The sequence below is a fragment of the Myotis nattereri genome (assembly GCF_964212035.1).
Source record: "Myotis nattereri genome assembly, chromosome: 8".
Lineage (NCBI taxonomy): Eukaryota > Metazoa > Chordata > Mammalia > Chiroptera > Vespertilionidae > Myotis > Myotis nattereri.
The window spans coordinates 5,918,516-5,987,258 of NC_138083.1; the positions used below are offsets into that span (position 1 = coordinate 5,918,516).

The window sequence follows — 68,743 nt, forward strand, 5'->3', positions numbered from 1 at the left end:
AGTGGAGTATTTGCAGTCTCAAGACTCAAGTACTGTAAGACTCTTCAGGGTGAATAAAGGGGCAGTGTGCTCTAAGCAGAGTACATCACGTCCGAAGTTCAAGGGTGTGGGAGTGCATGGCCTGTGGAGGGACAGTGAGTAATGGATGCAGCTGTAGGGTCCACTGAGTTGAGGAATGGAAGGACAAAAGATCAAGGCCAGACAGGCAGACTGAACCAGGTGATGACAGCCTGCTAGCTGTAGCCCAACCTGGACCTCTATCCACTAGATGCCAGTAGCATCCCCTCCCTAGGTATAACAGCCAGAAAGATCTGCAGACATTGCCCAACGTTCCCTGGAGGAAATCACTCTGGTGAGAACCGCTGGGGTAGCATAAGCTCCTTGAGGTTAGGGCTGGCCTAGAATAGGTTATCATGGCTGTTTGTTGAATGAATGAATGAATGAATGAATGAATGAATGAAGCAAAAACAAAAATATTGGAAAGGAGAAAGAATATGTTATTTGAGTCCAGAAGAAAGACAGAGAGCATTAATGAGAGTACAGGGCATTTTAATGAGCAGAGGAGGAAAGCTGAAGTTCACTGTGAATTCAGAAATAAAGGTCACTGCTTAGTGGGTCAGAGGAGAAGGCAGGCTTGAAGTTTGAAGGGAATGGATAAGAATCCAAAGCAGCCATGAAGCTGGAAAATAGACCCCCAAGTCAGACATGCCCTCTACTAGAGTCTAAGAGGTGGTAGGGAGCTTACTGTTTTACTTTCATAGTGTCTAGCATATATCAGGGGGGAATACCGACCTTTTGTTGACAGCAGTTATATGAAGTTTATTTGAAGTGTACTGGTAAAATGACCTGAAAAATAGAGTAATGCTGGACTCGGTGGTATGAAGATGGAGCAAGTGGTGACGTCAGCGTGTGGATGCCTGGAATTGGAAAATCAAAGGAGCCCAGCTGACGTTGGCGCTCAAGGCTTCCTTCACTTCTCCTGCAAGGCCTGTGTCTGGGTCACAGTAGCGTGGACCCACCGCCCTGGGTGCTGCCGCTGCCACGTGTCTCCTCACAAAACAGCTCCTGGCCCCAGCCCTCCAGCCAAAGCGTTCCGTGGTCCAGGAGGATGCTCTGCCCACCAACATGCACAAAGGGGCTGCAGTCCAGTCGTGGGTCTCTCTGCTCTAAACACCTAACCAACCCTCCCTGTAAATATCTTCTAGCCATTCCGATTGTGTCTTGGCGCCTCAGCCAGATGCAAAGGTCCTTGCAAATAGGAACCACACCTGCATTCTTCCCTCTCTCCACCCAGGGAAGGGCATGGGGACCTGGGGATGGTGTGTCATCCTGGAGCAAGGGCCATAAGAGCCAGTCACCTACTTAATTCCAAGTTAATGACCTGATAATGACCGGTTGCAGCCAGAATGCTTGGGCACCTAAAAACCATTCATTTTATGCCTTTAGATCAGCGGTTCTCAACCTGTGGGTCGCGACCCCTTTGGGGGTCGAACGACCCTTTCACAGGGGTCGCCTAAGACCATCGGAAAACACATATATAATTACATATTGTTTTTGTGATTAATCACTATGCTTTAATTATTTCAATTTGTAACAATGAAAATACATCCTGCATATCAGATATTTACATGATGATTCATAACAGTAGCAAAATTGCAGTTATGAAGTAGCAACAAAAATAATTTTATGGTTGGGGGTCACCACAACATGAGGAACTGTATTAAAGGGTCGCGGCATTAGGAAGGTTGAGAACCACTGCTTTAGATGATTCTAAGTGAGTCATGAGTCTCCAGGAGATAACGTATGTAGAGGTCTTGCTCTCCAATTGCAAGTACTGTACAAGGTGGTATTATTCCCACCTTGTGGACACACAGAAAAGATGCGTGGGTCCTAGATCCTCGTCCTTCCATGCCCCGTCCCCATCATTCCAGACGGGATAAGTAAAACTGACTGACATAGGATGGGTAGAAGAAGGCAGGTGCCATTTAACTTTCATGAAATCTTGAACTGGGGGGAGAAGGGGTGCAGAATAACATTCTGTAAAATAAACCGAGGAGGAATCCTGGATGGTGAAAGCTTCGTGGAGGCCAGGAATAACAGGTACAGGCTGTTCTGTGCTGAGGGTTCCTAGCCAGTGTTTTAACAACCAGCAATATTAACTTTACGTCTTAATCAAGGCGGAGGCACTCAGCAAGCCTCAAAGCATTACCTCCCCAAAATTCACTCTAAGTACAGTAGGGGTCTTTTTAAGTCCTGAGTACCACACATTACACTTAGCAGCTAGCCAACCATTTTCTTTCCTTCCTGCCTAATGTAATTTTTCTGGTTTTTTTCTACATAAAGGATTTCAGGTATTTTTTAAAAAATGATTCTCCCTCCTAAATTAACCTGGCTTTTGTTTCTAACAATCAAATGAGCTAAGAAAATGAGTCAGTGCTTCTAAGTAACCAGATGTAAAGATTTTCCTCCACAGCCATCATTTGAAATGTCAAATTTCTGATGGGGGTACAAGGTTATTGGCTGGGGAGGGGGGGGGGGTCAGAAAAGGAAGGGCTTATCCTGAAAGTAGGGCCAGGCAGTTTGTCCACTAAACCAGGCTCCTCTGTGGATGAAGCCATGTGCATTGCCTCCTGCCCCCTCACTTCTTAGTCATTCATTCAATCATGGAACAAAAATTATTATGTAGGTACATGGTTATGTAAGTGCTCATTGAACAAGTCTGACAGGAGCCTCGCCCTCCAGGCCCTACAGTCTAATGGAAGTTCAACAGCTAAACGAGACTGTTTCAGTAATTAATTTATTCCCCAGATAATTATTGATTATGTTGTTTTTCAATAAGTAATCATTGAGCCTTTACTATAGGCAAGGTACTGAGAATCAGTGTTAGCAAGACAGGCAGGATCCGTGCCCTCAGGGGCTTAGGTTGAGGGGCAGTTAAACAAACGAGATGACCTCTGAGACGATGAGCGCCCACTGAGAACAGTACAGCAGGTGTTGTGATGGAGGACCCAGGCTGGTTGTGATGGAGGGAGGACCCAGGGCTGGCTGTGATGGAGGGAGGACCCAGGGTGGCTGTGATGGAGGGAGGACCCAGGGTGGCTGTGATGGAGGGAGGACCCAGGCTGGTTGTGATGGAGGGAGGACCCAGGGTGGTTGTGATGGAGGGAGGACCCAGGGTGGCTGTGATGGAGGGAAGACCCAGGGTGGCTGTGATGGAGGGAGGACCCAGGGTGGCTGTGATGGAGGGAGGACCCAGGGTGGCTGTGATGGAGGGAGGACCCAGGGCTGGCTGTGATGGAGGGAGGACCCAGGGTGGCTGTGATGGAGGGAGGACCCAGGGTGGCTGTGATGGAGGGAAGACCCAGGGTGGCTGTGATGGAGGGAGGACCCAGGGTGGCTGTGATGGAGGGCCCAGGGCTGGGGATCTGCTGAGGAAGGGTGAGAAGGAGGGCCTCCCTGTAGGGTGACTTCTGCACAAGGGCCCTATGAACCCAGGCCCTCCGTCCTGTTCCACGGAGCACCCATGCCTCCTAACTGAACCTTCATGCAGACATTAACCGTACTGTCTGACGTTAGTTTCTCGTTGTCTGCTTGTCTTCTTTCCCTCCAAGGTCTAACCCCTGGGAGGGCAGGTGGAAGCAGAGGTGGCTGGCAGGCTGCCCGGATGCATCTGGAGCCCCAATAGCATGGCCGAGACGGCGGTGGGAGGAATCGTCTAATGGCGCCAAGAACATTTGCTCAAGTCAAGGCGACAGGCCTGTCCGCGCCATTCGCTGGGCAGCTGCCCACAGGCCTCGCGACGCCAGGTGATGGTGGGCGGGGCGCCCGGGAACCCGCTGGGCCGGGCCCAACGCTGTCCAGAGGTCAGCCTGCCCCGACGCCCTCGAGGGGGCGGGCCGCCGGCCGCGCCTGCGCAACACCACGGCCTCGCGGCGGCTCCCGGCGCTGCCCGGAACTGCGCCGACGCGGCGCCCGGCGCTAAGGGGCGGGGCTTGGTGGCGCCGCGCGGGAGGCCGGGGCCCAGCCCGGGCCGGGATAGGGCGGGGGCTCCGCGTCGGGACGTCCCGGCGTCGGGCCCGACGGCGCGTGCGCGCTGCGCGACCAGCGGGAGGCGAGGGGGCAGGGCGGGGGCCGGTGCGGCCTCTTTGCCTCTTTGCGCCGCCGGGACGCCGCGCGGGCCGCCGGCACCATGAAGATTTGGACTTCGGAGCACGTCTTTGAGTAAGTTCGGGGCGTGGGACGGGCCGGTGGGGGGCGCGGGGCCGCTGTGGAGTGTGTGGGGGGAGGGGGAGGGGGGCAGGTTGGGCCCGAAGTGGCGGCGAGGTCGAGGCGCCCCGCAGGAAGCTTCCCGGCGTCGGGCCGAGTTGGGGAGCTGACCCTGAGCCCCACGGGGTTCTGGGGGCGCCCGCGCGGCCCTGCTCCCGGGAATGGCCCCCAAGACGTCCCGGCCCCGCCGCCGCCCCGCCGGGAGGGGGCCAGAGGCGCGGCACCTGCGGCCGGCCCCCGGGTGGCGGGAGCGTCGCCCAACACGAGTTCCTGGACGACACTCGGGCGAGCGGCCCCCCACTTGGACCCCCGGCTTCCAAAGCCGGGACGCGGCCCGGGGACCCCGAGGGCGTGTGGGCTGGGCCGAGAGTCCCGGGCGGCCCCGCCACCGCCGGGGTGGAGTCTCACGTCGGAATGTGCCTGGACGAGCGCCGGCGACCTGGAGCGACACTTCCGGCAGCTCGAGGCCGGGAGGAGCTGCGGGGTCGGAGTCCGGGTGCCGCGCCGCCTCCTGCGCGCCCGGTGACCTCGGTCCCCTCCGCCGGGGACGCCGAGGGCGAGGGTGGGCGGGGCCTCGGGGGCCGCCCTCGGGACGGCCTGGGTTGCCGAAATGGTCAGTGCCGGAGGGAATGGCCTGGGAACTAAACCTCCTTCTGGGTGTCGGACTCCACGCACGAAAGAACCGCACGCCACGCGTGTAGTCAGCGGGTCTGCCGTCGCCGGAAGGGCCTCGGCCCGAGCTGCCTGCCCTGATCCTGCCGAGGAGCCACATTGTTTTAGCTCTCATAGCTTTGCAGTGTGTTTTAGTTTCACTGTCTGATGAACAGTGTTCCCGAGGGCAGTTTTAAAAGAAGTTGTAGTGCTCGCTTCGGCAGCACATATACTAAAATAAAACAAACAAACAAACAAAAAGAAGTTGTAAACTTCTGACCTGCTCGGAGCCCGCTGGGCCCTGGGAAGCGTGGCGTGTTGGAGTCGCAAGAAGATTTCTTTTCTTCCTGGTTGGTTAGGGTTCCGGGGGCAGAGACCCTGCGCCCCTCGTCTTTCTGATCTTCCCCGCCGGGACACAGCCTTCACTGCTCCGTCGGCCCTCGGCACCGGGGTGATCCTCTGCCGGGCTTCAGGGCGTCCATTGCTGGGACTGCGCCTCCTTGGGACGTTCTTCTCTGTCTCCCCTAACACCCTGTTCCCTGGCTTGTCCCCAGCCGCTCTCTGCCCTTTTTTCTTTTCTTTTTTCTTTCTTTTAATATATATTTTATTGATTTTTTACAGAGAGGAAGGGAGAGAGAGAGTTAGAAACATCGATGAGAGAGAAACATCGATCAGCTGCCTCCTGCACACGCCCCACTGGAGATGTGCCCGCAACCCAGGTACATGCCCTTTACCGGAATCGAACCCAGGACCCTTCAGTCCGCAGGCCGATGCTCTATCCACCGAGCCAAACCGGTTACGGCAGCCCTTTTTTCTTTAATGTTTCCAACGTTCCCTTTCGGTGTCAGTATTGAGTGAGATTCTGTTGTCGGCCTTCTTGTCTAGCATTTTATCAGTGATTCTTAATCTTTATTTTTCTCTTTTTGCCACAGACTTCTCTGGGATTTGAGGAAATCTCTGGGGCCCTCCTCCCAGAAGACAGACATGTTCACGTAAAAGCTGTACATGTCCTGGGAGAAGTCCTGATCCTGACTCTATCCAGATACTCAGGGCTTTTCCATCGTGGTCCCAGCTGATTTGTACACACTTAGGGCCCCAGAATCCGTACCTTGGGTCCCACCAGTCTTGAACTTCTCATCCTTACTTTCAGGTCCTACCAGACATCTCTACTCACCTGTCCCATGGGCTCTTCAGACTCAGCATACCTGAAATTAAAGTCGTTGTCTCCCAGTAATCTTAGACCACTTCCCTACGTATCTAACTTCAGGATGATCCAATCTAATAACAATGTCTAAGGCAGCGGTTCTCAACCTGTGGGTCACGGGTCGCGACCCCTTTGGCGGTGAACGACCCTTTCACAGGGGTCGCCTAAGACCATCCTGCATATCAGATATTTACATGACGATTCATAACAGTAGCAACATTACAGTTATGAAGTAGCAACGAACATAATTTTTTGGTTGAGTCACAACACGAGGAACTGTATTTAAAGGGCCAGAAGGTTGAGAACCACTGGTCTAAGGCATTATTCTGTGTCATACCCATCTTTGGTTTCCCACACTTCCTTCTGAGGCCTAGCATGTAGTTGGCATCCAGTTGTGAAGTCATTCATTGGCTCCTGCAGTAGCTGTGAATGCCCACAATGCACCTACCAGACACTGTTCTTGGGATTGGCAGAATTTGTTGTTGCTTCAGTGGAGTTGCAATGTCTCCCACCTCATTTTATAGGTGAAGAAATTGGACAGGTCAGTAAGCCACCACAGGTTCTCCGGACTGCCCTTTGGTGCTATGAGTATCTTCCAGTGTGAGATCTTCTCACATAATTACACTGAGACTGTTAAAATTAATTGCAGGAAGACTGCATCATAATAGGCCTCCTTTGTAGTGTTTGAGCTAGTTCTATTTCATAAAGCAGTCTTAGTTCAAGCAAGTCAATGTGGGTGTTTTCCAGTTGGCTCAGAGAGGAGAGAAGGCCTAAATTACAAATATTGTATAACCACCCCAAAGCCATGCAATTATTCATTTTTTTGGGAGGGATGAGGAAAGAGTTAAGTGCAAGGAAGCTAGCTGACCATGGTATGGGGCTAGATGGGAGTCAGGGAAAGGGTTTGTCCAATGTTCATTTTAGATAGTTGCTTTGGTAATAATCAGTGCTTGTCCTGTATCACTCCTATTTTTGAGGGCTATTTAGATTAATAAAATATCTCCACTTACATAACTGCATTGATTGCAGAGTAAGGCCTGATATTAAAGATAGAATGAGATTCATTTATTTAATATGGTAGCAAAAATTAAAACATCCTATATAGCCCTATCCGGTTTGGCTCAGTGGCTAGAGCATCGGCCTGCGAACTGAAGGGCCCCAGATTCGATTCCGGTCAAGGGCACGTACCTTGGTTGTGGGCACATCCCCAATAGGGGGTGTGCAGGAGGCAGCTGATCAATGTTTCTCTCTCATCGATGTTTCTAACTCTCTATCCCTCTCCCTTCCTCTCTGTAAAAAATCAATAAAATATATTTTAAAAAAATAAAACATCCTATATAATGAAAGCCTAATATGCAAATCGACCAAATGGCGGAATGACCGGTTGGCGGGGGGGGGTTGGGGCCGGCAAGCTGGCAGCACCAGGCCAGCCAAGGCAGATGCCAGTGGGCAGAGGGAGGGGATGGTGATCGGGGACAGTGGTGACCAGGCAGTGGGGTGCGGGGCCAGGCTTGCACCAGGCAGCACCATTCCCCCGATTGGCCCACCCATCACCTCCCACAGAGGGAGGCCAGACTGTGGTTTAGGCCCGCTCCCCATCAGTGGGACATCCCCCAAGGGCTCCCGGACTGTGAGAGGGCCCAGGCCAGACTGAGGGGACCCTCCCTCCCTACCCCCCCAGTGAGTGCACAAATTTTCATGCACCAGGCCTCTAGTTACAAATAATGTCTCTGGTTGTCCAGGGTTTTGAGATTTTCCTTCTGTCGATGTGAAGTAGTTGTCAGACTTAGTTCTCTGAAAGTTAAGTCACCTTTCCTATTCAGTGTAGTTAATGAGGGCTCCTTTGAAAAGGATGTCTTTTGTACAGCCTCCTATTCACATAAGTTGTAGAGTGAACGAATGTACATCACGTTTGAATCACCAGGCACATGTGCTTTCTCAAGAGATGAAGATGCTGCAGGTTCCGTTTCAATCCTAGAAGATAAGCAAATCTTATTTTATTAAGAAATAGCATATTAGCAGCATCTTAAAAACATTTTATTATCTTTTCAAAGCCAACCAGAACCACTCCTGGGAGCAAAGCAATGGATCAAGATTGACTGGAGGGGGTCACTGTTATTTATTACCTTAATGTAGAGAAAAATACATTTTTAAATCAGTAATGTTTTTAATCTTTGTAATCACTGTAAGAATTTACAGAGCAAATAAGGTCTTTACTCTTGTTACTTTGTAGCTTTGTATACTTGGGGTCAGACAAAAAAGATAAATGGAATAATTTTTGTTGCTTGATTCTGTAGAATATAATTTTTATGAATTTGGTTCTTAGAAACAAAATTTACATGTGAAAGTAGACATGGGTAAATAGAAAAGATTATTTAAGAACCTGTACTGTGATGTTCCGTAGGCTATTTTAATCTTTATAGAAATCAATTGTACCATATAACCTGTGCTGAAAAAAGACTAAAATGTATATTTTTAAAATTTAGATTGAGCCCCTAAACTCATCTTTTGAGAAAATTTTCCCTAGGTATATTAAACTTCAATTGCAAAGAATAATTCGATGGGTTATAAAATGCTTAATTTAAAGGTATATTTTTAAATGTTTGATTGTGCTTTATGTTGCAGCCACCCATGGGAAACTGTTACAACAGCCGCAATGCAGAAATATCCAAACCCTATGAACCCAAGCGTGGTTGGAGTCGATGTACTGGACAGACACGTAGATCCTTCTGGAAAGTTGCACAGCCATAGACTGCTCAGCACAGAGTGGGGCCTACCTTCCATTGTGAAATCTGTAAGTGTGTCTTTATTCCTGCAGAAATGTGACTGCTGGGGAGAAGTTTTCCAAACCACATTATAATTTCAAATAGGCTGTGGGAGCAGATTCTGAATGTCATTTTTTCATCAGTTCAAATTGTATTATAATAAACTTGACTTATGAGTGTATAATGAATTGGAAATATTATTACAGTCTTCATGAAGGCACCTGATAAAACTTTCTGAAGGAAGCCAGCTAATGCTCTGTAGTTTAAAATGAGGAATATCCTACTTTTCCTGTTTTTGCCAGCAACTTGAGACCAACAGTAAGATTTGGAAGTAATGGTTTGGTGGGGATTGTTAGCTGACAGTTGTGTGGTCAGTGGTGGTTCGTGCACATGAAGAGAACAGCATTTTCTTGGCCTTGCTGTTGCCACATCGTTCCAAGATCTGGGCCTCCTCTCCATACATTCCAAAACAGAGTTCTATTCCGTTTCAAGCAAGCAGGCTTTAGTGATTCAATTTACCCAGTAAGAAACTGGAATGCCAGTTTATAGTGTGGGGAACTCTGGTATGATAAGTGGGTGCAGTTTTTAGTAGAAGTTCCCTTTCTAGAAGGTAAACAAAAGTACACCGTTTGCAACAGGAAGGCACTGATTGCTTCCTTTGTACAAACCACTGCATTAGGTAATGGGGGCCCAGAAATGAGTAGATTGGGTGATTGGCTTGGGGCACAGGGAGTGACACTCACTGGGTGTGATGTCCTCCTTCATGACATGGCTGTTTCCTGCCTGGAGAGTCTCCTTTGGATGGCTCTAGGGAAGTGCTGACTGGTGCTCTGAGCTCTCCTTGTTCCAGATGCCATGTTTCCCAGACCCTCTGAGTCCCAGTTTCAGCCCCTGCTCCTTGGTCATTGGCAGGTCCAGCATCCGTCATCACTGCAGTGGCTCAGTGGGCTGCTTGCTCATTGCCTCTGGGGAGGGTGTTGGGTGGCGTCTCATCCTATCCATGGGGTGTGAATTCCTGGCAGCTCAGATGGGCCTCCTTTCTGACCTTTGTCTGATGCCTCATGGATTTGTTTTGTTTTTTACAAAACAGATTTTTGGTTCAAAACATTAACACATTTTACTTTCAAATAAAATATTGATACACTTGTTAAGAAATCCTTCCTCCTCTGATTACTAATTGTGGATGTTTTATTTAGCTGATTGGTGCGGCAAGAACCAAAACATATGTGCAAGAACATTCTGTAGTTGATCCTGTAGAGAAAACAATGGAACTTAAATCCACTAATGTAAGTTTTGACTTCCTTTTGTCTTATTTTAAACTATTTGGCCTAAGGTTCTGTCACTCCTAGTGTTGAAGAGATGAATCTAGCTCTGTGTGGGCGTTGAAGCAGTCAGCACTCACATGCTCTGCTGCCTTTGCCTTTTTGCAGCTTAGCCTCACCACTCAATGAGCCTACTTAGCATTTCTAGCGGCTAGCACTCAGTAAAATGACTTGGGATTCTGTGTGTTAGTACTCTTATAATGCTTTTGTCAAATTTACTATTTTTAATAAAAAAGTAAGAATGAATGAAATTTAAATTTTGTCTACACAGTAATATCAAAGTGGTTTATTTGTTCTTGTTCTGTATACAAAATTTGGGTTTGTGACTTAATTTCGGAAATGTTTTTAATCCTGGTTTCCCACATGAACTGAATTTTTTTTTAATTTCTATAGATTTCATTTACAAATATGGTTTCAGTAGATGAGAGACTTATATATAAACCACATCCTCAGGACCCAGAAAGGTAAGTAGCAAAATGGTTTAACAAGCTTATTTTACAGGTGTTTTAATTCTTTTACCAAGTGTTATTTTTAAAAATGAAAGTTAGATCATTCTGAAACTGTGTGAATTTGTTTTGTTCCAGAACTGTTTTGACTCAGGAGGCCATCATCACTGTGAAAGGAGTGAGCCTCAGTAGTTACCTGGAAGGGCTGATGGCGAGCACAATATCTTCAAATGCTAGTAAAGTACGTGAGGCTGCCCCCTGGTTACTGTTATTCCTGGGTTTTGTTTTGGAAGAGCTTAGCAGTGAGCATGTGTTTGTCCTCACAAGCCAATTTTCAGCCATGACACAGTGAGAATCCATGCAAGCTGTACGCATAGACTCTGGGGCCCAGCACAGCTGGGTGTCCGGGCCCAATCTCTAACTCTTAGCAGCCTTGCTCAGTTAAGTTAACCTTTCTATGCCTTAGTTTACCATCTATGAAGTGGAGGTTAACTGTCCATCTCACAGGGGTAGGCATGAAGAGTTAATGAGATAACATGGAAAGTGTGTGGCCCAGGGCCCAGCATGTGGGAAATACTTGATTACGTGGCACCATGTCATTTAAAGCACCAATTCTCAACCTTTTTTCATTATCAATTCCCCCGTCCCAGATCCATTTTAGACATCTTTTTCTGATCACCCTACCCTGTGTAGTTGATAGATAATGCTTTATACATAAAAAGGTAGATTTTTTCCACCAACCCAGCTAATTTTTGCCCCATTGAGAACACATGATTTAAACTAAGTTTAGAGAAAAGGATGCTTAGTGCACTGTTCTATAACAATTAATGTAATCATTCAGTAGTCAGAAGATATTCATAGGTAGACACCGCTTTGTTCCAGAGTACGAGGCTAGACTGGGGATACATCTGGAAATAAAAAAATGTGTTCCCTGCCTTGTAGAACTAAGAAAGGCAACATTCATTGCAGTGTATCATTAGAAAAGGAAAAGTGCAGGAAGGTATAAGAGTGTTTAATGTGTATTCGGCGGGTGGTGGTGACAGCTGCATGAGGGGTGCCATGGTTGTGAGGGATGTGCAGGTCCTCTGCACACTCAGACAGGAGCTGAGTGCGCAAGGCCCTGCCTGAGGCAGGAAAAATGAAGTGCTGCTGCTGTTTCCCTTACGGAGCTGCACAGGGCATAGTGTGCCCGGAGAGAATGATTGAGGACGCCAGGGATCAGATCTCTCGGGATTTCGGTTTAAATCTTTGGTTTAGCACTTACATAGGATCCTGGTTTCAAATACATAAGAAGAAAAAGGGGGGTTTGGCTTCACCCCCAAAAAGGTCACTACTCTAATCATGAAATAGATGAAACATCACTGTCACTTGATTATAGATTCTTTGGAGAACATCTTTTGCATACAAAATAAAAATCAGTTTATGGAGCAAGTCAGTTGCTCAAGGCATTTGTTATTTGGTAAATAACATCAGGAAGAAGCAGCAAATGATCTGTCCTGGTGAGGTTTAGTTAGACTTGTAATGCCCCCTGCTACTTCCTTGTGTTCCATTTATTTGATAGATGCCTTTGGTCTCACTCAGTAACAATAAATGTATTGGATTTTTTTTAAGGGCCGAGAAGCAATGGAATGGGTAATACATAAATTAAATGCTGAGATTGAAGAATTGACGGCTTCAGCAAGAGGAAGCATGAGGACGCCAATGGCAGCAGCAGCATTTGTAGAGAAATGATGAAAGTGGTATACAACACCCAGTCCCCCAGATATCTACTAGCTGGCATTATATTTATTGTTATTTAAAAAATACATTAAAAACTATATTTTAGGTAGAATTTTTTTTAATGAGCTGCAGAAAGGGTATGTGACTTGATCAAAACAAGGAGGTACATGTTTCTACATAAAAGGGAGCATCTGAAATTAGTGCTGTTTGAAATGACTCTGGTTTTGAAGATTCCATAGTTATGTGAGAATTTAACAATTTTTGAAAGGTACTTGGAAATTGGTGTTAGCATATTAAGTCTCCTTCGGGTTTAATTTTAAAGCTTTTCATGCATTGGAACTCTACCTGGCTTTGGACCAACCCCAGGACAAAGCAGAGCCACCTCCAATAGACACAATTGTTCTGCTGTGGGAAACTTCAAGAGGGAATTCACTTTCAAAGGAGAAATTGTATAGTTTTAAAAGATATAAATTTGTATAAAATAACTTGCTCTGCTTGCTATAAACCACCATTAAAAACCACTGTTTTAATTTGGTACTTAAATGACATTTTTGGAGTTAAAATTATCACTCAAGTAATATTTAACTGCATCTTTATTCTCTGAAAGAGTACTGTATTGATTTGCCAAAGTTTTGTAACTTAGTGAAGATATTACCTTCCATAGATTTATACTTTATGACCTATATGCTGTATTGTGGGCCGGTTATGTTAACTGAAAAAATAAAGTCATTACCGAAATTTTTTAGCACTCTGAACTTAAACAGAAGAGCAGCTGTTCACATCTTTTAGCATTTCACATTTGTCTGACTTGTAAATTGCCATGTGTCAGAATTATGGTTCTGTAATTGCTAAAATATGATCTGCCAGGTTATTTGAATATAATTACTTTTTGAAGTAATTGTGACCACAGAACATCTTTTTTACATGAGGAGCTGTACATCACTTGAAATTGCCTAAACGATGTCTTATCTGGGGTACAAATCCCAGGTACCTACTGTTTTTAATAATATGGTGCCACTGAAGGGGTGGAGGTAGAAAGGGGGAGAAAGGCATTGGCCTAAGATAACCACTACATGAATTGCTTTGTGATTTTTATTTATGGGGAATCCTCATTTTGGGAGCCAAAGGGCCACTGCACTCAGAAAAACAATCCAGTAAATGTATTTTGTCTCATATTTTGTAGCAGTTAATTATCAACCATTAAAAAATATCTTTGATACTTGAAACTGTTGCTTATAGAGTATTTTTGTTAAAAGGTGATTAGCTCTTGCATTTAACAATGCTTAATGTGATCAACTTCTAGTCAGGTTTCCTATAAAAGAAACCAGGTAATAAATGTACATAAACCACAGAAATAGTATACCAAACTATTTAAAAATTAGTGTTTTCTACTTAAATTATTGTTTAGCTTAAGACTTCTTGGGGCATTTGTAAAAACAAGTGAAAATCAATAAGGTTTTTGATTATTTTTGTAACCAGAGATAGTTTTTACAATTGAAATAACATTTCAGCTAAACAAAACATTGCTAAGTACTGATTTTTTATTAATAGTTGCCTTCTGTGCCCTAGCTGGTTTGGCTCAGTGGATAAGTGTCGGCCTGTGGAGTGAATAGTGCCAGGTTTGATTCCAGTTGGGGGCATATGCCTGGGTTGCCGAATTGATCCCCAGTGAGGGCATGCAGGAGACAGCCGGTCAAGGATTCTCTTTCATCACTGATGTTTCTCTCCCTTCCTCTCTAAAATCAATATATATATAAATATATATATTTTAAAGTTGCCTTTCTGTAAATTATACTTGTTCTGAAAAAGGTGTAATGAATGCACTGATAAAAAAGGTTTAAGTTTTAGTCTGTTCGATTTTGTTTTAGTGAGAGCTAATGATGAAATTCTCTAAATTTTTATTTTCCTGTGTAATTAATTACTCCTTTCATTTAAATAGCTGGTAGTTTATGGCTTTTACCTGTAAAGATAGAGATGCACAGCAAGCAAATACATTTGAGAGGACTACACTGGAAGTGTTCATCGAATAGACTCTTGGATTAGGAGCATCTTATCCTATTTAATATTAAAAGTGGATTTTACACTAAGAACCTTTCTTAATAAAAACTTAATGGTTTTTCCTGATTATAATTCTTTTTATATTTTTACTGATTTCAGATGAAGGGAGAGGAAGAGATAGAAACATCAATGATGAGAAGCATTGATCAGCTACCTCCTGCAGGCCCCCACAACCCCTGCATGTGCCCTGACAGTTTAAACTGTGATCCCGGCTCATAGGTCTGTGCTCAATCATTGAGTCACACCGGCCGGCCTGGTTATAATTTCTTAAATAGAGTAAATTTTTTTCCCTCCTAAGAATACACTTGTCAGGGCTGTATCCCAGCTCTGCTGAGATGGGTTTTCCACGTGTCTGGGGATCTCCCCCCTTTTGCCGACAGCACAGGTTTCCCTAAGACTCAGGGAGATGTACGGCTGGTCACTTGTTCCTGAAATTCGAGGGTTCCCCCCGGACCCCGTGGGGTGCACCCCACACCCGCCACCGCTTCGCATCTCCCATCCCCAAACCACGCGGCCGAGCATTCCCTCCAGCTCCGCTTGCCAAAGCCGGGAACTACGGAAGCCCGCGGGGCACAAACTCATCACCCGCCGAGCCAATCACGAGGCGTAGCCGGCCAGCCTGCCCGGCGATTGGCATTCGCGGCCCGTGCCGCACGCTCCCATTGGCTCTCGGTGCCGGGATCTACGGCGGGACAGCGGAGGCTCTTCGAAAATGCCGGGCGGGGCCGAGCGGCTGGATTGGCAGGCCGGGGGCCCCGCCCCTTCCGCTTCTCAGGCCTGACCTTCCGGCCGCTGGGTCGCGCGCAGAGCCGACATTGAGGCGTCCTCACGATTCGGTCCGACCGTCCCCCCCTTTCGCGGCATCATGGTGGCCTACTGGCGACAGGCTGGACTCAGGTGGGCCCGGGCCTCGGGAGGGGAGCTCGGGGCGGCCGGGTCAGAGGTCACGCGGGCGCTGGGGGTCGGGAGGCGAGCGCGCCCAAGATGGCGGCATTCCGGGGCTTAGGGCCGGCCGGCTGCTGCTGGGAGCCGGCGCAGCCTCGTGGGGGCCGCGCGCGCGAGCACCTGCGCGCCTACGTGGGGTGCAGCCCCGCCCCCGGCGCGACGCCCCCCAGAGACGGCGGCTCTCAGCGCAGGTCCTTTGCCCCTCTCACGACATCGGTTGTCAAAGTAGCAGGTGACATACAACGTGGGAGCTGGAAGATTGGGGGACAGCCCTCTGGATGTGGCCACTGCCAGTCGTTTCTGGGTTTGCCTTCCAGCATCCAGTTGGGGCCCTTGACGATGGTGCACACTTCGTATGTTTATGGTACATTAACTGCGTTGCTCTTACCTGCAGAGAGCCCTGCGCACAGGTGGCGGTGGCTCCTGGAACCCGTTTGAGGACATAGCAGCTAGTGCCCCGGGGAGGACCCCTCTGGGTGCTGGGTGCCCGGTCCCTCCTGGTTCCTCTGGCCCGAGGGACACACCTGTTCACCTGTCCGGATAAAGTAGCACCTCCTAGTGGCGCCCGTGGGTAGAGGCTGGGAGACGCCCCCGCAGCCCCAGAGCGCCTGACTGCAGAACTGGGAGGAGGGTGTCCCAGGAATGGGCACCGTTTATTAACACGTTAAGCCCCATGTCAGTCCCTGTGACTGACACCACACTTTCCGTGTGAAGCACCTACTGTGTGCGGGAAGGGGTGACTCATGCTTTTCACACTTTGTCTCGCCTCCGCCCACCCACAGGTGGGGCGAGTGTAATTACCCGTCTGTTTTATTCTATTGTTTCTCTGGGTGAATAAACGAGCTGAAAGATTGAACAGCCTGAAGGTCACCCAATTAGTAAGAGTGGAAGCAGGCATTGGAACGCCTACCTCTTGGCCAAAAAAAAAACCCCTAATCTGAAAACATGAGAAAATAGACAGCATCGCTCCCCCCTCACCCCCCTTCCTGTTTTCAAAAAGTGTACAAGTGAGCTGACATCTTGAAAATAAGATGTTGATGGGCGTCCATCTACCAAACAGGAAGCAGGCTGTTAGACATTTTGCTAGAATTGATGATATTCTCAAAGGACTGGTGCAGTTTAATTTGGAAACCTTGATTGGGAAGTATGTTTAATGGCAGAATTGTGAAACAGGATCCAGTATGCTTAGGAAAACCTTTAAATAATTAATCACAGGGAGAACTTTTAATTCAAAATAGTTTTTTTCTGTTTTAATTATACATACTTTACCTTGTCGGAATAATATAAAAAGTTTCAAGTAGAGAAATTGGAGGGAATCCCTCATGTTATAGACTCCATTAACATTTTGGTCTGCTTCTTGTGCTATGGGATTTAAAATATATATATATATTATATATATATATTTTATTTTTTAATATATTTTTATTGATTTAAGGGAGAGGGAGATAGAAACATCAGTGATGAGAGATAATCATTGATCAGCTGTCTCTTGCACGCTCCACACTGGGGATCAAGCCCACAACCCAGGCATGTGCCCTGGCCAGGAATGGAACCATGACCTCCTGGTTCATAGGTCAAGCTCAACCACCGAGCCACGCCAGCCAAGCTGTGCATCTTTTATTTTAAGTTAATATGTATTAAAGAGGGGAAAACAACATAAAGTACAAAAACAGAAGCCCACCCATCCTATCACCAGTGAAGACTCTGGCATATTTCTTCCTGGTCTTCTTTTTCTTTGTATGGATTCCTGTTGGCATTGTCATTTCTAAATCTAGTTCTGTAATAATGGACCCTCAAACCAAAGTTAAAAATATAGGAAGAAAAAGAAAACCAGTTACACAACCAATCTGGCTGGTTCCTTGATAATTAACTCTGGATCGTCTCTCATTTTCTCCCAGCTACATCCGCTACTCCCAGATCTGTGCCAAAGCAGTGCGGGATGCACTGAAGGCTGAATTCAAAGCAAGCGCCGAGAAGACTTCCAGCAGCAGTGTCAAAATTGTGAAAGTGAAGAAGGAATAATGTGTAAGTTCTGATTGAGTTAGAAGAGGTGCATCTTAAATTTTGAGAGTACTTTAAAAAAAAGTAATTTTCCTTTTGAACTTGTCCCATTTTTGGCCAATTAGTCCATGTAGGAGTTGGTGGGATAATAATGTAAAGCATACGGGTTATACAAGTCCCTTGGCAAATCAAAGAATGTCGTCTGGGGCCCTGACAAGCAGAAGCAATTGGCACATTGATTTTCAGCTCATTTAGCCGTGCTTAGGTAGAGATCCATCTCATTTTAATTAAACTTGTTTCATTTGCACAAAGTCAAATAATCTGGAGGATAAACTGCCCATTTTTGTAATTGCTATTGGTGTTACATAAGAGTTCAGGAGCTTGAAAAATTATAGTTCTTTGTGTTTTTCTTTCCCCCACACCTGCTAATGTTCTCGCATAGCGCTGCCTAATGAAGGGCTGCAAGTGCAGGCAAGGGTCCTGCCATGTATCAGGCAGGAGAGTCTGCAAGGCCCTGCAGTGAGCCCGCTTTGCCGAATGTGCTGTGCCCTCCGGGGGTCTGGCCACTGCACGTCTCCAAAGATGATGGCAGTGATAAGCTCCCTTCTGCACCGCACAGGACAGTTCCGCGCATCGGAGCAGTCTGACCTTTGTGCTCTGAACTTCTAGAGTGATTTGCTCTAAAAACCACTTTTTTGGACATTCTCATTTCAAAGATAAGTGAAGTAAATTACCAGAGAGATGTTTCCCAGATTTCGTTTTCTTGTTTTGCTTTTCAAAAAGCTTCCGACCCGCAGTAGCAGGGAAATGTGATAAATATTAATCCTTTGGCAGCTTGTGGTTATGAGCAATTTTACTTATTGGAACTGTCTCCCCTAAGCGCTTCTCATTTTCATTTTGAATTAGTAAATATTTTATTACCAGTCTAGAGATACAGTGTTTTGAATTTAGTCCTTTTTCTAGGGGCTCTCTGTATAATCTCATAATTCTGAGTGATGAGACCAGGTTTTATGTGGGGTTGTTTTGTTTTTAACAGTGAGCTAACTTACAGAATCACAGCCCTGCTCTGCAGCATAGGCTAGTCTAGACTCTAGCCAAACCCCGGATCTCACTCCCATGACCTTGTGATATCCTTGGGTCAGGAAGCAGCGTCCAGATCCGGAACCAAAACGTTGGCCGTTCTCTGTATGTCCTGCAGGGGATTCGGCCCCCACCCCTCAGCACAGGGGGTTCAGTGTCTTTTAAAGGCAAAGTAGTTTCTTTACTGCTGGGCAAGGCTTTGGCTTTACTGAGGGAAGTAAGTGCCTGTTGAGCTAAGGCCCTGCCAAGAGCCAAGGCTCCTCCTCAGCCGAGGGCACTGAAGCCACCGTTACGTTACGTAATTCACTGTAAGGAGGTTATTTCCCCATTCATGTTGGGTTTTCAAGAAAGCAGAGAGGACTAGCAACGTCTGCATTTTCTTTTTTCTCCTAGACCCTGACTGAAGCTTGAATGCTACATTTTCAAGGTGAAGATGTGTGGGCACAGGTTACGGCAGATTGAGAACGATCGCACTTCATGGGGAAAGTAACGCCTGTCTTGTTGATGGATTGACATTGCCAATAAACTGAAACATGCTCCCCTCCGGCTGTTGTGTTGGTTTCTGTCAGACTTGTTCTTTTTCTTCATGGGAACTGTCTGCACAACTGCTGGGCCGTGACCCTGGGAACCGAGGTGTCTCAAGTAGGGGAAGCAGATTTAATATCCAGGGACCAAAGAGATACAGGAAACAGTTTGAAAGTGTCTCAAAATAGAAAGTACTCTTGTTCATGACATTAGCTGACAGACTGTGTCATTAACGCTCTGGCTGCCCCTTGTCTTTGAATCATGGAGGCCGTGTCAGAGCGTCCTGCTTGGTGCAGGCCGCCGTCTCTCTGGGTAGTGTGCTGCTTGGCCAGTAGCTTAAATGAAAATAATAACTCAAGTCCTCGATTAGAAGGAAAATACTAAATTGTAGTATTTATGTTTTTCTTGTGCACTTAAAACCTTGTCTGATGAATGAATCTTTACATTCTGGGAGTATTGCTCATAGGAAATGAGGCACAGCCTCAGTCACCAGCTTATCGAACTAATGGCCGAGCTGAAATTAAAATCCAGGCTCCTAACTGCAGTCTCGGGGTGATGATTACAACAGTTAGATGGTGTTTGTGAGGTGACTCATTTAGTCATTAAATATTTATGGATGAAGTATTATTGTAAGTGTCTTGTTTTTATCTCTCTTTGAAACTTGGAAGCACTTGGCAGAGTAAAACTTCGTTGCAGCATTAACTGCTTAATTTTAGCTGTTTTTGGAGAATAGAGAACTAAGTTTGAACAGGAAATTTTGAAACACGGTTCAGTTCATGCCCTGGGACCAGCTCTCACCACGGCACTTAAGCTAATAATTTTAGCAGGGCCAAGAAGGAGCCCAGAAAATGTCTTTGAAGACTCCCTGCCCCAGGACACTTGACCTGTAGGTTTTATTTAATTCTCAGCACAGGGCACGCCGGGAGCAGCAGAGCAGTGGGAGAGCGGGGCTAAAAGCCACTTAAAGCTCCTGTGGTCCTTTGCCCTGGGCTGTTGTCCTGCTGTTTTGAAGTCTGGGCACCTGGGTTGTTAGGTGATGGAGGGACTAGGAAGCATCATTCATACAAACAGGAGTCAGTGACTCATGAGGCCTTTAGGCCTTTTTGATAACCAGACAAAATGAGGGGCAGGCAAAGAGCTAATTTCCAGCCAAGTAATTAGAAATGAGTCATCTATTAGGGAGGCAAATGTGATTATTGGAGGTGAGACTTAGGGACAGGGCTTGTGACATGGCAAGGATTATAAAGGAACTGAATAAAAGATAAATTTATTGCCAGCAAAGATTCTCTGAGGCTCTTTCTCTGTGATTGAAAAATACCCTGAACTGATAACTGATTAAATAAACTCTGCATCCAGCCCTGCTGGGTAGCTGGCAGAACTGTCCAGGTTACGAGGGGCCCCAATCAGATCGTGTTGTGGATATTTTAGTCACTGGTTGGGATGGTTGAGGCTGTCGTTAATCTCTTGCAGTGCTCTGGGCTGGGAGGTGACGGCATCGGACAAACTCTAAAATTCGATTCTACTATGTAGGTCTCTGAGAGACCAATGTCACTGTAACGACCATACTACTAAATAAATCGACTCTTCAGAATCAGAGGGGACAGATTTCTTTTGGTTTCTGGATTTTTAATTTTTGTTTTGTTTTTTTTTTTAAATCTATTTCTACCATACAAAAGAGTAGGCTGATGCGATGCATTTTGAAATATTTTTAACTAAAATTAATCTGGGTGGTTAGACTCCAAGAAAAGCAATTTATTTAGTTTGAAATAAAGCAATTGAGCCATTTAAAATTGAATTTCTTTATACTTTAATGATTAATATTGAGCAAACAAAAATCTTTATAGTAATATAAGTCAGCAGAAGTCTTTTTCTTTTTAATTTAGATTTATATCCTTCCTCCCATCCACTTAATTGCCTTTTTAGATTTGAGGAGGAAAGTGCTTGAGGAAGCATGAGTATGAATTCTTAGGTAATCACAGGTTGTAGGACTTTTTAGCATCTAAGGAAGTTCACAGCTTCAAAGTAAGAGCTTACAGGTGCAACTTCTTATTCAATCTGATTGTGTTTTTAGTGATTCTTGAACCTCAAGTAGAAAGTGTTTAAAACTTCTCATTTTGTAAATAGAAGGCTTGCTATACTGCCGACCGCAAGATTTTAATTTTCTCTTGGCAATTTCAGTCATTTCCTTTGATGCATTTATGAAAAGTAATGTTTCCCAGAATGAGCTATGTCTTTCCCCCAAGCCCCCCAAACCTGCCTGCACTTGCTGCCTCATTATTATTGCAGATTATGGAAGCAAATCGGGAGGCGAGGACCCAGTGTCCGCAAGTGAATCCCTGCTGTCCGCGGAGCAAACAAGGTAGAGCTCAGTGGTAATTGTAGGCCATTAAACCCTTACGGCCCTCAGGGCCGGCAGCGTGTTGGAAATAGGTAAGCTGTAATTAAGTTACAGGCGATTTGATTATGCTCTTGTGTGTTTGGTCCTGTTGCAATGAGAGCAGATGAAAACCATGTGATGGTTAAAGCTGTGTCATCCTGCAAACATCATGACAACTTCTGCAAATTAATCTGAACTGTAAAAGTTCCCTAATGAGATGATGTCCTCTGTAACCAGGAGGGACGTTGCCGAGCCCACGCTGTGCCCTTCTGAGTGAGCAGGGACTGGCATCGTGCTCAGAAGGTGGTGACCGGATGGGAGTGGGCAGGCCATTCCAAAGTAGCGTTAGTGGTTCTCAGCCTTCCTGATGCCGCGACCCTTTCATACAGCTCCTCATGTTGTGGTGACCCCCAACCATAAAATTATTTTTGTTGCTACTTCATAACTGTCATTTTGCTACTGTTATGAATCGTAATGTAAGTATCTGATATGCTATATGTGTTTTTCCGATGGTCGCGACCCACAGGTTGAGAACCGCTGCAGGTCCTTGGTTGACCACCAAAGAGAGTGGTCAGTGAGGTCCCAGAGTCTAACACTAGTAAGAAACGTAAATAGTACATGTATGTGTTGAAAGCTGGTAACAGGCATGGGTTGGTGGGTATTCCTGAGTTTTGTTGCTGAGTTTTGCCTGTCGTTTCTGGTTTGGGTTTTGGCCTGCACTTTTCTCCCCTTCCTTTCCCCCTTTCCAGTCCAGTCGGTGGCTGCGTTGTGCACAAGGACTACACAATTCCTGGTGGGTGTTGACTCACTTGCCTCAGCTGTGTGACTCCCCAATACCACTTGGTCACCTGGCTTTCCTGGAAGCCAGCAAATGTGAGAGGTGGGGTGCTGGGCAGAGTCCTAGCAGCCCAGGACACCGAGTCAGGAGTCCAGATGCACTGACAGTTACAAGGTACCATCCTCCCCACGTATCATGTGCTGTCCTGCTGCCCGCGTGTGCTGTTCACACAGTAAACAAAGTTGTAGACAAAGGGAATCCTTTGTGATAAATTCACTTTACTATTCAAAGGAGTGCAGACAATGCGCATGGAGTACAGCGCCAGAGAAGAGCCTGAAGCCATCGGAGCTGTCCCCCCCCCCCGCCCCGCCCCCGCCCCGCCGTGTCTGTGTGTCCGAGCCCGCAATGAGTGGCTGTGTGCTGTGTCCTCCGTGCTGCCCAGCAGAGCAGCCTTGGGATTGCTGCCCAGAGCGCTCGTGTGGAGAGCCGCTCCCGCGCCCGCCTCTCTTGGTTAACCCTCCTTATCCTCTGCTTCCATTTCTGCCTCCCCCACCACCTCGTCATCTTCCTCCAGACCTGCTTTGGCGTCTTGGATCTGCTGGTACTCGGACACCAGGTCATGGATGTTGCTCTCGGCCTCCACAAACTCGTCGATGTCCATGCCCTCGCCAGTGTACCAGTGCACGAAAGCCTTCCTCCGGAACATGGCCGCGAAGTGCTCGGACATCCTGGTGAACAGCTCCTGGATGGCCGTGCTGTTGCCGATGAAGGTGGCGGCCATGCTCAGCCCCGGGGGCGGGATGTCGCAGACGGCCACCTTGACGTTGTTGGGGATCCAGTCCACGAAGCAGCTGCTGCTCCGGGTCTGCACGGTGAGCATCTGCTCGTCCACCTCCTTGGTGGACATCTTCCCTCGGAAGATGCAGGCCACCGTCAAGTAGCGGCCGTGCCGGGGGTCACAGGCAGCCATGGTGTTGCGGGCATCAAACATCTGCTGGGTGAGCTCGGCCACCGAGAGGGCCCGGTACTGCTGGCTGCCCTGCGCCGTGAGCGGGGCGAAGCCGGGCATGAAGAAGTGCAGGCGCGGGAAGGGGACCATGTTCACGGCCAGCTTGCGCAGGTCGGCGTTGAGCTGGCCCGGGAACCGGAGGGAGGTGGTGATGCCACTCATGGTCAAGGACACCAGGTGGTTGAGGTCTCCGTAGGTGGGCGTGGTCAGCTTCAGGGTGCGGAAGCAGATGTCGTAGAGGGCCTCATTGTCGATGCAGAAGCAGGCGTCGGCGTTCTCAATCAGCTGGTGGATGGACAGCACGGCGTTGTAGGGCTCCACCACCGTGTCCGACACCTTGGGCGAGGGCATGACGCTGAAGGAGTTGAGGATGCGGTCGGGGTACTCCTCCCGGATCTTGTTCATGAGCAGCGTGCCCATGCCTGAGCCGGTGCCCCCGCCCAGCGAGTGCACGATCTGGAAGCCCTGCAGGCAGTCGCAGGCCTCGCTCTCGCCCCGCACCACGTCCAGGACACTGTCCAGCAGCTCCGCTCCCTCCGTGTAGTGGCCCTTGGCCCAGTTGTTGCCAGCCCCAGAGTTACCTGTGGCAGAGGACACGTGGTTATCTACCCAGAGGCAGACGAGGCAGGGTGGAGAGAGGAGGACGCCATCAGCAGGCATCCTTCTCTCATCCCAATGGAACCTTCCGGAAAAACCTACCGTGGACAAAACTGTCTGGTTGAAAGAGGCTTCCCAATTTGCTAGATCGGATGCTGTCCATCGTCCCAGGTTCCAGGTCCACCAAGACGGCTCGGGGCACATATTTCTTATCTGTGCAGAAAGATAGGAAGAAGTCAGCAAACTATTGTTTTTTCTAAAAGTTAATGTTTCGCCCTAACCAGTTTGCTCAGTGAATAGAGCGTCGTCCTGGGGACTGAAAGGTCCCCAGTTCGACTCTGGTCAAGGACACATGCCTGGGTTGTGGGCTCCACCCTCAGTAGGGAGTGTGCAGGAGGCAGCCGATCAGTGATTCTCATCATTGATGTTTCTCTTTCTCCCTCTCCCTTCTCTGAAATCAAGAAAAATATTTATAAAATAAAATAAAAATTAATGTTTCATCAAAATGGAACCTTGTGACACTGCCCCCCCCCCCCCCCCGCCCAAGAAAAAAATAGTGTCTTTGGTAGACAGAGATTCGCAATCACACCCGGACCCTGACAACACACAAATTTACAAATGCCTTAAACATTATGTTTCCATTATTGTTTTGTTTGTTATGTTGCCAACGACAGAGATTCTGTTCCTATTGGAAATGCTGCTGGTTTTTACTTAAAAACCAAATGGGAAGGCTGGTGCTTAAACTGCACGTGTTAAGACACGTCCCCCCCCCCCCCCCCCCCCTTAGTGACTTCTTTGAACAGGGCTTGGGGAACCCGTCACTCAGTGTCCTGCGGAGGTGCCCAGACGTCACCCATGGACATCTCGTGGTCCCCTGTGAGCACTGGCCGCCCCGAGCACAGCATCCTACCGTGGGCCTCGTTGTAATACACGCTGATCCTCTCCAGCTGCAGGGCGCAGTCCCCGCCATAGCTCCCAACCGAGTCGATGCCATGCTCCTCACCAATCACCTCCCAGAACTGAAAGCAGAGGAGGGGTGGTCAGTGCGCAGAGGGACTCGAAAAAGGCTGTGTTGGCTGCAGGTGGGACAGGAAGACCGGAGGTGGCCCTGGGCCTGCCTCCCTGGGTCTCCCGGCCTGTCCCTTCCCAAGACGTGCTTTTGGTTCTTTTCATAAATCCTCTCCGTGGCATCATTCCCTTTGTGCCTCTCCTACACAGGCATCTGAAGACTGCATTCCATACCCACCTGCATTCCCCAAATGAACTGTCAACATACATGAAGTTGGATTTTGCTCTTATTAAATTCAGGCTGTTGTGTACCCTAAAGCTGTTTAGCATTTCACATCACAATGTAGCTCTAATTTCACCTGTAGTGCTCCAAGCATATACAGTATAGACTCCAGGCCCTAGCCGGTTTGGCTCAGTGGATAGAGTGTCGGCCTGCGGACTAAACGGTCCCAGGTTTGATTCCAGTCAAGGGCACATACCTTGGTTGCAGGCTCCTTCCCAGCCCGGACTGGAGGTTTATTTTCATGCAGTTTACTCAAAAGCCCGTAACTGGGACATCTATGCCCGATGCAAGCAATGTGCATTCTGATGATCAGGTGTGCACACAGTTAAAATCATGCATAGCTTACCCTCCTGTGACTGTTTGAAACACATTGCACCTTCAATCACACAGACAGTACTTATTAATGTACATACATGCCAAGCTCTCAGTATGGAAACAGGTACCGGACGCCCTCTTTTCATTGCCCTGGAGAAGCCCATCGTCCCGTGCAATGAAAACATCTATGCTCAAGTCACCCGCCACCTCTTGTGAATGACGGCTCTGCTCCGACCATGGTCTTATTTGCAGTAAGTGCCCAACACTGTTCAGGGTGTGGAAGAATCAATGAAGTTAAGCTCTGTGATACCACAAATTAAGTGTAACTTCAAGTTCTTAGGGACCCAAATAATAAGTAGTTGCTGTGGTTCTGACCGGGAGGCCACAGAGCTCTGGAGTGAGAGCGAGGACCCTATCTGGACTGCTCTCCCTCTCAAATGCCTCCGTGCACATTATCTTGCAGCGTCAGGGCTGTGGGGGCTTGGGCCTCCTCTGTGGGCTGTAGTTTGAACATCTTATCACTGTCATGTGGAAGGCTGCTGCTTCCCTTCAAGCAGTCGTCATCTTTGTCCCAGGGTTTAAACCCCTGCGTTCAAAGACTGGTTTCTGCATAGCAGCAGCATCCACAGCAGCAGAAAGTGGGACCCAGCCCAGTGTCCATCGGGGATGAATGGTAACAAAATGCAGTCCACCCACACAAGCGATATTCAGCCTTAGGAAAGGAAGGAGCCTGGCTGGGTGGCTCAGTTGGTTGGAGCATCGTCTGGTGCACCAAAAGGGTGTGGGTTCACTCCCAGTCAGGACATATACCTAGGTTGCAGGTTCGATCCCCAGTCTGGGGCTTCTGGGAGGCAATCGATTAGTATTTATCACATCAATGTTTCTCCCTTCCTCTCTGAAATCAATGAGAACGTCCTCAGATGAGGATTTTTTAAAAAGAAAGGAAGGAAATCCAGTCACCTGCTATAGCCTGGATGAACCTGAGGACATTGTGCTCAGTGACACAAGCCGGTCACAAAAGGACAAATCCTGATGACTCAACTTACATAAGGGACCTAGAGAAGTCAAACTGAGATGGAGTAGGCTGGTGGGGCCAGGGCTGGGGAGAGGAATGCGGGGTTACTATTTAGCAGGGACAGAGTTTCAGGTTTGCAAGAGGCACTGAGAGATAGTCTTTTAAATAGTTAAATACAATAGCCTGAATTTAATAAGAGCGGAGGAGGGGAGAGGTATAGTTAGGTGGTAAATTTTATGCTGTCTTTCACCAGTGTTTTTTTTTTTAATTTTAAAGACAGTTTTAATACAGTTCATACTTGTAAAAGCAATTTAAAAACAGCAATGAGAACAATCAGATACTAGAGAATTGGTCATCTTCAGATTAGGGCTGGAGGCATTGGGCACTCTCACTGTCTTCTTAGCATTACCAACTGAGCCAGGTCCTTTGAGACATTTTAAGAGGGGAAGAGAAAAACTCATTTATATTCCAGAGGGTCTATTTTAATTCTTACTGCTACTGGGCACAAACCTTGTAGGTTTACCTTTTACTTTTCTGTTGCATATTAAATGGAACAGCAGTTGATCCTTTTTAACTTTATAACCTAAAGAGGAGGGAAAGATAGCTTCATGATATGGTGTTGAACGTTTCCCAACAAACTCTGGAAAACGTTTGGAGACAAATTACTGTTTTCAGATATAAAAAGTTCATTGCTTAAAGATGATAAAAGTAAAAATAGTTGATGTGTATCGTACACAAGAGACTCCACAAAATTAACATGAATTAAATTAACCCTTTAAACCTTTGCTAATTCCTGAGTCTCTAATTAAAGGCTGTTTAATAATCAAACGCCCAGCAAGTGCATGCTGTCTGTTCAGCTGACGGAGGGCAGTTTCTTGGTTGGCTGCACCATGGACCGTGGCGCCATGGACCGTGGTGAAGCTATTGCTAGGAATGCAGGCGCCTTACCTTGGCTCCGATCTGGTTACCACACTGGCCGATCTGAATGTGCACAATTTCACGCATCCTTGCTTTGCGCCCAAGGGCAAGATCTTCACGGAATCCTCAGACCCTGGGAGAGACACCCTTCACCAGCGTGAGCCCAACACGACTGGTCATCCCAGTGATGGGACCAGCTGACCCAGCTCCCCCCAGTGTGACCCAGGGGTGTGCCCAGCACAGGCCCAGCCCCAGCCCCAGCCCTCCTGTGCTCTGCCTATCATCCTAGTGAAGGGGGTTTTCTTTTCCTCTCCCAGTGCAGAATATTGCCTGGTCATTTCCTAGAGTTCACGACCAAAGGCTGCCTTTGCGCACGTGCCCGGCGGTCCAGCACCAGGTGTGGGCTTGCGAGATGGACTCTCGGCATGTGGTGTGACAGCTGAGCCTGGCCCCTCATCACCCTTTCTAGCCCTGCGTTCTGTTGTCCCCTTTGCTCTTGTCCTGCTGGCTGGGGCTCATTGCCTGCCAGTGGTTTCCTTGAGCAGACCAAGAGTGCGCCGGGGGCCAGAGAGACGCCCACCCACACTTCCATTTCGCTAAGGCCCAGCCGAGGGCAGCCAGACTGGGGGGTGCAGAGGATGGACCCGCTCTTCCAGGTCCTCAGCGTGCTTCCCTGAGCTCCCAGCAAACAACTTGCAAAACCAGGCCCAGGCCCCCCCTCCTCCTACCCACAGCCAGCCCTGCCCAGCAGCACAGAGCCCTGGGGGTGCAGGCAGGGCCACATCTCAGTCTGAGCCCTGGCACGTGTGCACCTGCTTCCCGAGGCCTCGTCAGCCTTTGCCAGGGACCCCGAGGCGGGCCCTGGTCATTGAACAGCTACCAACCGGCACCTGCCCTATCCCGAGCACACCTTTGGGAACTGGGGGTTGGGGAATGGAGGAGACTGGTGCAGGCAGCCCCTGCGTCCCGGAGCTCTCTGAGGGGGTGACTGACTTAGGAAGGCAAGTCCCCAGGATGTGGATTCAAAAGCAGGACTGAACTGGACTCAGCCCCAGAGGCCTTGGTCCCTGTCCTCCCTGCCCCTGACCTGATAGTTGATGTCGGTCGAGGAGTCAGCCCTGCCTCCCAAGCCTTTCCAGACCCTTGACTCCTAAACCCTATGTCCTCCCGGCCTGGGCAGCCTGAGATGGGGGTGCAGGGGATGGCGAAGAACAGTTGCTAACAATGGACTTGGGGGGAAGGGGTGGTCAATAGCCTCTACTCACTCCCACAGGCATTCACCCACAGGAAGGACCTGAGCTGTCCATTGAAAGCAACACCGAGAGGTGGGGGAGGAGGACTTGTCCCCCGGGGGCCGGCACGAGAGCTGCTCTAATCTGCCACTGTCCGGAAGAGGCCCGTGACGCTGGGCCGGGCCTGGACTGGGCAAAGGCGCTGTGAAGGGCGCTCCTAGGACAGTTGTGGGCATTTGAATACACGGCATACATTGCTCAATAGCACTGTGTCCATGTTAGAGTTCCTGCGTGTGATCGGGGCCTGGGGCTTATGCAAATAGAAATCCTTGTTTTCAGGAGACTATGACGCACTCAGGGTCAAGAGTCACCAGGCCAGCAATTCAGTCGCAAACATTTATGCAACACAATAAAAATGCGATCCGTGGAACGAGGTGACCCAGCGTGGCAAGATGTTAACAACAGGTGCATTCCCCCAGCGTGGCACAGGGCTAGCTCCTGTGACACTTCTCCAGCTTGGCATTTCCTTCTGCTCAGATCGCAGTGACTGCAGGCGTCACAGAGGCCTCTGGTTCAAGCCATGCCACCCTCAAAGGCAAAGAGGAGGAAGTATAAACTCAAGACGAAGGAATTCGGGTGTCTAGCAGTACTTTTCACAAATTAAAAAAAAAAGCTTTCAGCTCTCATAGGTGTCACCCCACTCCCTTTCCCTGGGTGCCCTCTTCCCTCATCCCCTGCTGACCTCCCCACCTTCCCTGGCTCATCAGACTCCTACAAAGTCCCAGAGTCCCAGGGAAGCTCCCCTGTCACTTCCTGGAGCACCTTGACCTTCCCCTCAGCCCCTGGGTCACACACACACACACACACACACACACACACACACGCCTGCGGCCCCAGCACTTTCCTTGGTCCTGTTTGTTAATCACTTATCCTCATGCTTTATCTCCCGCCAGTCTGGAAACGGCCGCTATCTTTCCACATTCGAGTCCCCCACCTGCCCCTTGGGTAATAGGGCCTCAGCAAATGTTTGCGGAGCGCACACAGACAGCTGGGCAAGTTTGAGCAGCCATGGCAAGTTTTCATAAAGGCAATAATGTATTTATTCAGAGTCTATCCTCATGGGGCGGGGGGTGGAGGGGGGCAGGCTGGAGGATTTTCCCCTCCAACCGCTAAGCGGCTTGTTGATGGGTAACCGCAGGTGCTGTTAGAGGTGCTCCCAGGGCCGTGTGGGCTGCGGGGACACAGCCAGGCGGGGGCTGCTAGGTCCCTGTGCCCATTCTTCGCTGTTGGGCCCCCACCGCCTCCACCCGGAGCACATTCCTCTTGGTCATCTCAGTTTGCTCAGGGAGGGGAGGCCAGGCTCCCAGATGGGCGCCTGAAAGGTTTTGCTGTTAATGGGGCAGTTGGCAAGAGGAGGAAAGAAGAGGGGCTGTTTGCTTTGAGCTGTTTGCTGGCAGTGTTTACTCAGTCTCGGCACTGCACTCAGCTTTGGACACCGCTGGGGCGAGGGCAGATGCTGGGCAGGGAGCCCGCGGTCCGGGGCCGAGGCTCGGCCGCGCGTGGGCCTTCCTCCTGCCTGAACCTGAGTTTTCTCAGCCGCGACACGGGGTAGCGGTCGCCGGTTCGCTGTGCGGACTGGGCCTTTGCCCGCGGTGTTTCCCAAGTCTGCTTCCAAGGGTGTTAGAGGCTGCGGCTCCCTGTATAGATGGCACCGTTCATTTCTGGACAGTGAGAACCTACTATGTGCCAGGCTGAGCTAGTTGTGGGCACAGAAGGCTGGCCGTCGGGGTTTAAAATGTCTGGGTGGGACAGGGTGGTGAGAAAGGCCTGGGTCTGAAAGCGGCCACTCCGCACCCCTTTGTCCTGGTGACGGCAGCTGTGTGCCCCGGAAAGAGCTCTCCCCTGAGGGCCCTTCTCAGACCAGCAGTGGCAGCCCCTCCTGGGACACTGCCCTGCTCTCCCGCCGGGAGGAAGGTGACCCTCCAGCCGGCCCTGAACTGCAGGGAGGGATGGAGTGGCCGTCTGTGACGAAGGACAGTCCTTTGTCCCCCAGAGAAGGGCTGCGGCAAAGGCAGGTTAGCAGTGACTGCCCGGAGCTCAGAGCATCAGCGAGCATCACTGCAGAGGGCAGAGGGCAGAGGGCAGAGGGCAGAGGGCAGGAGCAAAAGCATCCCAGGGAATGCATGGTGGTGACACCACTGCATGCCAGGAAAGCCGCTGCCTGCGGACGCCGAAATGACCCTTAGCTGGGCCGCGAGAAGAGGCGGTGGCAGCCAGCCCCTTCCTGCACGTCCCCGGGCCTATTATGGGAACAGAACTACGATGATAAGGAAAACCAAAGTGTCACCAGAAACCCCAGATCGGCTGCTCCCAGACTTCCTCCAGGAGCTGCCCCCAGTGGTCAGATGGAGCCCCCCCCATTTGACAAATGAAATATAATCAGGAAAAACACAGCACACTTAGAATTCATTGATTTCATCCGCCCCTGATCCTCTTCTGGGTACATCCAAGTTCCGTGAATAACTCCGAGGAGATTGTTGAATTACAGTGTTTGCTTGTGATTCAGAGGCAGAAATTTTTCCAAATGTCTTAGCAAGAAAATGACATCTGAGGGGCCATTACGCGTGAGTCAGCGGTGTGGGCAGATCAGCTGCACCGAGCTCCCCGTTCCTGTCCTCGGCTTCGGGGTGTCTCTGGCTGAGAGAGAAAGTTCTGGAGGAAGAATAAGGAACTCGCAGAGAGGAGGGCTGGGAGAGCATGGCTGTTTTCCACAAGCCAGGCTGCTGGCTTCATGGGGAAGTTTTAGACCTGGTCCCCCGGCCGAAGTCCCCATGGCACCCACACCACGCTGGCCTCGGGGCCACGCTGCACCCCCCGGCCTCCAGCCCAGCACTGAGACACTGCGGCTCTGTGGGCACAACAGGGGTCAGAGCTGGGCTGTGCCGTCTCCACGGTGCAGGAGGAAACACGCTCACGCACGCTCACGCACCTCCCCGAACTGCCGTGATTCTGCAGGGACACCTTAGCCTTCTCCACCAAGCCTCTCCCGGTCCCAAGGCGGACAGGACAGGACCTGATAAGCAACGTTCCGCGGCGGAAACAGAGATAAGCATAACACCGCCCGCACCTGGAGCTGAAATCAAACAGAAACCTACCCTTCTTCAAGCCCAGTGTTTGTCCAAGAAACCTCTGCCGTGCGCCTCTCAGAAATCCATTCGTTTATCCAACAAATACTGGCCAGGTGCTCTCTGGGGGTTCGAGGGTCCTCAGGGAAGTAGGGAAGGGGGGCCCTGCTCTCCAAGGATGCAGACAGACAGCCCTGGTCCCCTTCCCACTGGCCTTTGCCACGTTCTCCGCCACCTCATTTGGGAATCTGAGGCTCGGAGAAGAAATTGGCTCACTCGAGTCCCAGAATGGTGGCAGGAGCAGAGACGGGCCAGGCTGCAGGCCTTCGGGCCCCTATGTCCAGGGTACAATGTGAGGTGTTGGGAGGGGTCAGCCTGCTGGCCTCCAACCAGGCATCTGAGGAGCCCAGACTGCTTCCCTCATCTTTCTCCTCACCCCTGGCCCACACCTGGGTCCTGCCAGCTCTACCTCCCAGACAGGCAGCCGTGGCCTGCTGTCACCTTCCCTGCTGCGAGGCATCATCATCAGCTGCCCGTCCATGACCACAGCCGGCCCCACCTGGCCTCACTCTGCCTCCTTCCATCCCCTCCGCCCATGGCCACCAGAGGGATCTTATCGCATAAGCCAGGCCCTGCCCTTCAGGAGCCAGCTGCCACAGGGAGAACTGCCCCCTCACCACAGCCCACGCGGCTCAGAGCCTCAGAGAAGATACGGGACGGGTGGGGAGGGGGCTTGCGGAGACTGCGATGCAGGGCGGAGGGTCCACTCCTCCCGGGCTGCGCCTGCAGGAAGCGTGGCCACGGGCGGTAGGCAGGACACAGCAGCTGTGCCCGCCGGAGGCCTGAGGGGCGTGTTGAGGGCAGCTGTGAGCTCTCCGTGACCTCACCGGTGTGGGCCAGCCACCCCTGCTGCCTCGTGCCCCTTGGCTTCTTCCAGGTGAGCACCCACCAAGCATGTTTGCGTGTCGAGGACTTTGCATGGTCTCTCCCGTCTGCCTCGCCAGTCCAGCACTTTCCATGCCCGTGTCCTCGCCACCAGTCTCCGCTCCCTGGAGCACCCTCCCCAGAGCCCATCTCTAGCCGGCCCCGTTCTACCCATTTCCAAGCCCTTTCGACTCCCGGGGGCTTCCTTTCTCCACGTGCCCCTTTCCCGAGTGTAAGCTCCTCAAAGGCAGGGGCTGGCACAGTGGTTTGGCACATGCCAGGAGCTCAGCAAATACCTGTGACTGCCTGACTTCAGAGAGCCCCCGGATCTGACCATGAATGACCAAGACCCCTCAGACAGAGGTCACGGGCAGCTCCCAGGCGGGCTCAACATTCTGGCTCGGCCGTGGCCAACGTGTTCTGAAGGTCATGTTGACGGCCAACCTCACGAATGGGGTCCCAGGGAGGCAAGTGTGTGCAGCCAAGAGAGGGGTTAACGGTGATGCCTTTGGGGACAGCAGCAGGACGAGGTCACACCTGACCCACCCAATCGGAAGGCCTCCCCTGCAAAGGCGTCTGGGATTCAGACTGAGCATCTGACTTCATGGCCACGTGGATGCAGGGAGCCCTGCGGCTGCCAAGAACGCCGAAGTGCCCTGCGAAGCCAGGCTTGCCTGGCGAGCAGGGTCGGCATCCCTCCAAACGAAACGGGTATCCAGGATGTGGCCAAATGCAGGAATGTGGAGTAATGGCAAGTGTCTGCAGCTTGCGGGGTGGGAGCCACAACACGGCCTGAAGGGAGGGGCGAAGGCTCCGAGGAAATTCCACAGACGCAGAAACAACCTGTCCGCACCCCCCTTCAAGTGGGGAGAGCTGGCCAGCAACGGCCCAACTAGAAAGTATGTGTGCTCTTTATCGGGACAAAGGGAAATCAACCTTATTTTTAGAAATAATAGGTTTTTGTGTTGTGGCCTTGGATCATGTGTGTGTCAGGAGACTTTATAGAGGAAAAGAAAAGAGGGGGGGACTAGATTCTAACCTGCCACCCACGAGCCTATGCTGAGCACAGGTCCCCTGACCTCTGTGGAGCCTCAGTCTCACACCTATAAAATGGGGAGATAGCAGCTGGCCCCACCTCCAACATCTAAAGAGGACAGATGATTCCCCAGTCTGGAGACTATTCTAGAAAGTCATCGCCTCTGCCTTTAAGCACCACTAGGAACAGGACTGACTGACTCAGTTACATCCAGGAGGAAAATGCCAGGGCACAGGCAGGCTTCCAGAGAGAGGACTTGGTAGTGGTTTCAGGGGACTCCACGTCTCAGCACCTGCAATACTTGCCCCAGGTGGGACAGCAGGGCACACAGAGTGCAGGAGGGAGTGGCTGGAGCTGGGGGGCCCCTGCCCAGTCCCCTCTGCTCCAGGCTGGAGAAGATGAGTCTTTATCACAAATGCCTTCACTGGACCGGCTGCCAGGTCGGCCAAGGCCCGAAGCTGCGCTCAGGTGCACTTGCTGTGCGGAGAGAGGAGCAGGCCCCGGGAGGCCAGCCCCGCAGGCTCGTCCTCCTGCTGAGGCCAGCGGCCTTTCATGTTGATCTGCCTGCCCTTCCCTAGCAGTCACGCTGCAGTGCTCTGACCACAGTCTGCAGGCTGACACTTGGCTCAGATTGGTCCAAGGCCGTCCCCCCTCAGAGCCTCAGCATCCACTGATTACAGCCAAGTTCACACGTGAAGGGCCCTGGGTCTGTAGGTCTGACCGCCCTGGGGCTGGAGAGGCAGAGCGTGTCACACCAGACCTCACTCACTTCTCACCTTGCAAGTTGTGGTTTCAAATGTCTGGACTCCCTCCCCGTCCTGCTGCCCGATTTCCCCATCACTTTCTGAGTCTGACTTGCTTGCGTGTCAGGGAAACGCTGGTGGGCCACAGCGAGACAACCCCGGGGTCCTCCCATCACCAGCCTGAGTGTCATCACCCTTGCCTCCGGCTAAGCTGCATTCCACAGGCCTGTGTGACCTTCTCAGCCAGGACCCTGGCCTCCGCCCTGGCCTGGCCGCTGGAGGCCATGTGATCAGGCCGGCCTGCTGCAGGTCTGTGGGCGGCAGCACACGGCAAGCTTGGCCCTCAGAGCCCGGGGCCTGTGTGACTGCAGGTCACCTGCCAATGACGAGCTTAGGGCGCTCCCAGGAGAGAAAGAGCACATCCGAGGGTGGGGCCGTGACCACACTGGAGCTCCCAGTGGCTTTTCAGGAACAGGGACGAAACTTCTGGGCTGAGAATGCAATGTCCGGGCTCCACCTGAGGCCTCGGCTGCTCGGACAGCCACTGCCGGACAGGTGTCCAGCCCCGTTGGGGTCCCACGGTCACTTCAGCACTCCTAAGGTGGCCACGGAAATTGCTGGAAGTCCAGGAGGCAGTCATTTTGATTTTTGACTGTCGGGTGGGCACAGGCCCAGGAAGGGGCCTGCGGACCCCGGCCAAGGCCTGTGCGGACCCTGGGCAGCAGGAGGGAGGGATGACTGTTCCGTTTCGAAATCGAGGCCAGGGCTCCCCACTTCTGCTTTTAGTTCCGCATTTGACCCCGAAGAGCTGCGTCAGCAGGAAGCCTTCACAGCATCTTGGAAGCCGGAATGCAGAAGCAAGGATTTCTGTGCCAAGGGAGCCTGGCACTGCCTCCTCTGTGAGGGGCAGCAATTCCTCATAGGGCCCGGCCCTCGCCAAGGGGGTGCAGAAAGCCAGGCCAGGGCAGGCTTCTGCGGGGACCGTGGCTTTCCTCCAGGACTTGGGGAGACCCCTGCCCCTTCCCGGAGGCCCGGGCCCAGTGGGATGTCGGGACAGGGACACCTCTCCAGGGCTGCGGGTCTCAAGCATCCAGGCTGCTGGGGCATTCGGACCTGCCGTCCCGGCCCGCCCCGCCCCAGGGCCCCTCGAGGTCTGGCTCCAATGTGCTCGGCAGGCCCCCAAACCACGTGGCCGGGGGCCAGTGGCGGGGTCAGGTCAGGGGTCTGGCTCCCCGCCCAGCGCGTGACCCCATCCCAGCCCCTCCCGCACGGGCTGCGGCGGGGCGGCTCTGCCCGCGGCCGGGGCGGGGCCGGGGTCACGGGGGCAGGAGCGGCCGCCCCGCCCCGGGGGTGTGTCCGGGCGCCCGCGCCGCCACCTTAAGGACCGGGCGGGGCCGGGCCGGAGCGCGAGGGCCGGGAGGCGCGGGCGGAGGGGCACCGGCGCGGGATCCGGTGCGGGGTTCGAATCGGCACCGTTGCGGGACGGGCGCGGAGCCATGGCGTCGTCGGGGCCGGCGGGGCCGCTGCTGCTGCTGCTCGTGCTGCTGCTGGGCGCGCGGGCCGGGCTCCCCTTCCGCCCGGGCCGGGGCTGCTACCGGGCGCCGCGCGGGGACCGGCTGGCCCCCCTGGGGCGCAGGTCAGCGGCCTGGGGCTGCGCGCGCGCCCGCCTCCTGGGGACCCTGCCGCCTCCGGGGGCGCCCTGACCCCCTTGACCTTTGAGGGTCAAATCAGTGTGGGGGTCTAGCTTCTCTCTCACACCCGGGGAGCCCTGCCTTTGGGGAGGCCTGGCGGGAGCGGCGCACGTGATGGAGGCCCCGCCGGTGCGAGGCCGGGCGTCCTGACGGCCGGTCTTTCCCCAGGACCTACCCGCGGCCGCACGAGTACCTGTCCCCGTCGGATCTGCCCAAGAGCTGGGACTGGCGCAACGTGGACGGGGTCAACTACGCCAGCGTCACCCGCAACCAGCACATCCCCCAGTACTGCGGCTCCTGCTGGGCGCACGGCAGCACCAGCGCCATGGCGGGTAGGTGTGGCCAAGGCCTGCCGCGGGCTCCCCCCAGCCCCGGGCCCAGCGGGATGGGGTGTCGGAACCCGCAGACCGATGCCGCCTCCGCAGGGACCGGCGGCCCAGGCTGGCGGGTCCCCACGCACGTGGGCCTGCTTCGCCGATCGGAGCCCTGACACGTGGGCCCTGGGATGGATCCAGATGTGGGAGCACAGCGGCCCCCCAGGTGTCTCGGGTGGAGATGGAGCGGCTTTTGGACAGCAGTTGGCAGGTGCGGTGCGGCCTGCCTGGGCTTGGAGCCTCACTGAGGCTGGCCCTTTGCTCGGGGACCTTGGCCGGCTGGCCTGTGAGGAAGGCGGCTGGGCCTGGCCAGGGAGGAGGGGGAGCCACCTCACCCCTGGAGGAGGGGTCACCTCCCCACAGAGGAGCTCGGGCGGCCGGCTGAGGAGTGGCCTCTGCTGGGGTCTCCCTGGGGGCCTTGCCCCATCTCTTTTGGTGGACAGGAAGGGGGAGGAAGGGGGCAGGTAGGCTGAGGCCCAGTTGGGAGGTGTAGGAACCCTCGGAGGAGCTGGGGCGGCCAGGAGCTAGACAGGGCCAGAGCTCGAGCCACCGAGAGGCGTGGGCAGCCTTAAGGCGGAGAGCGAGGGCAAAGGCCGGGCAGGTGGGCAGGGATGGGGCGCTTGGTTGAGGAAGTGAAAGGGCCCCAGTGGGGGAGGGGAGAGGAGGAGGCAGAAGTCCCCTGGGCCCTGTCCCCGGGGAGGGCCCTAGGGGAGCCTTGAAGAAGCTGGTGCGGGAGAGCGGGGCCTGCCTTTGTCCCTTCAGGCCGGTGAACCTGCCACAGCTCTAGGGAATTTCCTGGACAGAGGACTGCTTCTCCCACTTTCTACTCAAACCTCCATCATTTTCCCCAGCAGCAGGGTTCTCCTTCCACTTTCATTGAGGAAACAGAAGTCTCCAGAAGGGGACTTCCACGGGGCCCGCCCAGCCGCCACCCAACACAGCTGGCCATAGTTTATGCCTTCCCTCTGGTCTCTGGGCGTCACGTGTGCGAGTCCCTGGCCCAGGCCACGCCTCCCTGTGCTCAGATTTGGCGGTCACTGAACCTATGAGCCCCAACCCGCCTCCAGCCACCACTCTCTGCTGGCTCCCTGCTTCCTCTTCCCCATCCTTGAGCCCACTGCAGCCTCACCCCACTCCGTCGCAAGGTCACTGGCAAGAGGCAGCCATGCAGGCAGGTCCAGTGGTCAGCCCGGGCCTCCACCTCCTGGGCTACCCTTGCAGCGAATGCTTCCAGCACTCACCCTCCTCCTTCCCCGCCCTTCCAGGCTCCTTGTCCTCCCAGCTTCACTAATGAACTTCGGCTTCCCCAGCACCAGGTCCCTGGCTCCGCCCAGCCTGAAGGCTCCCCTCAGCTTTACACCCAGCACCCACACTCCCTCTCACTTGGACATCTGGCCCCTCAAACCCCGTATGTTCCGACCGAACAGCCTGTCCTTCCCACGACCGCCCTCACCCCCGTGGACCAAGGAATATGCAGACCTCCAGGGAATTTTTGTAAGACTTTATTTGAGCCAAAACTGAAGACAGTTACCGGGAAGCAATATGTCAAATGCCCCAGGTAGTGACATTTGGAATTAAGGGGGGAACATGAGCAGAAGTACAGGGAGGTGAGGAAGCAGGGGGCATGGTTGCAGGATTGTTAACCAGATCCAGTGCCTTCCTGGGTGGTTGCCCTGGAGGGGTCTGAATAGAGGTGTTTCAAAGGTGTGTTCACCTAAATGTATAGGAACAATGGGCAGGCCTGGCTTAAGGCAAAGAGAAATCCTTACTAAAAAGTTCTATGCCTGGGGCTTCTCTGCCCACCATCACCTGCCATTGCCATACCCGATTCCTCTGTTTCATATCCTCATACAATCCTGCAACAAATGTCGATTCAAAATATTTTTCGAACTCCTCTGCATCTTGCCACCGCCACCTCCACACCCAGCCTGAACCCCCACACCCGACACCTGGCTTCGTTCTGGAGCTGGACTGGTCTCCCTGCTGTCCAATTGCAAACAGCTAGCCCGAGCCTGGTCAAACCCAGGACGGGTTATGTTTCTTACACCGCCTTTAAGATTTCCTGCAGATAAAACACAAAAGCCTTCCTCGGTCTGCCAGAGCGCCCTTCTCGTGGGCCCAGCGTGGTTGCCCCGAGCTGGAGCCTGCACTTGCAGACCCTCCTCACAGGGATGCCACTCCGGCCTCAGCCACCCTCTCTGCACATGCCCCGAGTTCTCCCCCCTCGGACTTCATGCTTCCACACTGACACGTGTTCATTGTCCTTTGTCCCCCACCACGTAGACCTCTGTGACAAGAAGCTTCTGTCAGGAGGAGGGTCCGGGGGCTGCAGGAGGGGAGGGCGGGATGCTCTGGGGGGCTGTGGAGGGCTCTGCTCATTGTAACGAGCTCTGACTTGGGGATGGAAAGCGACAGGAAGCCCTGAGGTAGCACCTGGCGGGTGTGTGGCTGTGAAATCGGTGGAACATGAGCAGAGGGGACTGGGGTGGGATTGGCTGCAGACTCAGGGGTCCCGGGTAGGTGCAGGGACCACCTGTAGTGTCCCTGGCTGCCCACAGTGGGGTGTGGGCCCTGCCCACAGGCAGAGTCAGCACTGACCAGATCCTGGCTGGCTGCTCAGAGCCCTGCCTCTGCCCCCCAGTCCCGTGGTGCAGATGCCACCAGCAGTGGGCGCAGTGCCCCCGGGACTGGTCCCGCCCAGCCTCCCAGGGGCTCACCAAGTGTCCCTGTCCTTGCTCCTGGCCCTTTCAGTTCCTCAGCAGGCACTTACCGGGTACCTAAAGCTCGGTCCTGTCCACATGCCCTTCCATTCGAGTAGTGTGGCCAGAAACATCAGTGCAGGGAAGGGCCGGGCTCTGGAGAGCCTCGGCTTCCTCAAGGCAGTCTGGAGAGGGCCCCCAGAGAGGCACAGGGGAGCCATGGACAGGCTGGGCAGCTGGGTGCTGAATCCCATGGGTGTGCTTGCAGATCGGATCAACATCAAGAGGAAGGGGGCATGGCCCTCCACCCTCCTGTCTGTGCAGCACGTCATCGACTGCGGGATGGCTGGCTCCTGCGAGGGGGGCAATGACCTGGAGGTGTGGTCCTACGCCCAGAGCCACGGCATTCCGGACGAGACCTGCAACAACTACCAGGCCAAGGACCAGAGTAGGGCTCACCCACCCACCCTACCGCCCTCTTCCCAGGACAGTCTAGGCTTCTCTCCCTGGTGGGGGCACTAGGGGAGGCTCAAACCTGTGGGTTTGGGGGATCAGGGAGCTGGAGCCCATAGTCCTTGCTAAGGGCACCAGAAAAGCCCTGGGCAGGGATCTCTCCAGCCTTGTGTCCCTGTGGCAGGCTGGCCGTGGTTGTGGTTGTGACATGGTGGCTGTGTGGGCCTTTGTAAGAGCAGCACAGGTGGCCATTATCCAGGGAAGCGTGAGTTTCCCGGGAGCGTGCTGAGCGCAGGCAGTCCCGCTGGAGGAACAGGGCTCTGGCCTGGTTCCCACCGCACGACCCTGGCCGTGTGCATTCAGGTGGACATGGGCCAGCTGACCGAGGCGGGCCTGGAAACCCTGGAGTTGGCACATTCCTCTGAGGCTGCTCCCCTGTGAAATGAAAAGAAAAAGTCCCTAATTGGCAGTTTTAAGTCACCTACCTTTGTCAGCTGGAGCAGAGAGCTGGGGCCAACTCAAGGGCTGTTTCAGGCAGGAGGGGGTTAGGGGAGCCCAGGTGCTTTCCCACCCCACCCTCTCCTACAAAAGGGATTGCCTCGCCCCTGTGCCTGTGAGACACAGCAGATTCAGGGCCCATCCCACCCCACGGACCTCGGCTTGCCTCCAGGGCCATATTGCCGGGACACTAGGAATTCCCCCAGACTGGTTGGGCAAGTCTTGAAGTGGTAAACCCTGCAGGGATCTGAGAACCCGAGAGGGACAGATGAAGGGAGGAGAATGACAGCTGGGAACCAGGAAATCAGATGGGCCCTGGGGCCTCACTCTGACCCTCTGCCCTGCTCAGCCCTGAACTGGTCTCGTCAGGGCTGGCCTTTGTAACCCTGGATGAAGGGCAGATGCAGCTCATCAGGAGCCTGGCTGTTTGCAATAAACAGTCTGGTCTTTGTATTTATCGAATGGTGGCCACTTGCTGGTTGTGCTGGGCATTTGGTGACCAAAGGACACATCAAGCCATTTTAACCTCAAGGAGTCGAATGTCCTAGGGGAGGAACCTGGGCTGATAAGAAACTAGAACAGCAACGTAGGTAACATGAAAGCTGTGAAAAGGCAGGGAAAGGCAGGTCGGGTCTGAGGAACAGAGGCAGTGGGTGGTGTGGAGAACTAAAGGCTGCAGTTTTCAATCCTACCAGACCTGAGGCCTTGAACCTAACTGTCCACTATACCTGGGCGCCTGAGCATTAAAGAGAAAAAACCAACACGATATAGAAAAATGTTAGTTACATGCAAACACGTGGTTAGAATAAGATGGAACTTGGAGACATTGTAGAAAATAGGTCTACCTTTCATCTACCTTTCATCTAGCGCCAATATTCCACCTTTGTGTGGAAATTACCGAAAAATCGGTCTGGTAGGGTTAAAGCCTAATTCTTGATACCACCTCAAACCAAAATCATCAAAAATGCTCCTTTTGCCAAACAATCAGCCTATTCACTAGTCATCTTAAGAGCTAACTCATCTTCCAAGCTAACCATCCAGTCACACTCCATTTTCAGCTATGGAGTTTGTGAAAGGGCCCTTCTCCAGGCCATTAAAAGAAAAAAGGCTGTCTCTTGAGTGCCTACTATGCGCTAATTACGTCCTGTGCTTCCCACCAAGGCCTGGGGCCAGGCTTTTCAGGACTCCTTTGCAGCCTAAGGAGCAATGGGATCACACAGCGGTGGTGATGACTGGCAGTGTCAGGGAGCCGCGTGCAGGGTGGGCCTGGAGTGCTCAGGGCGGGTGACTGAGGGTGGTCCCTCACTGACTGTGTGTGCCCCCAGAGTGTGACAAGTTCAACCAGTGTGGCACATGCACGGAGTTCAAGGAGTGTCAGCCCATTCAGAACTACACGCTCTGGAAAGTGGGCGACTACGGCCCCGTGGCCGGCAGGGAGAAGATGATGGCAGAGATCTACGCCAACGGTCCCATCAGGTGAGCAGCCCCGCTGGGAGGTGCCGCTGCAGGCACGCCACCCCGTTCCTTCGGCGGGCTTTACTCTCAAGGCTCGAGACGGCCGGCCGCCAAGGGCGTTTCCTCAGGAGTGGAGCCAAGCTGGCCATGGGCCCCTCGGGTGGTTGCGAGTGAAGGGCGGCGTGTGGAAAGGCCCCGGTTGCAGTGAGGGCTGTGGGCTGTGGGCCGTGGGCCGGGCTGGCAGCAGGCAGACTCACTTGCTGCACTATCTCAGTCAGATTTTCTCTGATTCACAAAGTGCTAACTCCCTCCCTGCTTGTTCCCAGCTGCGGGATAATGGCAACAGAAAAGATGGTGAATTACAGCGGAGGCATCTACGCGGAGTACCAGGAGCAGAGCTACATTAACCACGTCATTTCCGTGGCAGGCTGGGGCATCAGCGATGGGACTGAGTACTGGATTGTCCGGAATTCGTGGGGTGAACCATGGGTAAGATGTTCCTGCTGACATTCTTCACATCCACGGTGCTGTGGCTTTGTGGCTTGGAGCTGGGCCCTCAGCAAGCACCAGTGACATTTGGGGTCAGAAACTTGACTTGTGTGGGGGCTGTTGCTGTCCTGGGCATCGCGGTGCATTGAGCAGCATCCTGGCCCCTAGCCCCAGATGCCAGTAGCTGCTCTCCCTGTCCCTCCATTGTGACAACCAAGACCGTCTCCAGACATTGCCAGGTGTCTTCTGGGGGAACGGCCTGGTGGTGGGACTCGGCTCTAGAAGTTTCAGGTTAGCTAGCATATTCCTTCACCGCCATCTCGTCCTTTTTCCTGTCAGTTCTGGCTCCTCCCAGTGATCCTGTGTAACTTTTCATACCTTTGATTTGGGCCACAAATGCAGGGGAGAGAAACTGACTGCCAGAATTTTAATTTCTAAGTAGTGTAAACCATTAGTGGTTTAAGACACAGACATTCGTTTTTGTGAAATGGGGGAAAGTGATTAATGTTGAAGTGCCACAATGTCAATATTTTGTATGTATATTCTTATTGATTGGCTGCCTCCTGCACGCCCCAAACTGGGGCTTGAGCCCGCAACCCGGGCATGTGCCCTGAGAATCAGATCAGTACGTAGGTTAGCCCTTACCACTGAGCCATGCCGGCCAGGCACAATGTCAGTATTTTGTATTAAATGACTACACATGGAGAAACAGGAGGAAGTTAAGTCATCTGGTCCAAAGCATCCATGTTTTGGTTCCACGAATTGGCCTTTGCCATGCAGGACCTGCACCCCTCATGTTACATATTAACCAAGTGAGATACTCACAAAAGGTATTTGCAAGCAGGGGTCCCACACAGGGAAGGGAGAGGCAGGTGGTGGAGCCTGTGCGGAGTGAGAGGCGGGGGGGGAGGGGGTGTTCGGCGTGCGAGGAGTGGGGTCGGGCTGGGCGACCAGCTAACACGTGCTCCTACTTGTCACAGGGCGAGCAAGGCTGGATGCGGATAGTGACCAGCACCTACAAAGACGGGAAGGGCGCCAAATACAACCTTGCTATCGAGGACAGCTGCTCATTTGGGGACCCCATCGTTTAAGGCAGATGTCTCGGAGAGCAGATCTTTAAGAAAATATCATGAACTTCCGTGGTTTGGAGGATTGGGAGCTGATGTTCAAATCACACTGCGAGGGCACTAAGCACCTGGCGGAGCACATCCCCTGAGAGAGTCTCAGAAGGGATGGCATAAACCAGCCCAGGCCACTCCCCTGCAGGACTGCAGTGAACCATCTACCTGCCCAAGATGGGATTACAACACATTAATTATGTGAACTGCATTTTTGTCGATTGATGGTTTGGTATTTTCCTTTTGGCAACTGTAGTCTATAATGTGGCATTTATCACCAGTTCTTTTGTCACCTTGGAAGGAATGGGGAATAGAGGGAGACAGCAGTTTCAAATCGCCCAAGTGATGAATAAAATACAGGATTTCACAAGAGGATGGAGCCTGAGCGTGCCTTATTTACACATGGGAACAGAACACCAGGGTCTACACCTTTCAACCCAACAGGAAAGTTTTTATTTGTCCTTGGGAAATTAAAACAAAGAAATGACTAATCAGGTTCTTGTGAGAAAACATGTCAGCTTTGCAAGCAGTTGATTTAAATGTTTCAGCTTCTGAATTCCCACCACCCATCCCGAGAAGTAACCTGAACACAGGCCCTACTGGGGGAGAGAATACTGTGAACAGAACTGACAAGGCGAGGGGACCACTCATGACAGCAATTTTCCACTTATCTTGCTCACATTTTCCTTTTTAAAAAGGCCATTCACCCCAAGAATGCATTTCCGAGGTGCTGACTGAGCCCCTTTGGTCTGAAAGGCGTTTCCCCCTGGTCTGGAATGTTCGCTTCGGCTCCGGAGGGTACTGGGTCAGTTCACCAGGATGAAGTTGGACTTGCAGTGAGCTTTACAAACGGGAGGAACATGGGTCAGAACCAAGAGGTAAAACATGACATGTAAACTAGCACGGGGACACTCCCATCCAGCTTACCTATAAATTCTGTCACAGGGTCATGTTCACCTTCAGTCTTAATGGTGCCTGCGATGCTGTCGTTTTCCAAGATGGGGAGGAAAAGCTGCACGAAGTCAGAGGTGTACGGCGGAGCTATGACGTCGAGCACCTGCAAGGAGAGGACAGCAGGTCACTGTTCCTGCACACACGCCCACGAGCAGCCTCGCACCACAGGCTGATGAAATGCCAGTTGGTCTGTAGTAAACCACCCTCCCTACCCAGCGTCTTGCTCCCCAGTGACCCTAGGACCCAGAGGGCAATGCAGGTAAACAGAGTACAGTCCCAGCATGTAGGAGGAAACTGGTATCTATGTCACCATAATCGGCATGATTACCAGGAAGCACAGTTCTCAGGGTTAGGTACAAAACACACTTAAATTAGTCCAGAAAGGGCACTGTTAGTGTACACAGTAAGGAACATGAAACAAATGGTGTTGCTGACCTCGGTTACAAAATAGCGAATGAGAGAAATGTCAGTGTCCAGCTTCTCCAGACACTTGCGGATGTAACCGACAACAGGAAGTACATAACCTCGACTCAGCAGGTGTACCATCCTGTCCAACAGGGTCTTCTTCAACTCAAGCTACAAGAGTGAACAGAGAAATCAGTTAGAGAAAGCCCTCTCCTCGGCCACCTGGCAGCCCCGCCCCGCTCACCTGTTCCATCACGTCCAGCTGGGAGTGCTCCGTCTCAAAAAGTTTCACCAGCAGCTGCAGGACCTGGGGGTGCAGGAGCTGGTGGCAGGTGCTGATCTGCAAACAGGCCAAGGAAGCCCTGCTGAGCATGAGGGCTGATCCCAAGGCTCATCATCAGCACACAGAGCCACTGTCACCGTCACAGCCAATAAACAGCTTATCCTAACAACTGTGGTCCCCATCACTCAGCCCAGCCAGTCAGCTGGCTTCACTTGATAAAAACACAGATATCTACACAATGAACCGTCCTCAAAAGGAAAACCCTGGTTTAGGATAGAAATAACTCACTTTGGAGATTAAAAATGGAGGCAGAGTAAGTGGATGCTGCATGGACTTGCTCCAGGACCAAACTGGATTTACAACTAAAATACAGAAAAACTTCCTGAATAATCAACAGACGACTTGCTGGAGAGAACCCTGATAACCAAGGACCAAAAGTGAAGACCCCTTAAAGACTGGTAGGAGGGGCGGAGGGGCGAAAGCGTGAAGGGCTGGCCGGGCTCACACAGACAGCAACTAAAGTTCCAGAGATGTATCTCAGCTGTGGGGGTTACGACTAAGAACTCTGGGGTCTAATCCCCAAGATAGGCCCCCCATCAGAGAGCACCAGAAATGAGAAGGGTACCCACAAAACACCTGGCTGTGAGAAGCAGCAGAGTTGCTGTCTGCGAGGAAGAGACGGCTGGAAATGCAAACACCCTCTTAAAGCACCAACACACAAAATTCCCTGTGGAGCCACCCACCTTGTGCTCCAGCAGAGGGAGGGCAGAGTGGACTGGAGCTGTGCGAGCAGAAGCCAGGATCAGGAGCTCTGACATTAGAGCTCAGAAGGCAGAAATCCTGGTTTCCTGTGTTGAGTCACTCTCTCAAGCAGCAGAGGACATCTTTCCCACACAGACATTTGCTATATAGGTAACCTGGCCTGGGGGAAATATAGTTGACCCACCATATTGGAAAACACCTTGTCCCATGGAAGAGTTGCTCAGGCCCATTAAGAGACTGAGAATAACAATTAGCTTCCAGGCAGAAGCAAATGCCCCACCCAGTACAAAAAAAAACTCTCGCCACACCTGAGAACCATTGCCTGAGGGCAACTATAGTAGTCATTCTATCAGTCTGTAAGCAGAGGCAGTGTCTGGAGGTTTTGAGTCTTTGCCTGATCTAATTAGTCAGACATGGGGTTTGACACTGTCCTGCTCTAGAGATTGGGAAGCACAGCAGATCTATCTAATACATACTAGTAGTCACAAACCAAAACAGGCAGAAAAAATGAGACAAAGAAACAACCCCTAAATGAAAGAACTAGAGAATTCTCCAGAAGAGATAAATGAAGCAGAGATAAGAAATGTATCTGAAACAGAGGTTAGAGTAATGATGGTAAAGATGCTCAACAGCATGAAAAAATATATAGTAACTATGAAAACAGAAATAAAGAATGACATTACACAAATAAAGAACACATTGGAAGGAATACACAGCAGATTAGGAGAATATGAGGATCGAATCAGTGCATTAGAAGACAGGGTTGGAAAAATGACTCAATCAGAGAACCAAAAAGAAAAGACAATTTAAAAAGATGAGGATAGATTAAGAGAGCGATGGGACAACGTGAAACATAACAATATTCGAATAGCAGGTATGTCAGATGTGGCAGAAAGGGATAGAAAATGTGTTTGAAGAAATAATGGCAGGAAAGGTCCCCAACCTGGTAAAGGAAAAAGTCACACAAGTCCAGGAGGCACAGAGAACCCCAAGCAAGAAGAACCCAAACAGACCCAAGCCCAGACACATAAAATAACAAAAATTATAGACAAAGAGAAAATCTTAAAGGCAACAAGAGAAAAGAAAATTGTTCCCTACAAAGGAGCTTCTTCTATAAGGCTAACACCTGATTTCTTATCAGAAACCCTACAGGCCAGAAGGGAATAGCACAAAGTACACAAGGTAACAGAACACAAGGTTCTGAAACCAAGATTACTATATCCAGCAAGGCTATCATTCAAAACAAAGACCTTCCCAGACAAAAAAAAAGGCTAAAGGAGTACATCAACACCAAGCCAACATTACAAGAAATGCTAAAGGGACTACTGTAATAAGAAACAGAGAGAGAAACCTAGGCATACAGAATTAAAATGGCAATAAATAAGTTCCTATCAATAACAACCTTAAATGTAAATGGATTAAATGTTCCAATCAAAACACCTAGGATAGCTGAATGGATATAAAAACATGATCCAAATATATGCTGTCTACAAGAGACCCACCTGACAACAAAAGACACACATAGGATGAGAGTGAAGTGTGGAAATACTTTTTCCATGAAAATGGAAAAGAAAGAAAAAGCTGGAGCCGCAATACTCATATCTGACAAAATAGACTTTAAAATGAAGGCCATCACAAGAGACAACAAAGGTCACTGCATAATACTAAAGAGATTGGTCCAACAAGAGGATGTAACCCTGGTAAAACATATGCACCCCATATAGGAGCACGTAAGTACATATAAAGACTTCTAAAGGGCTTTAAGGGAGAGATTGACAACAATACAGTCATAGTAGGGGACTTTAGCACTCTGCTGACTTCACTGGGTAGGTCTTCCAGACAAAAAGTTAACAAGGAAACTGACTCTAAAGGACACACTGGATCAGATGGATTTAATTGACATTTTTAGAACATTTTACCCCAAAGCTGCAGAATGTACATTCTTTTCAAGTGCACAAGGATCATTCACAAAGATAGACCACAGGTTAGGACACAAAATGAGTCTCTACAAGTTCAAGAAGATTGAAATCATATCAGGCATCTTCTCAGATCACAATGGAATGAAATTAGAAATCAACTACAGTAAAAACACCCAAAAACATTCAAACTCATGGAGACTAAATAGCATATTATTAAACAATAAATGGGTTACCAATGAGATCAAGAAAGAAATAAAAAAATTTCCTGAAAACAAATGATATGAACACAAAACAACCCAAAAATCTCTAGGAAAAAACAAAAGCAGCCCTGAGAGGGAAGTTCATAGAACTACAGGCATACCTCAAAAAACAAGAAAAATCAACAATAAGCTACTTAACACTACAACTCAAATAATGAGAACAACAAGGGAAGCTCAGAGCAAGCAGAAGGCAGGAAATAATAAAAATTAGAGCAGGAACAAATGACATAGACTAAAAATGCAATACATAAAATACATGAAACCAAGAGCTGGTTCTTTGAAACGATAAACAGAATTGATGAACCTTTTGCCAGACTCATCAAGAAACAGGGAGGGCCCAAATAAGTAAAATCAGAAACCAAAGCGGAGAAATAACCACTAACACCACAGAAACACAAAGGATCACAAGGAAATACTATGAACAACTATATGCCAACAAGCTGGACAATGTGTATGAAATGAACAAATTCCTAGAAAAAATACAATCTCCCTAAATGGAATTAGGAAGAATCAGAAAGCCTGAGTAGGCCAATAAAAACTTAGGAAGTTTGAAGCAGTATTCAAAAAACTCCCAGCAAACAAAAGCCTGGATCCAGACTGCTTTACAGGGGAGTTTACCAAACATTCAAAGAAGATCACTTATCCTCCTCAAACTATTCCACAACATCCAAGAGGAAGGAACACTTCCAAGCTCTTTTTATGAGGCCAGCATTACCCTAATTCCAAACCAGGTAAAGACACCACAAAGAAAAATAATTACAGGCCAATATCCCTGATGAACATAAATGCTAAAATCCTCAACAAAATATTAGCAAATCAGATCCAGCAATATTACAAAGATAATGCACCATGACCAAGTGGGAATTATTCCAGGAATGTAAGGCTGGTACAATATTTGCAAATCAATAAATGTGATACATCACATTAGTAAATTGAAAGATAAAAATCACATGATCATATCAATAGACACAGAAAAAGCATTTGACAAAATCCCACACCCATTTTCTATAAAAACTCTCAGCAAAGTGGGAATAGAGGGAGCATAGCTCAACATGATAAAGCCCATATATGACAAACCTACAGCCAACATCATACTCAATGGTCAATAGCTAAAACCATTTCCCCTAAGAACAGGATCAAGACAGGGATGTCCACTTTCACCACTCTTATTCAATATAGTACTGGGAGTCCTAGCCACAGCAATCAGACGAGAAGAAATAAAAGGCATCCAAATTGGAAAGGAAGAAGTAAAACTCTCATTATTCGCAGATGACATGATATTGTACATAGAAAACCTTAAAGACTCAACCAAAAACTTCTAGATTTAATAAATGAATTTGGCAGTGTAGCAGGATACAAAATTAACCCTAAAAAATGGATGCCTTTTTAAAAAAATATATATTTTATTGATTTTTTACAGAGAGGAAGGGAGAGGGATAGAGAGTTAGAAACATCGATGAGCGAGAAACATCGATCAGCTGCCTCCTGCACACCCCCTACTGGGGATGCGCCTGCAACCAAGGTACATGCCCTTGACTGGAATCGAACCCGGGACCCTTCAGTCCGCAGGCCGACGCTCTATCCACTGAGCCAAATCGGTCAGGGCTGGATGCCTTTTTATACACCAATAATGAATTCCCAAAAAGAGAAACTAAAGAAGCAATCCCATTTACCACTGCAACAAAAAATTTAAAATACTTAGGAATAAACTTAACCAAGGAGACAAAAGAACTGTACTCAGAAAACTACAGGACATTGAAAAAATACATATAAGAACATAAAGACAAGTGGAAGAATAGACCGTGTTCATGGGTAGGTAGAATTAACATCTTTCTTTTTTTTTTTTTTTTTAATATATTTTATTGATTTTTTTACAGAGAGGAAGGGAGAGAGACAGAGAGCTAGAAACATCGATGAGAGAGAAACATCAATCAGCTGCCTCCTGCACATCTCCTACTGGGGATGTGCCCCCAACCCAGGTACATGCCCTTGACTGGAATCGAACCTGGGACCTTTCAGTCCGCAGGCCAACGCTCTATCCACTGAGCCAACCGGTTTTGGCAGAATTAACATCTTTCAAATGTCCATACTACCCAAGGCAATCTACAAATTCAATGCAATCCCTATTAAAATACCAAGAGCATATTTCACATCTCTAGAACAAATATTCCAAAAATTTATATGGAATAAAAAAAAGACCCCGAATAGCTGCAGCAATCTTGAGAAAGAAGAACAAAGTTGGAGGAGTCACAATACCAGATTTCAAGTTATACTATAAAGCCACCATAATCAAAACAGGCTGGTACTGGTAAAAGAACGCCATATATATCAACTGAACAGAATAGAGACCCTAGAAATTGACCCAAGCCATTATGCTCAATATTTGACAAAGGAGGCAAGAGCATACAATGGAGTCAAGACAGTCTCTTCAATAAATGGTGTTGGGAAAATTGGACAGATACCTGCAAAAAAATGAAACTAGACCACCAACTTACACCATACACAAGAATAAATTCAAAATGGATGAAAAACTTAAATGTAAGTTGTGAAATCATAAAAATCCTGGAAGAAATCATAGGCAGCAAAATCTCAGACATCTCTCATAGCAATATGTTTACGGATACATATCCTAGGGCAAAGGAAACTAAGGAGAAAATAAAAAATTGGGGCCACATCAAAATAAAAAGCTTCTGCTCAGCAAAAGAAACCATCAACAATATGAAAAGGGAGCCCACCTAATGGGAGAACATATTTGGCAATGATACATCTGAAAAAGGGTTAACATCCAAAATATATAAGGAACTCAGACAACTTAACAGAAGGAAGACAAACAATCCAATTAAAATATGGGCAAAGGATATAACTAGACACTTCTCCAAAGAGGACATACAGATGGCTAAGAGACATATGAAAAAATGCTCAAGATCACTGATCATCAGAGAGATGCAAATTAAAATGACAATGAGGTATCACCTCACACCTGTCAGAATGGCTACCACCAACAAGTCAACAAATGACAAGAGCTGGTGAGGATATCGAGAAAAGGGAACCCTAGTACACTGCTGGTGGGAATGCAGACTGGTGTAGCCATTACTGAAAACAGTATGGAGTTTCCTCAAAAAACTAAATATGGATCTGCCATTTGATCCAGTGATCCCACTTCTAGGAATATAACCTAGAGATACATGAAATAAAAATCAGAAAGAATGTATGCACCCCTAGTTCATAGCAGCATTAATTTGCAATAGCTAAGATCTGGTAAAAGCCCAAGTGCCCATCAGTAGATGAGTGGATAAACAAGCTGTAGTACATTTACACCATGGAATACTATGCAGCAGTAAAAAAGAAGGATCTCTTACCCTTTGAGACAGCATGGAGGGACCTGAAGAGTATCATGCTAAGTGAAATAAGTCAGTCAGAGAAAGACAAGTATCACATGATTGCACTCCTATGTGAAATCTAAATAACAAAATAAACTAATGAACAGAATGTATCCAGAGCTTTGGAAGCATGGAACAGAGTGCAGAATCTCAGAGGGAAGGCGGGGAGGGTAGGTGGGTGGGAGGTAATCAACCAAGGACCTTGTATGCATATATGCATGGCTCATGGACACAGTTAATGGGGCAGTGAGGTCCTGGGTCTGGGGATGGGCTGGACGGGATCAGGTGGGGGGAGGGAGAAGGAGACATATGTAATACTTTCAACAATAAAGAATTATTTTTAAAAATTCTGAAGTTAGAAAAAATAAACAAACAATAAGACAAATATAATATTTAGGGACAACAGAAAAGTTATTGATAGCAAGAAATGATATCTAAGTTAATATATTAATATAAGTGGATGATAGACAGCAAGGTATGCTAACTTTTTTCATACAAAAGGCAAAAAAAATACTTTTTTCTATTTGCTTTAATAATGATAGAAATAAAGTCTAAACAGAAGCATGAGTACATGCAACTGACAGTTGACAAAGGGAGGGGCAACTGGAAATAAAAATGAAATAACGTGCTTTGATAAGAATATCCTGAGTTCACTGTACAGATGTGCTAGAAACACAGGCACATATAGCACAAGGACGGAGAGTACTGCAGGTCCTGGTATAATGTTTTCTTCAATGTCGTTTTGTTTCGATGCTGATGGGATGCTAGGTGCACTAACTCTGGTTTCTATGCATTAGCTCATGATCAAATCGTTTCCCTTTAGTCAACGCACCACTGTGTGCTGTGTATGGCTCTCCCGCCCCTACCTCATCCAGCAGCGCCAGGTGCACCGGGGTGTGGTCAGTCTGAAGTTGGAAGTACCGTGGCTCTGACACGGTCCAGTCCACCCACTTCAGCACACCCATAGCCACCACTGGAAACCTGCCGGTAACAAGACACAATGCTTCCTTTCAAAATTTTTTCAACAAACAGAAAGGTTTAAAAAACAAGGACAACAAGCTCAATCTATACCATCAATCCTTTCTGATACTCTCTGCAAGGGAGATACCCATTAGTGAGAGATGAGCCGGCCCTGCCAACACGCAGTGAAGAACCCTGCTCAGCGCTCGGCTCCTTTACTTCCTCCCTGCTTGACAGGAGAGCATCCATGCAGCCCCGCGGGAGCTGGGGGACAGGTTGAAGTTCAGTGTTATTTAGCAAACTCCTTCCTTGTCCCTATAGCACAGGCTGACAGGAAAGACTCAAGCGCCTAGAGAACACCCATTTGTAAGCTTTTCTATGAACTCTTACTGATATAATTGGCATAATTGTTGGGTCTAACTTTTACTGTCAATAGACCCTTTTCTCCAAATCAGTTTTTGTAACTCAGTTTAAAGTTCTCTATAAACATTCAAACAAGAAAAAATAAATAAAATGAGTAAACATTTCTGAAGCTTCTGCAGGGTTTTTGAGCAAACTACTCCAAGGGATGAAGGTGAGCCCCGAGCGGTCTGCTTACCTGATGCACTGGTAGAGTGTGCTCAGCTCGGCCACCAGTTCAGAGGCTCCTTTGTTCTCATTACAACACAGATTGTGAACGGTTTCGACCGCCTTCGACGTCGACTTCAGCTCATCCTTGTTGATGCTCACTCGCTTGTTCTGAAAACACCCCCAACCCCGTTGGTGAATCCCACGGAGCACATGCCTAGCCAGTGGGGTGATCTGCTATGGGCCACCTCTCCCTGCAAAGGCCCCTCCCTACTCTGAAGTCAGGGGTCCATTTACATTTAACTGTCACCCTCCCCAGGCACACATTACAGAGAGACTGAAAAAGGTCTCTCTTTTTTTTAAGATCTCATTCTTTAGTCACAACAAACTTCAAACTATAGTTTGAATAAGTAGTAGAGATGCTGTGTTCATTTTCTTGAGACTGTTTTTGGCACTTCGACTGTTTTATGAATAAACACTAAAAAAGACATTTCTGACACTATACGGGCTCATGATTTCTTGCAGCCAGAATCCCCAAACAATCGCCGAGAGGAGGGTGTCACTTGTGTCCCTAACAGCACCTTCTTCCAGGTCTCCACCACGCTGGCCGCATACGCCAAGATGTGGATGTACTTGTGCTTGTGGTCCTGGTTGATCCTGGCGCCGGGTTTGAAGAGCGACTGCATGAACAGGTCCAGGAAGGCTGGCACCCGGATCTGGAGAGGACACATGACAAGTTGGGAAGGGACGCAGAAACATGGCAGGTGACTCCACGCGCTCTCATGTGGTGGGTGGTGGGCCGTGAGTGGCACACACCCAGCAGCTGCTTCAGTGTGTGGGCTTGGTGTGGGATGGGGAGGACCAGGCAATGCCCAGAAACATTTCGACAGGAGTTTGTGCTCACTGGCGTGAGAGAATTAAGAGAGACACAGACTTTTGCAGTCCCCCTTCCAACTCGGCACGGGGTGCCCTGCTTTACTGTTACAATGAAAAGGCACTTACGAGTTCAACAGGAGGCGGGTCCATGCTCGTAAACATCTTGAACAGGACTGTGATGTCAGCCGGATTCAGGGCTCCTTTGGACAACATAGCCCCAAGGGCCTGGCACGCCCTCGGGTAGGAGGCGGCCGTGCCTAGTGCTAGTGTGATCTGACTGGCGTCGTGGCCTCTTGGTGAAAACAATCAGATATCTCATCGTCAGTAAGGGAGCATACACCATTAATGACCCCTCCCTGCCTCCCTTTTCCTCAGTGAATGCTCTGACGGCTGGGATCCCTGTTTTTTTCCTAGTCCTGCTTTCACTGTACACTCACTAACTGACCCAGGAGACAACATCTGGAGCTACTGGGAAGGAAGGGTTCCAACACAGCTCGCAGACTTTCTAAAAGGAACCACTCACTTTCTAAATACCTTGTTAAGACTCCACCAGTAGAAAATAAAGAGCTAATCTTATTCTACAATATGGACAACCCCACAATAATTAGACTACTGACTAACCACTTCCAGACTATTCTTATTTACAGCTGATAAATCCCAATATATGAAAACACAGGTTCAAAACTCCAGTGAGTTGAACAATCTTCAAGTACTTAACAAATTATTCATCAAAGCAACACTTAAGGAAGCAAGGCCTCCCCACATCCTGAAGTTCCCCTGGCTTCTCCAGCTTGGGGGTCAGAGGCAGGCTGCCTGTGTGACCGGATAAGAGGGCCTAGAATCTTCGCTTGTGGAAGCAGGGCAATGGGAGGTCTACTGGGGCACCTAGCGGGACCCGGCGATCACAGACACCGCTCACTTCTCCTGGGCGAAGCGCTGGACCTCCTGAGCGATCCTGCGCACGGCGGAGCCGCCCTGCTCCTCTTGAGCCAGCACGGACATCATGGCCTGGGCAAACAGGTATGTGTGCTCCCCATGGCACACCATTTTCTGAAAATTTCCAGGGAGAGAGTGTGAGGTTTCACGATACAGCAATGACAAATGCAGAGCAAAGAGCAGATGACCCTGTCCTCCTGAAGGAAGCTGCCACTGTGGAAGGAGCTTTTGGCCGGGGTGTCCCCTAAAGGAAGGGGCATTTCACACGGGAAATGCTCGACCCAACTGCCTCCTTCCACTCCGAGATCAATTAAAAACTTACGGCAAACTCAGGAAGGTTTTTTTCAAGGTTTTCTTCTCCTCCATCCAAAATTGTAGCCAGAGAGGTACGGAGTACTCTAGAGAACACCTCCAGCTGCTGGCAGGCTGTGGATACACTGGTTATCTCCCCTTGGTACCCTGCGTCAGAAATAAGCTACAACCAAAAATAAGAAGCCAAACAGAGTGTCAGCAAGTAGCGGCTACACACTTCACAGCAAGTTGGCTTGTTATCAGTGTTCGTGGTGAGATGGGACAAGCAAGCACTGGAATCAGTCACACACCTTCACTCTGACCCTGCTTCGCCTCTAACTAGGTTTGTGCCCAAGCCGACCACCTGGCTCGGTTTCTTTGTGAAATGGAGGAGACAGACCAGGCAGTCCTAAAGGCCCCTTGGGGACACAATGGACTCTATGTTCCTGCCAAATCCTAGAAACCCCAGATATGTTGACCCAAAAGCACACATACAAATTCTGTGCTTTTCTTTCTCATGTAAGGCTTACTAAAGTAAAATGATGAAGGCCTTTACCCAAAAAGCAAATGCAGTCTTTCAAAGGAGAAAGATCACCCACCCACTAACCATCCTTAAAAATAACAATTGCTCATGAACGCTTTTGTCTTTCTCTGACTCTGGCCCTCTTCCTACCTTAACAGTGAAGTTAAGCATCAAACAGTCTGGATGGGCTTCAGCCAGTTTGTAGAAAAGATCTCTCCATGTGGTATGTGCAATCATTTGTTCAAGCCAAGCTGGGGTCTGCCAACAGACAGACAGACAGACAGGGAGAGGTGAGGCCCAGCATTAGTTTAGTGAAGACTGTGCTGTCTAAACAATCACGGATATTTTCAGCGGCAGAGTAGAGCCCTGGGAGCATTGGATGTGGCCCCACAGTCCCAGAGCTGCTGACGCCACATGGGCAGCTGAGTGACAGTTGAACACCCACTCACGGCTTCTGGGAGAGCCGACTCCACACAGGACACGCCGAGGCACTTCCTGGAGACTTCCAAGAGTCCCACAGAAGCACGCGCACAGGAGTACATCACACGCACAACTGCTTCCTGCTAAATCAGCTGTGCGCCTGGGCACAGAGGACAGGCAACTGAAATAGCGCAGATGGCTTTGCCATCACTGGTGAAGCAGTCATGGGAATGACTCTCAGCTCTACTGCATGGCTGCCAGGGCTGTGCTCTGCATCCACCAGCCTTCCGCGCCAAGGTTGAACTGCCCATAGGCTGCTCCCAGACACTGAGGGTGGCAGGGCTCTGAGGGTTCCAGTGACAGGTGATTGTGGCTTGCAAACTCTGACACTGCTGAAACTTTCTGACAACTGCACTATCGTCTGAGACCCCTCCTACCCGCCCTCCCTCTTGACTTCCGGGGTCAGACCTGCCTCACAGCTCCTCAGCCTCCTCTAGCCACTACCCGTCTTCCTCAAAGGTGTGTCCCCCCAAACCTCCCACTTACTAATCCAGCCCTGGCACCTTGCTTTTGGAGGACCTAAATGAACAAACCACACCACCTCAGAGCCTGCGCCTAGAGTAGCATGGAATGGGAGGTGGGAATCTGCTGTTCTTTCTCTGGAGCTGGTACCTGTGTGCCTCTCCCCACTAGACCAAGTGTGGCATTTAAAGGGCAATTCTGACTCGATGCAACTTCTGGCTCACACCCCAATTTTAGTCCCTAACTCTTACATTTCTTATATAACATGCCACACTCCACTGTACACATGGAATTAGCAAAAGGCCTTAGGAACTGGTATTAGAAAAAGAAAAAAGGCCCCTCACCTCTCCTTCTTCAGTAAAAATAGAGTCTGCTTTGCGGGGGTCAAAGTGTTTGATCAATAAATTCTTCAAGTGATTCTCCACGGTCTCCTGCACCTGCACGGGTTCAACGCCTGAGAGAGAAGGACAACCTCTCAACTCGTTGTGTTGCTTTAAAGAAAGTAGATAGCTCCAGTCTATACGTGAGTCAAATATCAGAGACCTGCTTCTGACAACTGAGGATCTGGGATCTCTTTTAAAAATTCCTAGTTAGTAACCCTACTCAGTGCTAAGAGCCCAAAGGAGCACAGAGCAGAACACAAGGATGCTCTACCCTTTTCTACACGGACAGGACAATGTCTTCAATCCTCGCTAAGGACAAGGACAAATGACCAAACCAGACAGGCAGGGGGACAGACAGGCACACCCCTGCACAGGAGGAGGGAGCAGATGCCAGCCAGCAGAGACACTTGTCTAACCACTGTGACAGCGATGACAGACTCGTTTTCAGGAAGTCTTACTGTGTCGTCGCAGCCACTTTCGTGAATGACAGGAGGCTCTACTCTGATCACATTCGCTGAAAGCCACAATCATGCTCAGCCCTAAACTGTCCACCATCTGCTGTTTGCTCTCATGGACCTCTGAAATGGCACACTGACCATACACCGTATAACAGTCCAATGAGAATCACAATAGCGGGCTATCTGTAAACCTCAGTTCCTGAACGAAAGATAAGGGTAGGAAAGTTCAGTTCCATCTTACTACGTCTTAAAAACCAGGAAGACAGAGAAGCTTTCCTATTTATCGGCATTATAATGGCCCAAAGGTCTTCGAAAAAGGGGGAGAAGGTGATGAGCAGCCAGGACGGGCCGCCCACAGAGCACCTGTCTGAATGAGCCACTCGGCCAGCAGGTTGACAGTCTGGGCCACAGCAGTGTAGTTCTCTGACAAGAGCTGGATCACGTTCTCTGGAGACCCTCCTGCCTGGAAGTACCTAGAAAAAGGAACAAACTCTTACCCTAAAGTGACGGTAGACAGGCAAGGGGGTGGATGACAACAGGGAGGCAGGTAAGGAGGGACAGGTTATTAAGGTTTTCAGTGTGGACGGGACCCCTAGAAGCCTTCCTGTCCAATATCACAGCATTCTTACTTTTACAGGTCACCTTCCGGGCCCACTACAAAACCTTCCCTAAATTATCGCCACCCTCGTCCCAAAACAAATAACCCTTCTCACGTCCGTACCTCTTGAGAGTGTTGAAGATGGAGGGCTCCATGATGTAGTCCCGGGTGGAAAACTTGTGGAGGCACTCCTGCTGGACCTCAGCGTCATCCTCCCCCTCGGCATACTCCTCCTCCTGCTGGGGGCCATTTCCCCATTAGCACACGCTCCGGTAACCTCACAAGTCTCTCTCACACTGTCCCCTTCAAATTATTCCACACACGGCACATTATCACATGTGACTTCCGTGCGACTCTCGGGGAGTGGGTGGGCCAAGAAAATGGGATCCAGAGTCACACCAAGGGGGTCTGTCTTGGCCTCTACCCTGTGCACGCGGTCACACAAGCCACCTCGCCTCTGGGCACCTTCCCCGTTAAACACACGAAGGGCATCAAAGCACCTGCTCCCACTTGGCTGTGGGGAGGACTGCACAGCTAATTTCTGGAAGAGCCGAATCCAGTGCCTGCCACTTAGTAAGAGTTCAGCAGACATTAGCTATTACTGTTTTTACTATTACTCTGTATGTGCCATTTCACGCTTTCTGGACAGGTTAAGGCAATAGTGATTCCCGCAGGCACACACCGCCCATCTGCTGTTAGTAAAGACCACAGACTTGCATCGTATGAGCAGCCCTGGCTGGGTTCTAGCCCCCTTCTACCTGGAAACCACTTCAGCACGTTCCCGAGTCTAAGGACAAAGCAGCAGGACGATGTGATAACCCTGGGCCAGTGACCCCGAGGTCTGCCCAGCTTTCCCTCTGTTGTCCTAACGAACACGCAGGGGCTCCTGAACACTTGCTGAGCGCTGGGAGCACCGGCTGACCCCAGGGACCGAGGAACATGGAAGACAAGGCGTGTCTCTCCACCCAAGTTCACAACTAGTCGGAGACCAACCTCCATGTCACTGACGCTCCGTGGGGCCAGAGCTGGGCCAGACTCAGCAATCGTGGCCGCGGCCCAATCCAGTCCTCCTCTTGTTTTTGTGAATAAAACTATTGGAACAACAGCCAACCCCGTTTTTTAACAACATGGTACCTATGGCTGCTTTCCCCTTAGCAGAGCAGAGCTGAGTGGCTGTAGAGACCTGCACAGCCTAAAGCCCCGTGGCCGTTACAGAGAAGTCGGCCACCCCTGTGCGGACCGGGGTCCCCCTGAGACCATGCCTGCCCGGGAGCCCTGAACAAGGCTGGGAGGGACGCGGGACTCCCCGAGGCTCCACCTCCTGTATGAGTCCTGGACCCCCCTCCCTCCTCCTCCATCTCCTCTCGGACCAGACCACCTCCCTGCCGGTGAATCCAGAATTTAGCCTCGATCAATCGATTGATGGGTGGATACCTCTCTCTCTCTCTCCAGACTCAAGTATTCATCCGTCTATTCTCATGGCCATTCAGATGCCCCACCAGAATTCCAAACTCACTTGATCCAAAACTGACCTCACCTTTCCCCTCCAGCCCATATTTCAGTACAAGGCTCCCCATCTGCCTGTTACCCCAAGGCCACAGACCTAGGCACCCTCAATCCCCCGCTTGTCGGTCCTGCGAGGCCCTTCTCGCCATCTTCCCTCTATCCTGGTGTCACAGGACCAGCATTCCCCTCTCACCGCTCACCCGATGCCACAGGCATCTTTTAGAAATGTTTGACTTTTTAACCCTCACCCGAGAATATTTTTTTGCTGATTTTAGAGAGAGAAACACGGATCTGTTGCCTCCTGTACACACGGGATCAAACCCTCAACCTAAGTATGTGCCTGACCTGAACCGACCGGAAACCGTTCTGTACCCGGCGACGCTCCACCAACCCGGCCACTGGGCCGCGCCGGCCGCCTTCCTAAGCCGCCAAGCAGGCGTCGCGCCCCGAAGACACATCCGCTCTGGGGTGCCCTCAGCCTCCGGCTGCCCCTGGCCAGGCTCTGCCCTCGCTCGTGTTTCCCCCGCGTGGACGTCACATCTCCCCGCTTCCCTCCATCAGCAAGCTCGGCCCCAGGGGACAGGACAGGAGTCACAACAATGGACCCAGCAGCATCGTCCCGAACTCAGCTCAGCCACCCCTTCACCTTCCCTGCCCTTCTCCTCGTCTGCGCAGGTACAGGTCGCCATTGCGAGCGACAGTGCCAGCTCGCCGGGCCCAGCCCCAGCGCGAGCCCAGTGGGGGCGGAACTGGGTCGTGGCTGAGGCTCGGTCAGTGGGGCGCAGCCCGGGCCGCCATGCCCCTGCGCCCGCGCCCGGCGAGGCGAGACCCTGCCCGACTCTGGCCTCGAAGGTGCCACGTGACAAACTTGAGGACGGGGCGCTCCCAACTCCACCCGCCACTGAGTCGGCCCATCGGGCCACGTGGGGGGCCGGCAGTCTGATACAGTGGCAATGGCGGCAGGGACCTGGGGTCACCCCGTGTCACGGCTGGTGCCGCCCTTGCCCCCGCCCTGCGGGCCGCCAGGGCAGGCGCGGAGCCCACACGCCGCGTGCGTGGCCCTGGCGGGCGGGCGGGACGTTAAGGGGCGGGCCCGGCCGGCCGGGGTGGGAGGCGACGGGCAGGGCGGCGCGCTGTGCTTGCACCACAAGGTGACCGCGGGGCCGACGCGGCGGGGGCGGGCCGCCCGGTGCCCCCTCACCTGGCCGCCGTCCGCCTCGTCGCCCCGCTCGGCCGCGCTCACGAAGTACTCCTCGTCCATGATGGCGCCCGGCGCGGCCCCCGCCATCGTCTCCCGGGAGCGAGCGCGCGGCCACGGCGCATGCGCACGACGGGCGGGAGAGCGCACGCGCGGCCCCGCGGCCCGGCCTCCCGCGGCCGTGCGCCTCAGCCCAAGCCGGAGGCGGGGGCGGGGCCAGGCGGAGGGGCGGGGCCAAGTGGAAGGGGCGGGGCACCGGGAATTGCCCCAGGCTCCCCGACCCAGGTGCTGAGGGCCTGGAAGCTGGGTGGGGTGCGGGCCTCGGGAACGTCCTGGAGTGACCGTGGAGCACAGCCCGTTAGAAGTTTTGAACTAGAGCAGGGTGGGCAAACTTTTAAACTGGACCGGAGTGCCGGAACAAAAGCATGGATGGAGTGTTTGTGTGAACTAATATAAATTCAAAGTAAACATTATTACATAAAAGGGTACAGTCTTTTTTTTTTTTTTTTTTAGTTTTATTCATTTCAAACGGGCAGGATCCGGCTCGCGGGCCGTAGTTTGCCTACGGCTGAACTAGAGTCATGCTTGACCTGGGTTCGCGTCCCCTCCACTTCTAACCTGTGACTTTTAGTCCTGAAATCATCTGCTTCCTCATCGGATAACTGGCCCCATAGCAGGGCTGACTTATCAGACACAGGGTCTAGGGCCCACGAAAATGTTTTTATTTCTTTTAAATCGGAAGAACAATAACTATTATGACAATGAATCCAACCTGGATTACATTAGTATATGTATAATTGGTATAAAGAACTAATGCAGTATAATATGTAATTTTTAATATTTCTTTATGAAAGAAGGGCCCATGAAGGCCAAAGTACTTAGAGCCCACAAAAGCAGCCCTAGAAAAGAGGAGCTTGCACACAGTAGGTGCTTACTTCCTGTGGTAGCTGCTGAGAATAACAGAGATGATGCTTTTTAAGCCCAAAGCATGGTTCTCAACACATAGTAGGAGGTCCAAAAGCAAGAGCCTCCAGACTTCATGGAAAGTTTTGAACAAAGATGTTAACACCCTCTGTTCTGGATGCTGTAAGGGCATCAGAGACAAGAGCGCTGGATACTGATAACAGGATGATTTCCGGAGGGCTCCCCAGGAAGGCACTGTGCTTTCGTTCATTCCTTCTTTCATTCCTTTGAGCACTGTTTATTTACCTGTGCCTGACTCTATGCTACTTTTGGAGCTCATTGGTGAACAGATTGGACACGGTCCTTACCCTGAGGGAAGCTACATCTACCCAGGGAGCTGAATGAGGGGAACAGATAAAATAATGACAGAGGATGACAAGTGCTAGTGTTCTGTGATAATAGAAGAGAATGACTTCGGGCGACCAGAGAAAGCTTCTCTGAGTCATACGCCAAAAGGAGTCAAGCAAGCTATGACCGGGAGAGAACACTGTAGGACAGCAGAGCTGCTTGCCATGTGTCTTTGGAGCACAAAGGCCATTGAGAGTGGCACCAGGCAGGCCAGGGAGAAGCCCAGATGAAGCAGAGGAGACAGGCAGGGCCAGATCCTGGTAGGGAGTTAGGTTTTCAACTGAGGGCTATTAGGAAGGATTTAGACCCCTTAGCATGGGGCTTGCACACAGTAGGTACTCAGTAAGTATTAGTTACTATGACGAGGAGGAAACATTTGGGGTTTTTTTTTGGTTTGTTTGCTTTGAGGGAGTGACAGATCATATCTGGGTTTTTGGTGCTGTGTCCCCATAGCTGAGGGGGGAGGCCTTATGTTGGGGAACTTGGAGATGGGAATGCAAGATGGGAGGCCTCAGTGGGAGTTCACGGGTTAAGAAGGGGCTGGGGTAGATGCTCTAAGATTGAGGTTCAGTCCAGAGAATGTAGCAGCCTTGGGAGGAGGGTGGGGAGTGGCTATTGAGTGGGCCAGGAAGATGCTGAGACTTGCAGCCTGTGTGCCCGGGATGGAGGAAGTCAGGTTTCTGCAAGGGACCATCCTGAATTCAGATAGGGACTCGCAGAATTGGAGGTGCCATCGGAACCCCTCTGGGGAGTTGTCTTGCAGGTGGCTGGAGGTGGAAGTCTGTGACTCTAGCTCCTAGTCACAAAATGAAGTCTATTAAGTTAATGAATGAATGCCCTGCTGATGGCTTGTTGCAGGGTTCATTTCCATGTGCTTTCTGAAGTGCTGCAAAGAACGGATGGCTGTTAAACTCCTACCTTCTCTCCTCTTGGATTTCCTTTTATAAAATAGTGCCTGAATTGAAAGCAGGCAAATTAATACATGTATAAGCAATTGCTCGTATAGAAGCAGGGCTTATGTAATCACCTCTCCCTCAATCAAAAGGTTACTCATTAAATGGATGAACAAACAGCCCCTAATGAAAGCATTATCTTCGGTCTGTAACTCGAAATGATTTAGCATATTGGGTCTATAGGTCTTGCCTCCTGAGATATGATTGACTTGTTTTTTAAAAGCCTTTCTAAAATGTCCAAATTAGCTTTCATTGCTTAAAATAAATACTCTAAAAACATTTCAAGATGATTTCCTGTTTAAGAAAAATCCTGGTGGAAATTTCCATGGAAATGAAGAGTTGGTTTCACTTAATCCGTTTGAGGAACATTTGGAGAACACCTCGGTGTCATGGGCTGGGATGTAGTTGTAAACCATCGACACAGTTTAGTGCTGATGTCGGAAAAAATAAACGCTGTCTCTTATGATAGGGAAAGTGCAGAGGGTCAGGGGCTTGAGCTCATGGAGAGGTCAAGGAATATCTCTCTAGGGAAATGATATTGAAGCGGAGACTTCAGGCTTGAACATGGAATCCTAAGAGAATAGGGCAGAGCAGAGAAAATAAAGATGACAGTGAGAGGAAGTGGCTGGAGTGCAGACCAGAAAAGGGTGGGGGGAGAAATGCCTGAGAGATAGAGGCAGGAGTTGGATGACCTAAAAAAACGTGCAAGAGATGTGAAGTTTATCCCCATGGGAATAGGTAGCCATCGAAAGCCTTTAAACACAAGGGTGACATGATCATATGTAGGGATTTCAGAAGGTTGTTCTGGCTGCCAGGGAGCAAAGCAGGGGTTGGGAGGCCAGTTAGGATGCTGTTGACACAACATCCAAGTTGAGACTGTTGGTTGCCGGAGTCCATTCATTGTCTTCACTAGCTGAGTTTAGACAGAGACCCCCAAAAGCTGGTAACCTTTGAAGTCCTAGCAAAGGTCAGGACTGCGCACCACCCAGTTAATCTAGGAACCACCCAGTTAATTTAGGTAATAATAGTTGAAGCATCCCCACCTTAGTTCACTTAATTCCTTAGATACTTGTGTAGATCCTTGTTGATTATTGTTGATCAGATACTCTGCCCATTCCTGGAAATCATCTACTGATGAGCTAATCAGATACTCTGTATATTCCTGGAAATTGTCTGCTGATCTGTGTGTCATTGAAACCTCCTTACCCTAAGGGCTACTCCAGATCAATAAAAGATTGGAGCGGCCTGAGCATCGGTGGAAGTCCTTCGGGACTTGCCTGCCTGGTCCCCCAATATTGCAGAATTATCTCGTGTCATTTCTCTCTCATTTGTTGTGCGGCTCCTCTTTCAGATACCGAACCCTACTCCACGCAGAACGTGGAGGGAGTGTTACTCAACAGTTGGTAACTGCAGTTAAGGCAGGCTTGAGGCTGAAATGAACACATTTGTATAAGGCTCAGAAGGCCAGACAGAGGGGGTCTGAAAGGTCTCACCCAGTGAGTGCATAATAAACACACAAATATTTAAGTCCTTCATATTCCATCATGCATCAGCCCACTCTTCATGCCACTGAACAGCACCTGCCACTGCCAACCTTTCTGCCATCTCCAAAGAGCACTTCTGTGTCTTCATTCTGATTGATATGCCAACACTAATCAGCACAGATAGCCCTGACCCTCTTGAAATCCAATCCTTCCCCTGTATCGGCAGCACTGCACCTGCCTAATTTGCCTCCCACTGCCTTAACTGTTCCTTCTCAGACTTCTTCCCCTGTTGTCCCCATACATTTCTCTAGCTCCTCAGGATGCAGGCTTGGAGTCTTCTCGACCTCCACTCTCTTCCTAGGAGATCTCATCTCTCCTGCCCCTTCAAAATCATCTATATGCTGAGAACTCTCAAATCTGTATCTCCAACCCTTGTGTCATCTCTGATCTCCAGACTTGTGTATCTAAGTGACCCAACTGCCCCTTGACCTCACGATTGGGTTTCCCCAGGGGCATCTCAGCATTTCTGTCAGTACCCCAACGTGGTCCTTCTGCAGGAAATGGGGCCACCAGCTCCACAGTTACCAATACCAATCACTTGGAAGTCATCCTTAACTTTTGTTCCCCATCCAATCCAAAAGTACTTCCTGTATCAAGTTTGCTTTAAAAGCATACCTTCAGTCTCTCCATATCTCTCATCTCCACTGTCACCTTCTTAGTCCAGATTTCCACGGGGTCTCACTGAGTCAACGGCAATAACCTCAAACTAACTGGCCACATCTATCCTTATTCTGCTACAGTCCATTCTCCAAACATCCACAAAGTCTTGCCTTTTTACATTTTGCTAAATCACTTTGTCATAAAGAAAAACACTAAAGATTGCAAAATCCCCCCCCCCCTTTTTTTGCTATAATTTGTGTCTTCATGAGGCAAATAAACTGGACAAATACTTATGGGGCTGCTACATGAAGGTTAGGTGCCAAGAGGGGAACCAGGAGACTGATGTGAATGTGACCCATGCCATCAAAGAGCTGCAGATCCAACAGGGGAGATATGACATGCATATAGATCATTGAAATACATGGATAACAATGACATGCTGTGAGAGAAGTGCTGATGGTGTTCTCTTGAAATTCAGAAAAGGAAGATCTTATTTTTGGCTGAAATGGTTAGGGGCTGTTTCTCGGAAGAAATGGCTTTTGAGCCAATACTTAGCAGGTAGGCAGGATTTCAGCATGCTGAGATTATAGAAAAGGGCGTATTAAGGAGAAGGAACAAGAAGCAAAGGGCATTTGGGAAATAAGAAATGGCTCCGTCCTGTTGATCCACAAGGAAGGGAAAAGGGCCCTGAGAGAAAAAGCTGGAAAGTAGTGCAAGATCTTGGAATGCTTTGAATTACATACTAATGACATTAGCCTCTGTCTAGAGCAGCGGTTCTCAACCTGTGGGTCGAGACCCCTTTGGGGGTCGAACGACCCTTTCACAGGGGTCGCCTAAATACATCCTGCATATCAGATATTTACATGATGATTCATAACAGTAGCAACATTACAGTGATGAAGTAGCAACGAAAATAATTTTATGGTTGGGGGTCACCACAACATGAGGAACTGTATTAAAGGGTCGCGGCATTAGGAAGGTTGAGAACCACTGGTCTAGAGGGTACAGGCAATGGAAAACCATGAACAACCTGTTGGGGTCCAGCCCCAGCTGGTCCAGGGGTTCCCAAAGGTGTGGACGGAGTCAGCGAAGAATGAAGGACATGGAGACAGCGTTCAGTTGATCAGCATAGCCAGGTTCTCCTTATTGTCCTGTTACCTCTGTATTTATACCAGTTGATTTTATTTTATTTTTATTTTTATTTTTTAAATAACTGCATCCTTTAATGGCAGTAATACAATTATTGGATTAAGAGACCACAGGAGAAAGGGCAGGTGACGTTTCTGGAAGACAGATACAGAGTACAGAAAGGGGGTGGTGCAGAGGCATGCGATGATCATTGTAAAAATACAGTACGTTATATACATATTTGCACCATCAACTTTCTGAAATAGTTTTTACACTTTTGTTACAATCCTGGTTAGAGAACAAATTTTTAAAAGCTTGGCCTGTTGGCAAATGAAAATTTGGGGTAAATTCATAGTCCCATGAGGTTCTTAGGCTGAATATCCAAGGAGGGCTCCAGCTTCTAATTCATCCACAAATTTGTTTTAAAAAATTATTTAATTTGCTTTTACAAAAGAAAATTCTCAGAGAAGGAAACAAACCCACAGCCACACTGTGTATTCTTACTTATTGTACAAACACCACGGGCTGCAGCCCTCTCTCTGCTCAAGGCCAACACTGGCGGCTGAAGAAAAATATCACTAATGTTTAAAAAAACGAAACAAAAAGACAAAGACAAACCAAACCAACCTGATCACGGCGCACTGACCCTGTGGGGCTGCCTCTCTGGCCTTCGCTTCTGGCCCCAAACACAACTATTTTTTTTCCGGGGAGCGGGGTTTGGTGTAGCAGCCTTGTTCACCTCCCACCCCAAGGTGCAGGGAGGGGGAACCCTTTGGCTGGGTCACCAGGTTTCCTCATTATTAGCAAGGGATCCTTCTTCTTCTTCTTCTTCTTTTTTTTTTAAATCTCTGCATAGTATTCCATGGTATAAATGTACCATGGCTTTTTTATCCACTCATCTACTGATGGACACTTTGGCTGTTTCCAGATCTTAGCTATTGTAAATTGTGCTGCTATGAACATAGGGGTGCATACATTCTTTCTGATTAATGTTTTGGGGTTCTTAGGATATATTCCTAGAAGTGGGATCACTGGGTCAAATGGCAGATCCATATTTAATTTCTTTTTATTTTTAATTTCTTCATTGATTAAGTTATTACATATGTGTCCTTATCCCCACATTACCCCCATCCCTCCACTCATGCCCTCACCCCCCTGTTCTCTGTGTCCATTGGTTAGGCCTATGTGCTTGCATATAAGTCCTTTGGTTAATCTCTCCTCCTTACCCCACCCTCCCCTCCCTTCCCTCTGAGGTTGATGATCTGATTGATGCTACTCTGTCTCAGAGTCTGTTTTGTTTTTTTTGAAATTATTTTTGTGAGTTTATTTGAGCCAAACTGTTGACATATGCCGGGAAGCAGAACCTCAACAAATTGAGATACTGCTCTGGAGAACGGCAGGGTTACATCTGTATTTATACATTGTAATCAAAGGAGGGACATAGGTGGGTTACATGAAATCCATTGGTAATAGATTAAAGAGGAGGGAAGCAGGGAAACCCCTGGGATTGGATAAAAAGTAAAATGATGGACACTTACTTAGGTGGGTGCAGGAACAATTAACATGATAATGAAGGAATTTGTGGTATCTGTCCTGGCACCCCACCCATTTGGTTGTGCCCCAGGGGCTCCAGAAAAAGGGAAGTTACAAGTTAACCAGACATTTCAAGGGAATGTTACCATAGATGCAAAAAGACAGATAGGCTCAGTTAAGGTAAAGGTTGACCTTGTCAGTGAGATACTGGCCTGGGACATAACTGCCCACCATCACTGCTTTTAAAGTTTAATTTCAGACCATCCTTTGTGGTTACTTTAGGTCTCTAAGTCTGAAAGACGGCCATGCAGGCCTCCCCTGAGCTTGTCAGGTCAGCATGTGACCCCTTTCGTCCACACATCCCCCTTTTGGTCATAAATCAACCCAAAGGATGCATGGATGACCAACCTTTTGGTTGGATAATGGAGTCCCACAGTGCTAGGAAGGCTCATTCCTAGGATGTCTCAGTGTCAGCATGTCTTGCTGAACAGGTGGACCTCTGGGGATCAGGCAAGACCATAACCTTAGATGGCATTTAAGGTCGAATTATTATTATTCAAAAAGGGCAGGTAAATGGGAAGCAGTAAGATCCTATATGTCCTTGTTAACAAAATATTTTGGATCATTTCTAATTTTTTTGAGCCACAATGATCCGAGTCTTTTTGCTGTTTGTCAAGTTTTGTTTTTCTGCATCTAGTATAACATTTACATATCAGGAACAAAAGTAACAATACTAAAATTAGGAACAGAAAATGTCTAATACTAGATGAGGAAAAGTCTGAGGGAATAAGCATCCCAGCCAACCGAAAAACCCTTTACACGTATTATCATAATGTTTTATTAAGCTAATTATATGTTTTCCTCCTTCATCCATGGTCACTTGTACCGTATGATACGTTTGGCCAGATGAATTAAGACTCTCTACTATTTCATTACCTAGAAGCTCTAATTTTCTTCTGGCCAGTTAGATTCCATAGAAATGACTTCATGGCGAGGAGTTTAATTTCCCAATACATTGGTTTTTCAGTATAAAGATTATCATAGGTTTTATGAAATTAAAAATTCTGCCTATAATTTCAGTATTAAACCATATTCCAATATTATTTATTGTAAACTTGGTGATATTACAGCAATATTCGCTTAGTATAACAGAAGAGTTTTGTTTTTGTTTTTAACCCTTTCAAGCAAAAATGCTCCTTTCCCATATACCATATACTGTTTTCTTTGGGGTAGATACAATAGGCCAGGACTGGGTGAATTCAGTATTCCATACAGATTGGCATAGACAATAGGCCCTGTTGAGTTAGGGTACAGGCATGTTCCCATTGTTGGGTTTGTGCATGAGTTTTTATAG

General features: G+C 49.9%; 5 protein-coding genes across 13 annotated transcripts; 3 read left to right on the forward strand and 2 right to left on the reverse strand.

The window, feature by feature from the left end:
* The first annotated feature begins 4,084 nt into the window (after positions 1–4,084).
* Positions 4,085–13,596, forward strand: PRELID3B (PRELI domain containing 3B). Its single transcript, XM_081096967.1, has 6 exons — positions 4,085–4,221; positions 8,747–8,915; positions 10,083–10,172; positions 10,602–10,672; positions 10,793–10,895; positions 12,266–13,596. The coding sequence occupies exons 1-6, from the start codon at positions 4,190–4,192 to the stop codon at positions 12,383–12,385; spliced, it is 585 nt and encodes a 194-aa protein (XP_080953093.1). The 5' UTR covers positions 4,085–4,189; the 3' UTR covers positions 12,386–13,596.
* Positions 13,597–15,167: 1,571 nt separating this feature from the next.
* ATP5F1E (ATP synthase F1 subunit epsilon) lies at positions 15,168–18,998 on the forward strand. The gene is made up of 3 exons (XM_081098010.1): positions 15,168–15,328; positions 17,275–17,401; positions 18,851–18,998. The coding sequence occupies exons 1-2, from the start codon at positions 15,297–15,299 to the stop codon at positions 17,396–17,398; spliced, it is 156 nt and encodes a 51-aa protein (XP_080954136.1). The 5' UTR covers positions 15,168–15,296; the 3' UTR covers positions 17,399–17,401; positions 18,851–18,998.
* Positions 18,999–22,396: 3,398 nt separating this feature from the next.
* On the reverse strand, positions 22,397–27,561 carry TUBB1 (tubulin beta 1 class VI). 2 transcript variants are annotated; one of them, XM_081096418.1, is made up of 5 exons: positions 27,313–27,456; positions 24,654–24,762; positions 24,100–24,194; positions 23,846–23,956; positions 22,397–23,727 (listed from the first exon to the last, which is right to left on the reverse strand). In XM_081096418.1, the coding sequence occupies exons 4-5, from the start codon at positions 23,904–23,906 to the stop codon at positions 22,649–22,651; spliced, it is 1,140 nt and encodes a 379-aa protein (XP_080952544.1). In that variant the 5' UTR covers positions 23,907–23,956; positions 24,100–24,194; positions 24,654–24,762; positions 27,313–27,456; the 3' UTR covers positions 22,397–22,648. The 2 variants fall into 2 exon arrangements, with proteins under 2 accessions (XP_080952544.1, XP_080952543.1); XM_081096417.1 differs by lacking the exon at positions 24,100–24,194 and having other exon boundaries at positions 27,313–27,561.
* An 8,183-nt stretch (positions 27,562–35,744) lies between these two features.
* On the forward strand, positions 35,745–43,493 carry CTSZ (cathepsin Z). Of its 2 annotated transcripts, none has more exons than XM_081097558.1 (6): positions 35,745–35,978; positions 36,202–36,365; positions 39,375–39,554; positions 41,383–41,533; positions 41,839–42,001; positions 42,982–43,493. In XM_081097558.1, exons 1-6 carry the CDS (start codon positions 35,839–35,841, stop codon positions 43,090–43,092), a joined length of 909 nt encoding a protein of 302 aa, XP_080953684.1. In that variant the 5' UTR covers positions 35,745–35,838; the 3' UTR covers positions 43,093–43,493. The 2 variants fall into 2 exon arrangements, with proteins under 2 accessions (XP_080953684.1, XP_080953685.1); XM_081097559.1 differs by having other exon boundaries at positions 35,751–35,978; positions 36,202–36,618.
* A 51-nt stretch (positions 43,494–43,544) lies between these two features.
* On the reverse strand, positions 43,545–60,455 carry NELFCD (negative elongation factor complex member C/D; the record flags this gene model as incomplete). Of its 7 annotated transcripts, none has more annotated exons than XR_013996352.1 (16): positions 43,546–43,960; positions 44,047–44,176; positions 44,509–44,649; positions 44,723–44,818; positions 51,062–51,099; positions 51,949–52,063; positions 52,641–52,780; positions 53,191–53,325; positions 53,612–53,777; positions 54,405–54,535; positions 54,744–54,896; positions 55,386–55,493; positions 56,522–56,631; positions 57,382–57,491; positions 57,740–57,855; positions 60,324–60,414. XR_013996352.1 is itself a non-coding variant. In XM_081097560.1 (15 exons), the coding sequence occupies 15 exons, from the start codon at positions 60,408–60,410 to the stop codon at positions 43,926–43,928; spliced, it is 1,773 nt and encodes a 590-aa protein (XP_080953686.1). In that variant the 3' UTR covers positions 43,545–43,925. The 7 variants fall into 7 exon arrangements, 5 of the variants coding, with proteins under 5 accessions (XP_080953686.1, XP_080953687.1, XP_080953688.1 ...); XR_013996353.1 differs by having other exon boundaries at positions 43,547–43,960; positions 44,723–44,856; positions 57,740–57,852; positions 60,324–60,422; XM_081097560.1 differs by lacking the exon at positions 51,062–51,099 and having other exon boundaries at positions 43,545–43,960; positions 60,324–60,455.
* Positions 60,456–68,743: the final 8,288 nt, after the last annotated feature.

What these genes read in the sequence shown, in the direction of transcription:
- PRELID3B (XM_081096967.1), top strand. Translation starts at nt 4,190, where the DNA reads ATGAAGATTTGGACTTCGGAGCACGTCTTTGA. An exon ending in ACTTCGGAGCACGTCTTTGA is followed by an intron (nt 4,222 to 8,746) that starts GTAAGTTCGGGG and finishes TTTATGTTGCAG; the next exon opens with CCACCCATGGGAAACTGTTA. An exon ending in TGGAACTTAAATCCACTAAT is followed by an intron (nt 10,173 to 10,601) that starts GTAAGTTTTGAC and finishes TAATTTCTATAG; the next exon opens with ATTTCATTTACAAATATGGT.
- ATP5F1E (XM_081098010.1), top strand. Translation starts at nt 15,297, where the DNA reads ATGGTGGCCTACTGGCGACAGGCTGGACTCAG. An exon ending in TGGCGACAGGCTGGACTCAG is followed by an intron (nt 15,329 to 17,274) that starts GTGGGCCCGGGC and finishes ATTTTCTCCCAG; the next exon opens with CTACATCCGCTACTCCCAGA.
- TUBB1 (XM_081096417.1), bottom strand. Translation starts at nt 27,369, where the DNA reads ATGCGTGAAATTGTGCACATTCAGATCGGCCAGTGTGGTAACCAGATC. An exon ending in GTAACCAGATCGGAGCCAAG is followed by an intron (nt 24,763 to 27,312) that starts GTAAGGCGCCTG and finishes CTCTGCTTTCAG; the next exon opens with TTCTGGGAGGTGATTGGTGA. An exon ending in GTATTACAACGAGGCCCACG is followed by an intron (nt 23,957 to 24,653) that starts GTAGGATGCTGT and finishes CTTTCTGCACAG; the next exon opens with ATAAGAAATATGTGCCCCGA.
- CTSZ (XM_081097558.1), top strand. Translation starts at nt 35,839, where the DNA reads ATGGCGTCGTCGGGGCCGGCGGGGCCGCTGCTGCTGCTGCTCGTGCTG. An exon ending in CTACCAGGCCAAGGACCAGA is followed by an intron (nt 39,555 to 41,382) that starts GTAGGGCTCACC and finishes GTGTGCCCCCAG; the next exon opens with AGTGTGACAAGTTCAACCAG. An exon ending in TACGCCAACGGTCCCATCAG is followed by an intron (nt 41,534 to 41,838) that starts GTGAGCAGCCCC and finishes GCTTGTTCCCAG; the next exon opens with CTGCGGGATAATGGCAACAG.